Source organism: Tasmannia lanceolata, unplaced genomic scaffold (genome assembly GCF_043159265.1).
Source record: "Tasmannia lanceolata isolate RefF3 unplaced genomic scaffold, GAP_Taslan_0.1 ptg000007l, whole genome shotgun sequence".
In the NCBI taxonomy this organism is placed as follows: domain Eukaryota; kingdom Viridiplantae; phylum Streptophyta; class Magnoliopsida; order Canellales; family Winteraceae; genus Tasmannia; species Tasmannia lanceolata.
Window position 1 is genome coordinate 519,839 of NW_027518684.1, and position 61,326 is coordinate 581,164.

At 41.1% G+C, this 61,326-nt stretch overlaps 3 protein-coding genes and 1 pseudogene across 4 annotated transcripts; all 4 read right to left on the reverse strand.

Moving 5' to 3' along the window:
- Positions 1-3,949: 3,949 nt before the first annotated feature.
- LOC143881232 (glucan endo-1,3-beta-glucosidase-like) lies at positions 3,950-12,081 on the reverse strand. The gene is made up of 2 exons (XM_077384221.1): positions 12,018-12,081; positions 3,950-5,061 (listed from the first exon to the last, which is right to left on the reverse strand). Exons 1-2 carry the CDS (start codon positions 12,079-12,081, stop codon positions 3,950-3,952), a joined length of 1,176 nt encoding a protein of 391 aa, XP_077240336.1.
- A 5,596-nt stretch (positions 12,082-17,677) lies between these two features.
- LOC143881233 (glucan endo-1,3-beta-glucosidase pseudogene) lies at positions 17,678-19,138 on the reverse strand (annotated as a pseudogene). The gene is made up of 2 exons (XR_013251914.1): positions 18,844-19,138; positions 17,678-18,571 (listed from the first exon to the last, which is right to left on the reverse strand). The product of XR_013251914.1 is annotated as a glucan endo-1,3-beta-glucosidase pseudogene (transcript).
- A 16,804-nt stretch (positions 19,139-35,942) lies between these two features.
- On the reverse strand, positions 35,943-36,892 carry LOC143881234 (glucan endo-1,3-beta-glucosidase, acidic-like). Its single transcript, XM_077384223.1, has 2 exons — positions 36,778-36,892; positions 35,943-36,490 (listed from the first exon to the last, which is right to left on the reverse strand). Exons 1-2 carry the CDS (start codon positions 36,890-36,892, stop codon positions 35,943-35,945), a joined length of 663 nt encoding a protein of 220 aa, XP_077240338.1.
- Positions 36,893-37,238: 346 nt separating this feature from the next.
- Positions 37,239-38,084, reverse strand: LOC143881235 (putative glucan endo-1,3-beta-glucosidase At4g16260). Its single transcript, XM_077384224.1, has one exon. It carries the CDS (start codon positions 38,082-38,084, stop codon positions 37,239-37,241), a length of 846 nt encoding a protein of 281 aa, XP_077240339.1.
- Positions 38,085-61,326: the final 23,242 nt, after the last annotated feature.

The following is a 61,326-nucleotide window of genomic DNA, read 5'->3' on the forward strand; positions in this document are numbered from 1 at the left end:
CTAGCTGCTCTCACATGCAACACCCAGCTGCAAAATGCCTTGTGTGATGTTCCCTAACAAATCCCTCCATATATATGTATATATATGCCTGCGGTAAGCAGCATGCATAGGTAAGCTACTTTCGCAAACTCTTAAATCCCTTTTTCCTATATATATAGGGAATTGCTACGGTTCATCGTAGAAGGCATTTCGTGGAACAACTGTCGCATGAGAGTGCAGCCATATATGCTCAGATTTTGTCTTATTGACTTAACTCATCTGACTCATGCGACAGTTGTTCATGAGTCCTAGCAAATCCCATGTCTGTGTGTGTGAGAGAGAGAGAGAGAGTTACGATCAGGATGGGGATTCCATGCCATTGAGGGAGACGAACACACTCTACTAACACTCACTCAAATGCTCATAGCCCAACAGTTACACCCTCCTCTTATGGATATATAGTTGAGTAGGTGCTAGATTTTTCTACACCCTCCCCTTTTAAGTTTTCCACTAAATGTCTAACCGATCGACTCGAGGCCTCCTAACTCTAGGGACACTCACACGACAGGACACACCATATCAATACAAATCAGGACAGCCTCCTAACTCTAAAAACACCCCAAACATCTAAGACATACTCCTAACACTAGGGGAAGATCTTTTTGAAAAGGTTTTGAAGAAGTTTTGTATTTTTGGAAAAACTTTGAAAAAGTTTATTTTTAAAGGTTTGGCTGGACTTGGGATGTGGATCCCAAGCTGCATTACGTACCCTGTGGAAAGGGATCAAGCTAACGTAGTTCGGAAACAGATTTTCCTACTACTCTCCTAATGACTCAAGATTTTTGAGATTTTTGATTTTTCAGATGTTTTGATGTTTTTGGAATTTTTGACACAAGAGGACAGAATCCTATCATTATGAGGGTAGGACAGACTTCTGATATCCCGCAAAGGTTTGACAGCATCCTATGCTTTGCGCGGAAGGCTGGATGGAATCACATCTCTGCAAGGGTTGGACAACATCCTATACCTTGCAAGAAACTGGATAAAATCACATGACTTGACGAGAGGTTGGACAGAACCCTAACCTCTATGATGATAGGACAGACTCCTGATCTGAAGGACTTACTCCTATGCTAAAGGACTGACTCCTAGATTAGTGACTCTAAGAGAGATGCTAATGAGATAAGGCATGTCTCCTAAAAAAAAAGAGATAAAGAAGGGTGCTAGTGAGACTATGCAAGTCTCCTAGACACAGAGGTTGGCAATTGATGTGGAGATTGAGCCTGTGAGGCGGTTTTCTGATAGGATCAATGAAGTGAGGGAAGAACATTTTCCAATCTGGGCTGGAATTTCACTAGTAAGGAAGTTATTTGCCAATTTGAATTCCTTCAAAGGATCTGCTCCTCCAATTTCTGAAGGAATGGTTCCATTGAGTTGATTATCACTCAAATCAAGAACAGCAATGGCCTTCAATTCCCCAATGCTACTAGGAATCGCACCCACAAGAGAATTCCAAGAAATATTCAAAAACTGCAAATTGCTGAAAATCCCCATATCAGATGGAATTCCACCAGAAAATGTGTTATCAGATAAGTCCAAGACCTGAATGTTCTGGCACAATGCATTTGCCGATCCCAAAGGAGGATTTCCAGCTACATCAATTATTTCACTCCATGAAATTGAATTTCTCTGCAAACCCAGTCGAGAAAGCCACAAGGGAAGATCACCAGTCAACGAATTGCGACTTAAATCCATGGCCAATAGGCTTTTGCAACTACTCATAGACTCGGGCAAGCTCCCAGTTAACCCATTTCCAGAAAAATTCAACTTCTTTAATAACGTCAGATTCACAATCAAATCATGGATCCTGCCAGAAAATCCATTGTCCGACAGATCCAAAGTCTCTAGGCTTCCCATTTGCCCAATCCATGATGGAAATTCCCCAACTAACTGGTTTGCCCCCAAACTTAAAGACCTGCATATGGTAAGCTTCTACATTGAATCTGGAAGGCTCCCTGACAGTGAATTCTCACTGAAATCCAGTGATTTCAAAAGCAAACATCCTCCAATATTGTAATCATGAAGAATACCAAAGGGGTAACTTGGCTGAAACAACATATTAAAATTTCCTGAAAGAGCATATTCTTAACAAGACATTTGCAACTCTATACCCCCTTTTTTTTTTTTTTTAAACAGATCAAGAACAAATCAGATGCACACAAAATAATCAATCAACATTCAACAATTTCAGAGAAATCATTAGACCCAAAATTACATCATCATTTCTATCCAGCTATTAAAACCGAAGGAATAAACAAGATCAAACCTGATTGATGGGGGAATTTCAAGTTGAGCAGGTAGAATACCTTGGAGCTGATCCAATCTTCTGTTCCCTTTTGTTAAAAAGATAGTGATGGATTCCAATGTAACTGATGTTGAGCCCAAAATCTTCGCAATCCGATAACTATTCACTCTTTCTCCTTCTTTGATCTCTCTTATACTGACGGAGAACGAAATTTTTGCCGGAAATTGGTCGGACCTTCGGCAAGGTGATCGGAGAAAATGAATTCCTCGGAGATGTTGAAGATCACCGGAGCAATGGATATGGCTGGAAGTTGTGAATCCAGTGATGGTCGAGATCTTAGATTTCCCAAACTCTAATCGATTTCCTCTCCAAGATTCAGATATGATTCTTAAGAATTGCCAGAGAAAATGAAAGGTATGGTTGCTCGGTCGAGGATATAAGCACGATCGGAACTCCGGCGAGCTTGCCGGAGAAGAAGATCGGCACTCTCTCTCTTATTCTGCGCAGATCTAGGGTTTTGAAGCTAACAAAGAGAATTTAAGGTCTCGAATGAAATCAAAAGAAATAGAAAGTGCAGGCTAGAAAGATCTTGCTAGAGAGGAATAAGCCGAAGTTAGACGGAGCTCCGGCGAGCATGTCGGAGAATATGATCGATGGCAGAGAAGAAGGGGAATAGGGGTTAGGGTTCCAATATAAGCTCTGTTTCTCTCTCTATCTCTTTCCTTCCTCTGATTTTGGCGGCTGGAGTTTGAAGAAATGTCCGGACTCTATGGAGATCCACCGGATTCCGATGGGCCACAGGAGAAGATTGGTCGGGGTTTAGCAAAGAATGTAAACGGCTGATCGGAGCTTTGCCGGAGGCTAGCCGGGGGTGAAATGAAGAATGGTTGGTCGGAACTCAAGCTCACCGGAAAATGGAGATCGGAGAAGAAGAAGAAGGGAGTTAGGGTTTGAGAAGGATACCTCTCTTTCTCAGATCTGCTTTTTGACGAAAATGAAAACTTCCCTCTCCTGCAAAAATGGGTTTTTCTGATTTTTTATAGAATCAAGAAGGGAGGGATATTGGCACTACCATCTTGATGAGGGGCGCGGTTCCGCGATTTTTTTTATGAACGTGCGGTTTCGTGCGTCCCATATGGCCCAAGCTCGGCCCTGTTCAGGATAAATTCACCCCCCTTGTCTGATTACACTGCGGTCCTCTCTCGGCTCGTTCGCTAGGCAAACGCGCTCGGATTTCGACGAAATTTTGCAGGGACCTTGGTAGGATCCTACCGTAGCTTAGGGTGAAGTTTGGGACCCTAACTCATTGATTTGGTTGGGTTTTTGCTCAAACACAGGAGGTTTAAGGTACGGTCAAAATGAGGTGTCTACAGTTATCTACAATCAAAATGTAATACTTTATTTCTCTCAAGTTCCCTCTCCCATTTAGTTCGGGACTCCTACAACCTAAAAATTAGGTACATTTATTGAAGAGAAGCTCTTTTGTAAGAGTACCTCGTTGAGTTCACTTTGGAGGCCAGTTTATTAATGAAATCCACACGTAGATAGATACTTGCATAGATAGATATATACGAGAATAGGAAATGGCATCTACCACTAGTGGCAGTAGTAGTAGTGGTGGTAGTAGTAGTAAGATCTGTTTATGTTTACATTTCTGCCAAGTGTCTAAAAGTAGTAGGGCTTCCCATTTCTGTCAAAAACTCCATAGCTTTTGTCACATGCAGGCCCGCGCAGGTAGCTCTCATCATACATGGTGTAAATGTAAGTCTCAAGAGGTCCTCGCCTCTTGGGAGTTCCAAAGGGAATGCGTTCAATCAGACTGGAGATGTATTTCTTGGCATTGACTACTGATGCATCTTGTCCTCCACTGCGGGGCCATCCCGTTGCTGCCACAACAATCTTCACATCGTGCATATTCAGTGCTTCCATGGCGGAATAGAACCCATCCACAATGCAGTCGAACACATAAGTGTACTCGTATTCCTGTTCGCCATCTGTCATGAGAGGATCGTTGGTTGTGAACAAGTAATTGCGGAGCGCAGGCTCTTGAGGATTGTTAACACGCACTGTGTGAGGGAGGATGTTAACAAAGAGTTGGGTGTCATTGGAGTCGAGGATGGGTACTAGGTTTTCTGTGATTTTTTCATCGAAGGAGCAAGTGGACGGGGGACTGGTGGGGTCGTACGAATCAAGATCATTCATGCCAACGGTGGTGGAAACTTTGATCATATCCTTGTTAGTTAATACTGCTTGGATTGCGTCGTATATGTTTCTCATGGCAGGAAGCAAGTGATCTGAGTCCTTAGTGAGCAGTGCCTCATTACCAACGCAAATGTACTTGAAGTTGATACCTTTCAAATAGTCACGTATGTGTTTCTTAACCCATGAATTTGCAGTTGCAGGATTGGTGGCGAGTGATCGGAGATCCGAGTTAGGAATGCCAATGCTGACTTCGAGTTGGCTATTGTAAAGGACATCAAGAGCTCGAATGTTGGGCTTTGGAAGCCACATTTTGGAGATTTGATTATGCTTGTAGCGTTTGATGGTTTCTGTGACTGACGGTATCTTGTTTCCGTCTCTTCCATAGACGAAACCCACAAAAGAAATATTATTTTTTTTCTTTTTGATCGGCGCAAGAATAGCCATAAAATTATTATTGCCATCACCACCACGACCACCACCATGACCATGACCATCATCATTGTCATCATCGCCATCATCATCATCATCATCATCATCATCATCAACAGGATCATCGGCGTCATAGACATAATCACCTATATAATAAATGAATAGCTAGTAATGAAAATATGTGTGCGCGCGCACGCATGTGTGAATTCTCCTTTCCTCCCGCTACAAAAAATGTTCCGAGTCCTAAACAATTTTTTCTTTATCCTAACTTTTAAATGATTTACCTCATTGCCATGATTTTTTTTTCTGATTTTTGGCTGATTTACCTCTTTTTTTTCTGATTTATTTACCATGAATTTAGTTAATTAATTTACCATGAACTTTGTCAATTTTACCTGAACTTTTGTGGATTTACCCGATTTTTTCAAAGCTGATTTTCTTCAAATTTTTACTGATTTACCTTTTACTTTAACCGATTAACCTTATACTTTAGTTCATTTAATCTAAACTTAAGCCTATTTATCTTTATCTTTTGCCTATTTACAATGAGATTTTGCAGATTTTCTCAACTTCTTCCCAAGCCGATCCATCCAAACTTTTTACCCATTTATCCCGAACTTTAGGAAAGATATTCTTAACCTAAGACGATTTATCCAAAATTGTAGCCGATTTACCCTGAATTGTAGCCTATTTATGCTGAATTCACATATATCCTAGGCACTTTGTCTCCCTTTCCAATGTGGGGTCCTACAATCCACCCCCTTAGGGCCCGGCATATTCGCTGACACATAGTTCTGCGGGAGGTACGCCTCTGATACCATTCTGTCACACCCCGACCCTTTGTGTAATTAATCCGATTTTGGGACTCAACCCTCCCCGGTTTTGTTCTCCAACAGCACTAACAATGCTTGACCCACTCCACACAGGGACCCAACCTTTGGAGATGCTAAAAATGAGTCTACTTAGGGAGGGGGGTTCACCATCGCAGAAGGCATTTCACAGATGGGCTGCTGTGTGTGAGAGCAGCCACACAAGTTCACTATTCAGCAGATCTTGTCGTATTCATTTAATTCATTTGAGCTAGCTGCTCTCACATGCAACACCCAGCTGCAAAATGCCTTGTGTGATGTTCCCTAACAAATCCCTCCATATATATGTATATATATGCCTGCGGTAAGCAGCATGCATAGGTAAGCTACTTTCGCAAACTCTTAAATCCCTTTTTCCTATATATATAGGGAATTGCTACGGTTCATCGTAGAAGGCATTTCGTGGAACAACTGTCGCATGAGAGTGCAGCCATATATGCTCAGATTTTGTCTTATTGACTTAACTCATCTGACTCATGCGACAGTTGTTCATGAGTCCTAGCAAATCCCATGTCTGTGTGTGTGAGAGAGAGAGAGAGAGTTACGATCAGGATGGGGATTCCATGCCATTGAGGGAGACGAACACACTCTACTAACACTCACTCAAATGCTCATAGCCCAACAGTTACACCCTCCTCTTATGGATATATAGTTGAGTAGGTGCTAGATTTTTCTACACCCTCCCCTTTTCTTGTCATAACTCAAATTTTGTAGATAAGAGTTATCCGTTTGGTTGATAAAAGGAAGATGCGATGCCTTCCTCTTCTCCTTTTTTTTTTCATTGCTTTTCTTTTGTGCATTCGGATAGATGAGCATCTTATATTCTGTGTCCATATGTCAAGCACCGTAGTGACTTAGAATGCATCTTTCTAGTAAAGTGACGCATATACGAATTGCCTTTCTGCGAAAGTCCCTAGCAAATCCTATTAGCTGGTTAAAAAATGGATTACTCGAGATTCCCAAGATTCCCAATAAGATGAGCATCTCACATATTTTGATAAAGGAGCCAATTCACCTTATTTTACAATTTCTTATTGGCTGCTGAGTGCTTTTTGGGAGTTGTAATACTTCCATAGCTGGTTAAAAAGGTAAGTTTGCCCCCATTTCAAAACATAGTCGTGATGATATCAATAGCTTATTGAAAATGGGATTTGCTAAAGACCATACATAATGCATTTCGCGGATGGGCTGTTGCATGTGAGAACCGCCACAAAGGCTCAGATTTTGTCTTATTAATTTAATTCCCGTGATGTGTTTGTTCTCACATGCAACAGCCCATCGTGAAATGCCTTATGCAATGGTCCCCAGAAAATCCCATTGAAAATACATTTATATTGATAAGAAGATGGGCTCGAGTATTTGTCGAATCTCAAGTAACTTGTTCCAAGTGACTCAACTTGATACATAGATGCCAATCGAATAACATCAAATATTCACTCTTGGTGGGGGGAGATATCACTTGGGCCTCCAAAAAGCAAACATGCATAACTGGTTTACCATGGTGCTAGAAGTTAGTGCATTAGATGCTTGTTATAAAGAAGCAGTGCGGCTAATTAATGTTGTTAGAAATTCCAGTTTGGCCTAAGCCAATGCCACTTATATCTTTGTATAATGATAGTGAGTTTTGCACTATCATGGGCCTATAACCATATTTATAACGGTAAGTCCAAACATATAGAACTTAATTGAGCAAGGTTCTATATGGCAGCTACATATTCAAGATGGTGAAGTAACGGTTAATTTTGCTATATGAAGTCAAAATTTGGCAGATCCTTTGACGAAAGGTCTCTTAAGAGATTTAATGGTGTCTAAAACACCAGTATGAATTAGACTTTAGCCCATATCAAATAATAACCAATGTTGGAACTTCAACCCAACGCTTGAAGAGACACTAAGTCTTGAGTTCAATGAGTCCAAATACATCATATCCAGTGGTTGCAAGCACTATAATATAAAATAACTTTTCATCCCCATGGAAAATGCATGGTACTTTTAATGTGTAAAGGAGGAGGCTGAGCATACGTGCTCTTAATAGGCTTATAGCATGTTGTTAAAGCGATATAGTTAGAAGGGCACTTTTGATAAGCCTAACTATATGAGTGTGGAAGTGGTGGCACTTTCTATGCGACTTGGTTAGTCTCTAGAGCGCTCATGAAACCAAGATATAAACACAATGCCAATACATGAGTCGGTTTCTAGATTTTGCAAGAGGAGATGAAATCTTATGTGTGAAATGTGTTTGATTAACTGAATATAATAGCTAGTTCAAAGAGAGGTCTACTATGCAATTTTGGTTAACTTAGATGCATTCTCATTAAGTGAATGTTCAAATCATGAGATACCTTCATTTGCACATAATCAAATTGCCAAATCATAGGATCGTATGGTAATGGTCAATATCTGATTGGGTGCAATCTGGATCGTAATATCATGACTAGTCATGTACCAATGGTAAAGTACTGATCAGGTGTAATCAGAGTCGCAGATTGACGATCGGTCGCGATCTGACGTTCACAGGAGAGGACGGAGGTTTTACACAAAACAACAGTCACTCTAGGACCGATCTAGGCCATAGAATCATGATTTGATGCAATCTAATGGCCAGATAAGCAGCCCATTGTGGAAAAGGTGCCATAAAGGGGTGCTTTCAAAAGGAAAAATGGCCAAATATTCTATAAAAAGACCAAAAAAAATTCCATCTGAAGAGAGATACGAAAATAACAAAATGTGAATTAAATCTAAGAAATTCCAAAGCTTCCCCCTCTCTCCAAACCATCTACACCATTTATTTTTGTCGTCTTTCTAGTTACTGTTATTCTGCTAAAACAGAAACAAGTTTTCTCACTGATTTCCAAAATCCAAAGTCGTTCCGGGTTTATTTCCGCTTGTGCAAATCGTCAAGAAACATCAATAGGGTTTGCCTATTGGGCTTCATTATATCTTTAAAGAGAACTCGAGGATCCTCGTTGCACATCACTCAAGTGTTGGGGGTGAATATCATCTTAGAAAAGTGACTTTGTATTACATGCCTTTAAGCATCATTTTGTTCTACATCTCCAACAAGGTTCATCCCAAACACATTTTTCTCTAACATAATTTGTATGCATTGAACATGTGTTCAAATTACATTTTCTTTTGACTCTTCGTCATGATTCACATATGCATATTTATTAAAATTTATCTTGGCATATTAGATTTGGATCCTTTAATGCTAAATAATTCATTAATCAAGAAATGATAGAGGGAAGAACCCCAACGATCAAGAAGATCAAATCATACAAAGAAATAAAGGAAAAACCAAACAAAAAGAACAAAATGATCAAGGAGGGAGGAAGTCGAAAACATCTAACTCTACCCTCGAAACCCCCTCCCAAGCTAGCCTATTAGCATCACTATTTGTCAATCTTCTTACGTGATAAGAAACAATGGCGGATGGCGGATCCTGCCACTCGATCCGAGATCTCATCAATCCACTGTGTAAAACACCTTGGATGAGACTCGCTTCCTTTCAACCATCTTATCATGTTCAAAGAGTCACCCTCTACTGTGACCTTGTTTAGGAGCTTTTGGTCAATTAATTTAGATTTGGATCTTTGTTTATGATATGCTTAGGAAAACATTTTGGACTATTTATCACGATCATCATATGTTCTCATCAGAAATCATGTCATTCTAAGTATCCAATATCTTTGCGGCATTTGTTAGATGCCTTTAATTTTGTCAGATGAAGTCATGCAGCTGCTCGATAGGATGATTTATCGATTGACGGATCATTTAGTCGTTCGACGATTTGTTAGTACAGCTCCTACTAATTCATTTTCTTTGTACTCTTTCATGATAGCGTTTTGGTTCACATATATTCATATATCTAGAGAGAGAGAGAGAGAGAGAGAGAGAGAGAGAGAGAGAGAGAGAGAGAGAGAGAGAGTTAGTTAGTTAGTTAGTTCCATGATATGTATTTAGAATCTTTTCATGATGGTTTACTTAAATAAGTGGATTACAATTCACAGGGGTTTCCTTTGTTTATAAATGATTAGATAACACCATCTCTGACACCTTAAGCTTTTGGAGTAAGTGTTTGTTTCACATGGTATCCTCACGATAGGTCCTAGGTTCAACATCCAACAACTCCTTGATATTAAAAATTCATGTACAGGCCAAACCAAAAAAGATGGGCCTCACGTGAGGGGGAGTACTGAAGTATAAATGATTAAATAACTCTGAAACAACCAGTTACTCCAGAAGCTTAAGCAGATGGAGATGGCATTATTTAATCTTTTATACTTTTAACACCCCCCTCACATGTGGCCCTTCTGTTTTAGGGTTGGCCTACATGTGGCACATGTGGCCCCTCTTTTCGGTTTGGCCATTGCATGTGGATTTTTGTTATCAATGAGGTTTGAAATATGGCCTTTGGCTCTGATATGATGTGAAACAACTAGTTACTCCAAAGCTTAAGCTGATGGGGATGGCGTTATTTAATCTTCAGATTTTTGCTGATTAGTCCCTACATGGCAAAATAATTTTCTAATTGTCCCTAAGAGAAGCTTATTATCCAAGCAGTCCTACTTTTAGAAAATATTTCCTAAAAAGTCCCTAAAAGTAACATACGCCAATTTTCTCCGTTAAAAAAATTAAAATGGCAAATTTACCCCCAACCCTTTAATTCTTAGCGTATTTTGATTTCCCTTCCAATATTTTCGGAAACAAATTAGGAAATAAGCGAAAATAGTATCTCTTCCAATATTCTCGTCAACAAAAAAATCATTTTAGGAATTAAATAAATTTAAAATCCTTCTTAAAAAAATTAAATAGGGTCCTCAAACAAAACCATACGAAGTTCAAATTTTTCTTAGAAATTATTTTCCATCAGAAATATTTTCTTGCAATCAAACCAAGATAGGAATTACCTGGAAAAGTTTGAAAAGAAAAATATTCCTAAAATTTCTTACTTTATTTATTCATGAAGAAAAGATAACCCAAACCAACCCTATTTAATTTTTTTAAGAGCGATTTTAAATTTATTTAATTCCTAAAATGATTTTTTTGTTGAAGTATTTTTTATAAGAATATTGGAAGAAATACTATTTTCTCTTATTTCCTAATTTGTTTCTGAAAATATTGGAAGGGAAATGAAAATTCGCTTAAAAGGATTAAAAGGTTTGACGGGTAAATTTGCCATTTTAAAATTTTTTAACGGAGAAAATTGACGTAGGTGAGTTTTAGGGACCTTTTAGCAAGTAATTTTTTTATTTTGAATTAAAACTTTTCTCGGAACTCCGTGGGGATCTACGGAGTTCCGAGAAATTATTTTTTTGAAACAGAACATTTCTTTGAATTCCGTGGATTCCCACGGAGTTCCGAGAAATGTTCTGTTTTAAAAAAAAATACTATTTTTTTTTCAAATTTTGTGAACAAGTTTCTTGGTCCCCTTTTGTCAATTTTTGTTTACAATTTTCTTGGTCTCCCTTTTGTCAATTTCATTTGCAATTACTTTACAATAATAGTTTAGAAACAAAGATCAATTGTGCCTGAAATATTTATCCAGGAACCTGGACGACACCTTTAAATTCTATTAATATCAAATATTATAACAAGAAAATAGGAGTCGAGGAGGACATAGAACCTTGCCTCTAACCCACCAGCATTAAAGGAAAGACAAGAGAAAAAATAAATACAACTATGAAATTACAACAACTTCTAAATTAAAAGTCTTCATCAATCTTCTGATGATGAGCTTGAGCCTTCCAATCCTTGTATCGTAGCATCTGCATCAAGCCAGTCCTTCAAGCACACACATACCTCCATTGTTTTTTATGACATTTTGGTTCTTTTGTCTTCTAAAACCCTGTTATCTACACTAAAAGTGGACTCCGATGCTACTGTAGACACCGGGGGGGTTAGTAGATCACGTGCCATGACGGATAGCCCTGGATATATTTTCTCATTTGCTTTCCAGTATGGCAAAATTTCAAAAGTTTTCCATTCTTCGGGATTGATATAATGTCCATTTTCCAAATACAATGATAACTCATTGTAAGATACTTCACCAACACTACTAGGTTTTGCTCTTTTTAGGCTTATTAAAGTAAAAATTGGATTATTTTTAGGTCCAGAGCTCGTAGAAGAACTGGGTCTTCTTTGTCCATGTTCCACCTCATATATATGATACATAGACTTTAATAATGATTTAATTTTATTTATACTATTCCCTAAAACTTCAGGATCATTACCGAGGTTGTTATTGCACTCTTCTAATAAGACTTCTAAACCTTGTAACTTAAACCTAGGGTCCATTACTGTACTGAAGGAATATAAAAGTAGAATTTCATTAAAATATTTTTTAAAATTTAGCCTCGATGACTTCAATTATTTGTTCATGTCTTTCAGTTCTATTTTTTTAAAGTAAGCGTGATGTTATATAAGTTACTCATAATTATGTTTGAGGTTAGTTTGTAAACAGCAGAAAAAGCATTAGTTGCAATATAAAAAACTTCAAGAAAACTCATGAAACCCTCACAAGTGTTCCAATCTAGGAGACTTACAGTGTAACAGAGAGGTTGAGGTATATTTTCATTACAAAATGATTGAATTAAAGTTTTATATGGGAGGCAATGTTTGAACATTAAATAAGTTGAATTCCACCTATGTCTAACATCTAATTTGAATTTGGAAAATTCTTTTCCATAGGTGTTGCATAATTTTGCAAATTCTTGTCTTCTAGACATTGAAGAATTGATAAATGCAATATAAGTTTTAATATTTTCTATTTGTAGGTCAATAAGAGCTAAACCATCTTGCACAACCAAATTTAAAATATGGCATGCACATCTAATATGAAAAAGTTTTCCACTTAAAATGGGTTTCAATTCAGTTTTTAATAACTCTACTGCGGAAGTATTATTACTAGCATTATCTAGAGTAATAGAAATTTTTTATTTTGTAATATTATATTCACGAGCAGTATTTAAAATATGTGTTGATATAACATTTCCAGTATGTGGATAATCAATAAGACTAAAGCTAATAATTCTTTTTTCTAAAAGCCAATTAGAGTTGATATAGTGTGCGGTTACATAAATATATGAATAACCCTTTTTTGTACTCCAAATATCAGAAGTAAGTGCAATTTTTCTGTTTAATCCTTCAAAATATGAAATCAGTTGTTGTTTACGTTCAATAAAAAGTTTACAACTGTCTGATTTTAGAGTGTTTCTAGGTACCCTTTAAAAACAGGATTTAAAGCTTGTTTAGCATAATTTTCAAAACGTTTATCTTCTCCAAAAACAAATGGTTGTTCAGAGTGTACAACGTATGCAGCTAGTTCTCTTCTATTATTATCATGAGAGTAGGAAAATGTTCTTATTAAACTAGACGTGCGACTTAGTTGAGTTTGCTTAGGGTCTAACGGGCCATACTTTTTACCATAAGCGTCGGCATGCCTTTTTAAGTGGCCCGTTCCACCCGAAACATTACAACTAAGATCCCTTTTACAATGTTTACAAATTGCCCTAACTTCTACTTTCCCATCAACCCTTGATATGTACAGACTTTGGTCAAGAAGATGAGATCTCCCAAAACCATAAAGTTGGGAGTGTCTTGTAAGTATGATTGCAATTTGGGCTTTTGCAGAAGAAAAAAAAGGAATTGGAATCAACCCGATCTAAACCGTTCAATTGTTGGATCTCACCATAAATACGTTGTGTACACGCCATGAACCAGCCCACTGCACGCCATGAACCGGTCATAGAATCCAAGGAGGGCAACTAGGTAGGCACTTCGGATTGATTGCATGCGGAGCCCACCTCAACTGAATAAACAATTAATCCTATACTTTGGGTCTTGGTGGGCCCACAAAGTAGACAGTTTGGATTGATTATTTGCTGCGATCTACCTAAATTCATCAAGGAGTTTAGATTGCTTTGGTTGATGGAGTCCATGGGTGAGCCCACTAAAGCCTGGAGAGAGTGTGTGCAATGGTCGTGTGTGTGTGTGTGTGTGTGTGAGAGAGAGAGAGAGAGAGAGAGAGAGAGAGAGAGAGAGAGAGAGAGAGAGAGAGAGAGAGAGCAGGTTGAGCATACTTTTGTCATTTTAAATATCTTAATGAAAAAAGTGTAGCTACACGCATGGTTTTAAATTTCGACCGAAATCTGAAATTTCGGATTTTGGTGAGGACCGAAACGAAATGGCACCGAAACCGAAATTCTTGAAATTTACCAAATTTCGTTCGAAGTTTCAGAAATTTCAAAAAATTCATCGAAATTTATATTAAAATAATAATTTTTTATCTCGTCAAACAATTTTGAAACGAAGATCGAAATTTCGTCCCAAAAAATCCAGGATTACGTGCACAATACCAAATTTCACCAGAAATTTCGGGATTTCGGCATTTCGGATAAGTTCGAAATTTTAGCCAAAACCAAAATCTAACTTATCTACTCCGCTTAAAATACAATGGGGCCCACATTGTATCAGTGATGCAAAACATTCATTTGATGGGCCCTCACATAGATAGGGTGTGCCCAAAAAATCAGCTCCATAGGACCATCCCAACCCTACGATTTGTGGAGGCAAAAATGGACGTGTAAAAACCTTCACAAATCTGTCCATTTTTGCCTCCACAGTTGGAAGGGTTGGGATGATCCAATGGAGCTGATTTTTTGGGCACACTCTATCAATGTGAGGGCTTATCAATTGAATGGTTTGGATCACCCAAACAATGTCGGCCCACTGTATTTTAAGCCGACGGAGTAGCTAAGTTAGCTACCCGTAATTGTAGCTACACTTTTCTCTATTTTAATGGAAGAAAGTAACTGTCGTTTGTTTTTTTGGATGGTATGGCAATTATCTTCCAAAGGCAGGGACTAGTTGCCATTTATGAAAATTCTTAATGAGCAATAATTTTGCAAAGGAGGGGCTAATCTGCAAAATACCTTTTTTTTAAATAAAACTAATTTCGTAATGGAATGAGGTTTGTTGACGTGTGTGTGTGTGTGTGTGAGAGAGAGAGAGAGAGAGAGAGAGAGAGAGAGAGAGAGAGAGAGAGAGAGAGAGAGAAGAAGAAGAAGAAGAAGAAGAAGAAGAAGAAGAAGAAGAAGGGGTTTTTCTGTTGAAATTTTTTTCAGGTATTTTCTTCTTCGTCTTTATTTATTTTGATTGTTGATTTTAGGGTTGAATATGATTTGGATTTTACGTTTTCTTTTTGGATAAATCACATATCTCTATTGTAGGATTCATCTTAAATTTATTAGTTCATTTAATTACTCAGGTAAATTTGAAAGTTTTGATCCAAATTTAATTTGGCCATAAAGGATTGTAATTTTTTTTTTAAATTTTAGGGATTTTCTTTAATAACCATGATTAAGATTTATTTATAAATGTCTTAGACAATTTGATCAAGATTTGACATTAATTTGGGGATCGATTGTCCCTATTTTGATTTTTAGATTAGGATTTGAAACATCTTCTAAATTTTAGGGATTAGTATTAATAATAGTGATTAGCTAGCGTCCATTGCAGAAGGCATTTCGCGGATGTGCTGCTTTTCCGCAGATTTTGTCTTCATTCCGAGGTAGTTGCTGTCACATGCAACAGCCCATCCGCGAAATGCCTTTTGCCATGGACGCTAGCAAATCTCTTAGTAATAATAATAGTTGAAATAAAATGGGGAAGGAAATTGGGAGATGATATTTTCACTCCCCGGCAGTAAGCATGCGCCCCCTTATAAAGTGATTTGACTGCATGCCCCCTTATAAGGTGATTGACGTGAACAGTGGGCCACTTTAACTCTTTTGACATCAAGACACGTTAAAAGGGGATACCCCCTCCAAACCCCGTACCCAAATCCAAACACTACCAAAAACACAGTGGGCCCACATTGATTGGATGATCCAAAGTGTTCATTTGATGGGCCCTGACATAGATAAGGTATGCCCAAAAAATTTGCTCCATAGGATAATCCTAACCCTTCAATTTGTGGATGAACTGTCAACTGAGCGGGTCTACCTTATACAAATTGAAACCTCAGGGGGGTGTAGTTGGCGACTTTTAAAAGTCAGGGTTATAGTTGAAAATGTCAAAAACGTTGAGGGGTTGTATCTGTATTTTTCCCTTTTATTTATCATAGAATTGGAGGAGGAAGCCTGAAAATTTAGAAGCTTTTGTTTTAGGCATTTAGCTTGGGTGGATAAGGTAAGTGATCTCTCACCTTCTCTAACGTGTTTCAACACCTTAGTTAAAACAAATAATTTTAGATTAAATCATAGTTTTGATATTGAATTTATTGATAAGTTAAATTATTTTACTTTGAAGATTTTTTTGTGCAAAAAAAAAATCGTTGTTAGGCTACTAAGTCTCAATTGTTATCCAAATATTCTTGAAAGGGAACCTTGTCGTTGCATCCTATCTGATATGAAAATTTATTTTAAATAAGTCCTTCGGATCAAGTATGTAAAGAAGTGTCTTTCTTAAACCGTTCAATTTTATTTGCTTATGATACTCAAAATTGTAAACATATTTTGCAGTGTAATTAATATCCTCTGTAATTACCCTATTAAATTTTGGAAAGATTTTGTTCTGTACTTGTTTGAGACAATCGGACTGACTATGATATGATCCTGCCAATTGGAGGGGGTTAAACATTGGCACCATGATCATTTTCTCCGTTCCACATGGCATTATTTCAGACCTTGACTCAGAGATGATATGGGGTATTATCTTCGACCATGTGGCTGTAGTCGTAGGGATATGGTTTCTGAAAGTATTTAAGTTTGTGAACTGTTTTATACAAATGTGGTTTGGAAAAAACTTGAAAACATTGATTTCAAAATTCATATCATTTTCTAAAATTGTATATATCTGTGTATTTTTAAAAAAATCTCTGTATTGAAATATTTGATCTCACATATTTGATCCGGCTAGTTAAGGCAGGTGATTACTTACTGAGTTGTTTATCTCACTCTTAAATAATCACTTTTCTTATGATCAACCAAATTAGTTCATTCCGAGATTGGTGAGAATGCATGAAGGAATTCCGTAGAAGACAAAAATACTTAGGGGCCGTTTGGATACGCGGATTTTAGAATCCAGGTTTTAGTTTGAAAACATTGTAAAGCAGGGTTCATGATCAAGCTGCTGTGTGCTGTCATGACAGCGTTTCTTGAATTTTAAGTAAGAAAACTAGGTTTTAGAAATCTCTCTCGCATCCTGAGATTTCTAAAACCTGGAAACATGGGATGATCTGCTACGGTCTTGCTAACGGAAAGAAGGGCGAGAAATCAGAAAACGACGGCTGGTCTGCTTCTTCTCGTCTCTCATCTACAATTTTGAAGAAATCCTGAATTCTAAAATCCGCATACCCAAACGGCCCTTTAGTTCTTTTTCATTTTTATTTGATAGTTAGGAACTTAATTTGATGATTGTAATTCTCACATTTTGGAGGCCCGCATTTATTCTTTATTGATTAGTATTTGGAGACATATGGATTTATTGATGGCTTTGACCACTTTGTGATTAGTTATTTGATCGTCATTGATGTTATTTAGAATTTCCTATTGTGAATTTTGAGCTACAGTTAAAGACCTTGCATGCTTATGAGCCGAAGCCTTATGGGCATGCGGTGCTGCCACGTCCCTGGCGTGTGCTACCGGGTTGGGGGCGTCATAAAAACTTGTTTAGAGTATTTTTATTTTCCATGTTTTCGTGGTTGCCAAACATTCACTTGATGGAATTATATATTACTGTTTTGTGTAATATGTTAAGCGGTTATCTACAATCAAGATGTAATACTTTATTTCTCTCACGTTCCCTCTCACATTTAGTTTCGGACTCCTACAACCTAAAAATTAGGTACATTTATTGAAGAGAAGCTCTTTTGTAAGAGTACCTCTTTCAGTTCACTTTGAAGGCCAGTTTATTTATGAAATCCACACATAGATAGATAGTTTATTTGTGAAATCCACACAGAGATAGATAGATACATACATGCAGAGATAGATAGATAGGAGAATAGGAAATGGCATCTACTACTAGTGGCAGTAATAGTAGTAGTAGTAGTAGTAAGATCTGTTTATGTTTACATTTCTGCCTATTGTTTAAAGGTAGTAGGGTTTTCCATTTTTGTCAAAAACTCCATAGCTTTTGTTCCATGCATGCCCGCGCAGGTAGCTCTCGTCATACATGGCGAAAATGTAAGTCTCAAGAGGTCCTGGCCTCTTGGGAGTTCCCAAGGGAATGCGTTCAATCATATTGGAGATGTATTTCTTGGCATTGACTACTGATGCATCTCGTCCTCCACTGCGGGGCCATCCCGTTGCCGCCACAACAATCTTCACATCGTGCATATTCAGTGCTTCCATGGCGGAATAGAACCCATCCACGATGCAGTCGAACACATAAGTGTATTCGTAGTCCTGTTCGCCATCTGTCATGAGAGGATCGTTGGTTGTGAACAAGTAATGGGGGAGCGCGGGCTCTTGAGGGTTTCCAACACGCACTGAGTGAGGGAAGATGTTAACAAAGAGTGGGGTATCATTGAACTCGAGAAATTCAAGGATGGGTAAGAGGTTTCCTATGATTTTTTCATCGAAGGAGCAAGTGGAGGGAGGACTGGTGGGGTCGTACGAATCAAGATCCCTCATGCAAACGGTGGTGGAAACTTTGATCATATCCATGCCAGTTAACACTGCTTGGATTGCATCGTATATGTTTTTCATGGCCGGAAGCAAGTGATCTGAGTCCGCAGTGAGCAGTGCGTCATTTCCAACGCAAATGTATTTGAAGTCTATACCTGTTTAAGTATAAATAATTAAATAAAACAAACTGTAACAGCTTAAGCTTTTGGACTAATTGGTTGTTTCACATAGTAACAGAGCTATTGCATCACTACAGGCAGAGGTCATGGGTTCAAAACACAACAACTCCTTCATATTAACAATCCATGTGTATGACCGAGCCAAAAAAGAGGGGTCACACGTAAGGGGGAGTGTTGAAATATAAATGATCAAATAACACCAACTCTAACTGCTTAAGATTTTGGAGTAATTGTTTGTTTTACTATACCTTGCACATAGTCACGTATGTGTTTCTTAACCCATGAATTTGCAGTTGCGGGGTTGGTGGCGAGTGATCTGAGATCCGAGTTTGGAATGCCCATGCTGACTTCGAGTTGGCTATTGTAAAGGGCATTGAGAACTTCAATGTTCGGTTTTGGAAGCCACATTTTGGAGATTTCACTCTGCTTGTAGTGTTTGATGGTTTCTGTGACTGACGGTATCTTGTTTCCGTCTCTTCCATAGACGAAACCCACAAAAGAAATATTATTTTTTTTCTTTTTGATCGGCGCAAGAATAGCCATAAAATTATTATTGCCTTCACCACCACGACCACGACCACGACCACCATCATCATCGTCATCATCGCCATCATCATCATCATCATCCTCATCGTCCTCCTCCTCCTCATCATCATCATCATCAACAGGGTCATCGGCGCCATAGACATAATCACCTATATAATAAATGAATAGTTAGTCATGAAAATATGTGTGTGCGCGCATGTGTGTATTCTCCTTTCCTCCCGCTACAAAACATGTTCTGAATCCTAAACAATTTTTTCTTTACCCTAACTTTTAAATGATTTACCTCATTGCCATGATTTTTTCTGATTTTTGGCTGATTTACCTCTTTTTTCTGATTTATTTACCATGAATTTAGTTAATTAATTTTCCATGAACTTTTGTCAATTTTACCTGAACTTTTGTGGATTTACGCGATTTTTGCAAAGCTGATTTATTTCAAATTTTTACTGATTTACGTTTTACTTTAACCGATTTACCTTATACTTTAGTTCATTTAATATGAACTTAAGCCTATTTATCTTTATCTTTTGCCTATTTACAATGAGATTTTGCAGATTTTCTCAACTTCTTCCCAAGCCGATCCATCCAAACTTTTTACCCATTTATCCTGAACTTTAGGAAAGATACTCTTAACTTAAGACGATTTATCCAAAATTGTAGCCGATTTACCCTGAATTGTAGGCTATTTATGCTGAATTCACATATCTAGCCTAGGCACTTTGTCTCCCTTTCCGATGTGGGTTCCTACAATCCACCCCCTTAGGGCCCAGCATATTCGCTGGCACATCATTCTGCTGGAGGTACGACTCTGATACCATTCTGTCACACCCCAACCCTTTGTATAATTAATCCGATTTTGGGACTCAACCCTCCCTGGTTTTGTTCTCCAACAGCACTAACAATGCTTGACCCACTCCGCACAGGGACCCAACCTTTGGAGATGTTAAAAACACGTCTACATAGGGAGGGGGGTTCACCATCGTAGAAGGCATTTCGCGGATGGCCTGTTGTGTGTGAGGGCAGCCATACAGGTTCACTTTTCAACAGATCTTGTCGTATTGATTTAATTCAGTTGAGTTAGCTGCTCTCACATGCAACACCCAGCAGCAAAATGCCTTGTGTGATGTTCCCTAACAAATCGCTCCATATATATATATATATATATATATATATATATATATATATATATATATATATATATATATATATATATATACACATAGAGGAAAAGGATTGTACGCTCGACCGTACCTAAAGTTAGGTACGGTAGAGTGCCAAATCACATGGGTCCCCCATTTTTGGTGGGCATCTAAACCATTCATTTGCAAGGCCCCATCATAGATAGGGTGCATACCAAAAATCAGCACCATTGAATCATCCTAACCCCTCCAAAACTGGAGGCCAAAATGGGCAGATTTGTGGACAAACACTGTCTGTCCATTTTGGCCTCCACAAATGGATGGGTTAGGATGATCCTATGGAGCTGATTTTTGGTATGCACCATATCTATGATGGGGCCTTGCAAATGAATGGTTTAGATGCCCACCAAAAATATGGGACCCATGTGATTTGGCACTCTACCGTAACTAACTTTAGGTACGGTCGAGCGTACAATCATATACTTCATATACATATATATAGAGAGAGAACATTTCCTACACACTTGTGTAGGTAAGTTACCTACACACTACCTTAAAATACAGTGGGGGCCCACATTGTTTGGGTGATCCAAACAATTCATTTGAATGGTCCTCACATAGATAGGGTGTCCACAAAAAATCAGATCCATAGGATCATCCTAACCATTCAAACTATGGAGGCAAAAAATGGACTAATTTGTGAAGGTTTATACACGTCCATTTTACCTCCACAAATCGTAGGGTTGGGATGATCCTATGGATCTGATTTTTGTGGACATCCTATTTATGTGAGGACCATTCAAATGAATTGTTTGGATCACCCAAACAACGTGGGCCCCCACTGTATTTTAAGGTAGTGTGTAGGTAACTTACCTACACAAGTGTGTAGGAAATGTTCTCTCATATATATATATATATATATATATATATATATATATATATTAATGCGGGTGCTTAAGAGGGAAGAAGAAGAAAATGGGAGCAATGCTCAACCCAATTGATATTCCATCAATTACATAAGTTTCTTCACATCCAAAAATCCCCTCTCAAGATAGTTTCTAACTCTTTAAATAAAAGAAAACCAAAGCAAATTCGTTCAAGCTCCTCCACTAGCTAGCTTTGACTGTTTTGGGAACCCAGAGACACAGTCCACAAAAACTGCCATAACTTTCTACCCTCTTGTCCAATTTTCAAGTACAAATACTTGTTGGAAATATCTCAAAGAGACCTACAACTTTGTAGTTTACCACTTTTCATAATTCTTCCATTTAGAAGCTCAAAAATCAGGTTCAAAACGGGCCAGCAACATTAATGAGGGACTGCACCTTGGAAGTCCACCAAAACCTCCTAGGCATGACATGGCTACCATGTTGGCACTGCATCATATATATATATATATATATATATATATATATATATATATATATATATATATATATATGAGGAATAAGATTGTGCGGTCGACCGCACCTACGCTTAGGTGCGGTCGAGGGCCCAACCACATGGGTCCCACATTTTTTGTGTTGATCAAAACCGTTCATTTGCTAGGTCCCATAATATATAGGGTGTATACAAAAACTCAGGTCCATTGGATCATCCTAACCCCTCCAAAAGTGGAGGGCAAAAATGGGCAGATTTGTGGTAAGCGGTGTCTGTCCATTTTGCCCTCCACTTTTGGATGGGTTAGGATGATCATATGGAGCTGATTTTTTGTACATACCCCATCTATGTAAGGGCCTTTCAAATGAATGCTTTGAATCATCCTAACAAAGTGGGCCCACATGAGTTTGGCGCCCTCGACCGCACCTAAACTTGGTGCGGTTGACCGCACACTCCTTTTCCGGCGGTAAGGAGTGTGTGTGTGTGTGTGTGTGTGTGTGTGTGTGTGTGTGTGTGTGTGTGTGTGTGTATATATATATATGAGAAAACGGTTCCTACACATATGTGTAGATAACTTATCTACACACTAGCTTAAAATACAGTGGGGGCCACATTATTTGGGTGATCCAAACCATTCATTTTTAAGGCCCTCACATAGATAGGCTGTCCACAAAAAATCAGATCCATAGGATCATCCTAACCATTCGAACTGTGGAGGCAAAAAATGGACTAATTTGTGAAGGTTTAAAGACATCCATTTTACCTCCACAAATCGTAGGGTTGGGATGATCCTATGGATCTGATTTTTTGTAGACACCCTATCTATGTGAGGGCCTTTAAAATGGATGGCTTGGATCACCCAAACAATGTGGGCCCCCACTGTATTTGAAGCTAGTGTGTAGAGAACTCTCTACACATATGTGTAGGAACCGTTTTCTCTCTCTCTCTCTCTATATATATATATATATATATATATATGCCTGCGGTAAGTAGCATGCATAGGTAAGCTACCTTCGCAAACTCTTAAATCCCTTTTCCCTATATATAGGGATTTGCTAGGGTTCATCGTAGAAGGCATTTCGTGGAACTAACTGTCGTATGAGAGTGCAGCCATATAGGCTCACATTTTGTCTTATTGATTTAACTCATCTGACTCTCATGCGACAGCCATTCCACGAAATGCCTTGTAGGATGATCCCTAGCAAATCCGGTGTGTGAGAGAGAGAGAGAGAGAGAGAGAGTGTTACGATCACGATGGTGATTCCATGCCATTGAGGGAAACGAACACACTCTACTAACACTCACTCAAATGCTCATAGCCCAACAGTTACACCCTCCTCTTACGGATATATAGTTGAGTTGGTGCTAGATTTTTCTACACGTACCCTCCCCTTTTCTTGTCATAACTCAAATTTTGTAGATAAGAGTTATCCGTTTGGTTGATAAAAGGAAGATGCGATGCCTTTCTCTTTTCCTTTTTTTTTTTTCATTGCTTTTCTTTTGTGCATTCGGATAGATGAGCATCTTATATTCTGTGTCCATATGTCAAGCACCGTAGTGACTTAGAATGCATCTTTTTTAATGCATCTTTGTAGTAAAGTGACGAATATACGAATTGCCTTTCTGCGAAAGTCCCATGGAAAATGCTTGGTACTTTTAATGTGTAAAGGAGTCTGAGCATACGTGCTCTTAAGAGGCTTATAGTGTGTTGTTAAAGCGATATAGTTAGAAGGGCACTTTTGATAAGCCTAACTATATGAGTGTGGAAGTGGTGGCACTTTCTATGCGACTTGGTTAGTCTCTAGGGCGCTCATGAAACCAAGATATAAACACAATGCCAATACACGTGTCGGTTTCTAGATTTCGCAAGAGGAGATGAAATCTTATGTGTGAAATGTGTTTGATTAACAGAATAGAATAGCTAGTCCAAAGAGAGGTCTACTATGTAATTCTGGTTAACTTAGATGTATTCTCATTAAGTGAATGTTCAAATCATGAGATACCTTCATTTGCACATAATCAAATCGTCAGATCATAGGATAGTATGGTAACGGTCAATATCTGATTGGGTGCAATCTGGATCGTAATATCATGACTAGTTGTGTACCAATGGTAAAGTACTGATCGGGTGTAATCAGAGTCGCAGATTGACGATCGGTCGCGATCTGAAGTTCACAGGAGAGGACGAAGGTTTTACACAAAACAACAGTCACTCTAGGACCGATCTAGGCCAGAGAATCACGATTTGACGCAATCTAATGGCCAGATAAGCAGCCCATTGTGAAAAAGGTGCCATAAAGGGGTGCTTTCAAAGGAAAAATGGGCAAATATTCTATTAAAAGACCAAAAAAATTTCCTTCTGAAGAGAGATACGAAAATAACAAAATGTGAATTAAATCTAAGAAATTCCAAAGCTTCCCCTCTCTCCAAACCATCTACACCATTTATTTTTGTCGTCTTTCTAGTTACTGTTATTCTACTAAAACAGAAACAAGTTTTCTCACTGATTTCCAAAATCCAAAGTCGTTTCGGGTTTATTTCCGCTTGTGCAAAGCGTTAAGAAACATCAATAGGGTTTGCCTATTGGGCTTCAATATATCTTTAAAGAGAACTCGAGGATCCTCGTTGCACATCACTAAAGTGTTGGGGGTGAATATCATCTTAGAAAAGTGACTTTGTATAACACGCCTTTAAGCATCATTTTGTTCTACATCTCCACCAAGGTTCATCCCAAACACATTTTTCTCTAACATAATTTGTATGCGTTGAACATGTGTTCAAATTACATTTTCTTTTGACTCTTCTTAATGATTGACACATGCATATTTATTTAAATTTATCTTGGCATATTAGATTTGGATCCTTTAATGCTAAAGAATTCATTAATCAAGAAACGAAAGAGGGAAGAACCCCAACGATCAAGAACATCAAATCATACAAAGAAATAAAGCCAAAACCAAACAAAAAGAACAAAATGATCGAGGAGGGAGGAAGTCGAAAACATCCAACTCTACCCTCGAAAGCCCTCCCAAGCTAGCCTATTAGCATCACTATTTGTCAATCTTCTTACATGATAAGAAACAATGGCGGATGGCGGATCCTGCCACTCGATCCGAGATCTCATCAATCCACAGTGTAAAACACCTTGGATGAGGCTCGCTTCCTTTCAACCATCTTATCATGTTCAAAGAGTCACCCTCTACTGTGACCTTGTTTAGGAGCTTTTGGTCAATTAATTTAGATTTGGATCTTTGTTTATGATATGTTTAGGAAAACATTTTGGACTATTTATCACGATCATCATAATGTTCTCATCTGAAATCATGTCATTCTAAGTATCCAATATCTTTGCGGCATTTGTTAGATGCCTTTAATTTTGTCAGATGAAGTCATGCAGCTGCTCGATAGGATGATTTATCTAATGACGGATCATTCAGTCGTTCGACGATTCATTAGTACTGCTCCTACTAATTCATTTTCTCTTTTTTTTTCTTTGTACTCTTTCATGATAGCGTTTTGGTTCATATATATACATATATCTAGAGAGAGAGAGAGAGAGAGAGAGAGAGAGAGAGAGAGTTAGTTAGTTAGTTCCATGATATGTATTTAGAATCTTTTCATGATGGTTTACTTAAATAAGTGGATTACAATTCACAGGGGTTTCCTTTGTTTATAAATGATTAGATAACACCATCTCTAACACCTTAAGCTTTTGGAGTAAGTGTTTGTTTCACATGGTATCCTCACGATAGGTCCTAGGTTCAAAATCCAACAACTCCTTGATATTAAAAATCCATGTACACGCCAAACCAAAAAAGAGGGGCCTCACATGAGAGGGGGGGGGGGGGGGGGGGGTGGGGTGGGTATTGAAGTATAAATGATTAAATAACTCTAGAACAACCAGTTACTTCAGAAACTTAAGCTGATGGAGACGGCGTTATTTAAGTTTTTATACTTTTAACACTCCCCCTCACATGTGGCCCTTCTGTTTTAGGGTTTGCCTACATGTGGCACATGTGGCCCCTCTTTTGGGTTTGGCCATTGCATGTGGATTTTTGCTATCAAGGAGGTTTGAATATGGCCTTTGGCTCTGATATGATGTGAAACAGCCAGTTACTCCAAAGCTTAAGCTGATAAGGATGGCGTTATTTAATCTTCTGATTTTTGCTGAGTAGTCCCTACATGGCAAAATAATTGCCTAATAGTCCCTACGAGAAGCATATTATCCAATCAGTCCTACTTTTAGAAAATAGTTGCTCAAAAGTCCCTAAAAGTAACACACGCCAATTTTCTCCTTTAAAAAAATTAAAATGGCAAATTTACCCCCCAACCCCTTAATCCTTAGCATATTTTGATTTCCCTTCCAATATTTTCGGAAACATATTAGAAAATAAGCGAAAATAGTATCTCTTCCAATATTCTCGTCAACAAAAAAATCATTTTAGGAATTAAATAAATTTAAAATCCTTCTTAAAAAAAATTAAATAGGGTCCTCAAACAAAACCATACGAAGTTCAAATTTTTCTTAGAAATTAATTTCCATCAGAAATATTTTCTTGCAATCAAACCAAGATAGGAATTACCTGGAAAAGTTTGAAAAGAAAAATATTCCTAAAATTTTTTACTTTATTTATTCATGAAGAAAAGATAACTCAAACCAACCCTATTTAATTTTTTTAAGAGCGATTTTAAATTTATCTAATTCCTAAAATGATTTTTTTGTTGAAGTATTTTTTACAAGAATATTGGAAGAGATACTATTTTCTCTTATTTCCTAATTTGTTTATGAAATTATTGGAAGGGAAATCATAATACGCTTAAAAGGATTAAAGGGGTTGAGGGGTAAATTTGCCATTTAAAATTTTTTTAACAGAGAAAATTGACGTAGGTGAGTTTTAGGGACCTTTTAGCAAATATTTTCTAAAAGTAGGACTGCTTTGATAATATGCTTTTCTTAGTGACTATTAAGCAAATATTTTGCCATGTAGGGACTAATGAGCAAAAATTCCTTTAATATTTTATACTTTTAACAATAACACCATCTCTAACAGCTTAAGCTTTTTGAGTAATTGGTTGTTTCACACCCTTCTGCATTTCCCCCACCAGTCTCAGACTCAAACTTTCGTTTGTACAATATTTAAAGTTTACAACTGCACAAACCCATTAGGGAAGACAGCAACATGTGTTCCCCAATTCCACCATAATAGGCTACTAGGGAAGACTACAACATTGGGTCCCCGAGTACTCCATGGTTGCCCCAAACTCAGCATGAGTGCCTTTAACTCTTGTTACCCATCTCACAGTTCTAGTGCTTGATTCTTTATAAGAGAAATAGTTTTTTTTTTTTTTTTTTTTTTTTTTTTTATCATAGCACAAATGAACATTGGCAAAGATTCTATCCTCGGATAATTAGAACTAAAAACAACATCTAACTCTGAAGACCGAATAAAATACCTATAAGCATGAAAAGAGAGTCAACCCCCGCAAACACAACATTGGCCTGTGGTTTAGCGGCAACTGGATGACCGAAATTTTTCTACATTTTGGAAAAGAAAAATATTTCTACAATTTTTATACATGAAAAAAAAAAAAGATAACTTGAACCAAGCCTATTCAATTTTTACTTAGAGAGACCTTCAATTTAAGATAATATACATCTAAATTAAACATAATCATATCATTTCCCTCTAAATGGTGGAAAAAAAATTCCCAACAAAAATTTGTCCGTCAGAAGTGTTTTGTAAAACAATTCTTTAATTAGTAGTAATATTTATTTAAAAAGGTATAAGACACCAGGCATAACGTGCTTCCGTGGTGTTAGGCCCGAAATCGGTTAACAGATGCGGCAGTGACGCAAGAGCCGGGCTAGAAGGCCCGAGGAGCCAAAGTGAAGGAAATAGGGTCCGGATGAACTGTGCTCTGCACAGAAGCAAACGAGGTCAGAATGACCGACCTGGAGTGTACTCCGGACAGGCCCTTCGACACTCAAGTCAGTATGAGCTGGAGTGAAAAGGGAGTTTTTAGAGTGGTGGGTGAGAAGTTATTACCCTGATTTATGAGCTTTGGAAGTCCTTTTATAGAGGAAATTTGGGGTAGGTGGGGAGTTAATGCTCCAAGGCAGGTGTCGGCCAGCCATAGGTCCGAGCTCACCTACTCTGAGGTAATTACCGAACTACCCTTGCTGACGCGGGATCTGCACTGGGCCCACCTCGGGATACGTGTCGGCAGCTGATAGGCTGGTCTGCGGTGGGCCCTCCCCGAGACACGTGGCGGCAGCTGATAGGCTGGTCTGCGGTGGGCTCTCCCCGAGACACGTGTTGGAAGCCGATAGGCTGCAGCATTTTTACACCCCATCAGTTGCCCCCCCAGTTCTCCAAGTTATTATGGTGACTTGGGGAAATGTGGTAGAGTACATCTTTAATTGGTGGTGGTAGAGGGGCCTGCGAAACAGTCCGGATTTTAGAACAGTCCGGATTTTGGAGCAGTCCGGATTTTAGAACAGTCCAGATTTTGGAACAGCCCGGATTTTAGAACAATCCGGATTTTGGAGCAGTCCGGCTTTGGAGCAGTCCGGCTTTGGAACAGTCCGGCTTTTGGAACAGTCTGGATTTTAGAACAGTCCGGATTTTGGAGCAGTCCGGATTTTAGAACAGTCCGGATTTTGGAGCAGTTCGGCTTTTGGAGCAGTCCGGCTTTGGAACAGTCCGGCTTTTGGAACAGTCCGGATTTTAGAACAGTCCAGATTTTAGAACAGTCCGGATTTTGGAGCAGTCCAGATTTTAGAACAGTCCGGATTTAGAACAGTCCGGCTTGGGCCGGACTGTTTTTTGTCGTTTAGCGATCCAGTCCGGCTTGAGCCGGACTGCTTTTTGTCGTTTTGTGAAACGCGTCATATCCAGTCCGGCTTGGGCCGGACTGCTTTTTGTCATTTTGCGAAACTCGTCATATCCAGTCCGGCTTGGGCCGGACTGCTTTTTGTCGTTTAGCGATCCAGTCCGGCTTGGGCCGGACTGCTTTTTGTCGTTTTGCGAAACGCGTCATATCCAGTCCGGCTTGGGCCGGACTGCTTTTTGTCGTTTAGCGATCCAGTCTGGCTTGGGCCGGACTGCTTTTTGTCATTTTGTGAAACTCGTCATATCCAGTCCGGCTTGGGCCGGACTGCTTTTTGTCGTTTAGCGATCCAGTCCGGCCGGTTTTTGTCGTTTTGCGAAACTCGTCATACCCAGTCCGGCTTGGGCCGGACTGCTTTTTGTCGTTTTGCGAAACGCGTCATATCCAGTCCGGCTTGGGCCGGACTGATGCACGAACACTTGGCGGATGCCCTTAATTCCTTGGAGATACGAGCGTATTTGCTTGCGCCTTTGCCTCGATGCGTGTGTCCATTTATTTATTTATTATAAGACACGTGGCACCAGTAAGAGGCCCTCGAAGTGTGTGCCCTTCATTAAATGCGCACCGCCTCGGGTAAAACTTATAAAAGGAGGTTTTCACCTTCTCATTTTTTACTTTTACTTCTCCAACTCCTCCTCTTCTTTTCTCTGCCAGTTCGGCGAAGGCCAGTTCGGCTCGTGTAGTTTTGCAGCTGTGAACGGCCGCGGATCCGGAAGCTTCCAGTTCGGTACCTTTAGTAGACCGGTAATTTTCTTCAGCGCGCTTCATTCGTTTCTTTTCCTGCTTTCATGTCTAGTAGCTCTAGTTCTGAGTCCGGTTCGGGGGAGTCGTCTTCTAGTAGTTCAGGGTTTAGTGCGTCGGTTAGAACCGAGGACAGGCCTACCTGGTCACCAGCCCTGAAAATGGCAAGTCCCGATGTCAGTGTGGATGTCATATGGAGTGATGAGGAGGTGGAGGACGAAGTGATTTTGGATTTGAACGCCATTCCGCTTCGGACAGATAGTTACGTCCCACTAGAGGAGAGTGTTGGTAGTGACGTCGGCGAAGCGTCCACAACGTTAGTCCCTGGTCGGGCCGTTGAGGTTGTGGCGAGGGCCCGAATGGATGCCAATCCCAAATACAACATACAGGCTCTCAACGAGGAGAATCACCTGGATGAGTCCATGCTGGTGGTGATTAGGGATAAATACTGTATTCCATCCCGGTTTGGGCTGAGGGAGGCGACGGAGGGAGATAGGGCTTGTAACGAGAGTTCTGATGTTTGCATATATGAAGAGTCGTTCAGAGCCGGACTCAGATTTCCTATGCACCCATTCTTCGCCTCGGTGCTTCAATTTTACGGGCTGGCTCCGGCTCAAGTAGCGCCTAACTCATGGAGGCTACTGGTAGGGTTCGTATACCTCGTTCAGGGCCGGCTCCAGAGGAACTTGACATTGCCGCTGTTCCGTGTGTGTGCGCAACTGAAGAGGCACAAGGGCGGGGGTTGGATTTACATTAGCCAGTGCCCAGAGGTGAAAATGATCACTGGCATTCCCTCCTCGATACACTTGTGGAGGAACCAGTTCTTTTATGTGGAGGACAGGGAGTCCAGCGAGCCCTGGCCGGTTCCTTTGAAATGGGGCACCCCGGACACAGCTGCGATGAGTCGCAAGCTGCTTCTTGAGGGTGAAGATGCGAAGACGCTTGCTTTGCTTTGAGACTTGCTGGACCGCGAGGGGCCTACCGACTGTTCGGACTTCCAAGGGGAAGAGGTTCTCGTCGGGTTGGGCCTTAGTACGGCGACCCGGGCGCGTACGTGGCCAGTCTCGCTTAAAACTTATCTTTCCTCTTTTTCCCTGCTTCTGACTGGTTTCGTTTTTGTCTATCTTTCAGAGATGCAGCAGCAGTCTTTAGTTGATAAGATGAGGAAGGGGGCCTTTGGGATGGTCCGTCAGGGCCAAAAGAGAAAAACCGTAGAAATGGCAAGTCCGGCGCCCTCCCAGGCCACGGCACCGCCTGCAAAGGCCCCGCCTGCCAAGGCCAAGACAGTGGTCAAGTTGGTGGGCGCCCAGAGCCGTGGCCCGGAATCTTCCAAGCTGGGAGGCATATGAGTGGGAGTCCGTCCTCCCGTGGCGAGGACTGGAGACAATGTTTTCCGGCCCAACTGGGCTGTCCAGAAGAACGACACCGGTCTGGGTGAGACTCGGGTGGCTAAGGAGCTTATTAGCAAAGTCCTCCTTAGCAGTGACAAGCAACAGGTTCTCCACGAACCTCCTGCCGCGGCTGAAGAGGCCATTTTTTCGTCCACTTACCAGGTGAAGTGGCTTTTAAGTGTTTATTTATTTTTGCTCAATCCTTCACTCCTCTGTGCTTAATGCTGGTCGATCTGCTTGCAGATTTTATTGTATTTCAACGATCTCAATCAGAAGAGTCAGAAGTTCGCTGAGGCGATAACAAAATCGGAGGAGGAGAACGGCAAGTTGATCCGACAGGTGAAACAGCTCCAGGAGTCCACTGAAAAATCGGCTGAGAAAAACAAGTGGCTGCAAGAAGAAAACAAGCGGATCAAAGAAGACTTCGCCGCTCAGCTGACTGCGCAGAAGGAGGAGGCAGTGGAAGCCCTCAACGCCCAGAGGGACAAAGCCCGAGAGAGGCAAGAGGTGGCTGTTCAGAGAAAGGAGGATGAACTCATCGCCCTGTCTAGCGAGGGGTACAAAATTGGGTTATATGACTGCCTCGAACAGGTCAAGGATTCTGACCCTGGCGTTCATTTGTCAAAGATGGTTCTGCCTGATCCACCGCCAATTACTGGTGATGATCCGGCCACAGCGGACGCACCCTTGTCTCCAGGGGTAGATCCCGCGCCGGGTGGCGGTGGCGAGGCGTCTTGAGCTCTTCTCCTCCCCTTTCGGTGATTTTTGATTTCTTTTTGCCTTTGGAGGCCCGACTTTTTGTAACAGCCCGTTGAGGCGTTGTTTTTGTAATGGTTTTCTGAGGCCCTCATATATGAATAGAAAGCAAATTTTTACTGTCTACTTCTTCTCCGCTCGTCCATCTCTAGTTTATACTGCTTGTCCGTATACTGTGTGGCGATTGCTCTAGGCGGTCGTCATGGGCTTAGGTTGAGCCTAATGTGCTTGGCGAACCAAGCGTTGAGTACCCTAGTTTTAGTGAACTGGGTTTCCAAGGAGCTTCGATTTCTGCATCCGGGCTGGTTCCGGACCAGGAGTGGGCTCCCGGTCTTTTCGGAGATGAGCCGTGGCGAACCAAGCGTCGAGTACCCTAGTTTTAGTGAACTGGGTTTCCAAGGAGCTTTGGTTTCTTCGTCCGGGCTGGTTCCGGACCAGGAGTGGGCTCCCGGTCTTTTCGGAGACGAGCCGTGGCGAACCAAGCGTCGAGTACCCTAGTTTTAGTGAACTGGGTTTCCAAGGAGCTTCGGTTTCTGCATCCGGGCTGGTTCCGGACCAGGAGTGGGCTCCCGGTCTTTTCGGAGACGAGCCGTGGCGAACCAAGCGTCGAGTACCCTAGTTTTAGTGAATTGGGTTTCCAAGAAGCTTTGGTTTCTGCATCCGGGCTGGTTCCGGACCGGGAGTGGGCTCCCGGTCTTTTCGGAGACGAGTCGTGGCGAACCAAGCGTCGAGTACCCTGGTTTTAGTGAACTGGGTTTCCAAATGGACGAATACGAAGAGATTTGTAAAAGAGCTTCTTTCATTCATATTCAGTATAGATTTACAAAGTCATTTTCGCACCGGTTAGCTCGCTACTGATGGTATTTGCGAAGGTTCTTCGAGTTCCAGGCGTGGGGTAGCGGCTGTTCCTCGAGTGTTTCCAGCCTATAACTTCCCCGACGAACCACCTCCTTTACTTGGTACGGCCCTTCCCAGGTTGGAGAAAGTTTTCTGACCTTCTTGGGTTGGGAGATGGCAGCTTTCCTTAAGACCAGATCTCCAACTCGAAACTCTCTGGGGTGAAATATATTGATTTTGAATTACATGCATATTATGGGTACTATTATATTGGGTACTATTATACTTGATCATTGTTGTATCACATGTTGTACTACTATACGTGATGGCGTAGTGTATCTCAACTACTAGAGTAGAGACTCTTAGTACACATGTGGGTATTTGTGAGATGACAAGTACTGAAGTGGATCATTATAGAACACTCTTGGACCATGTACTATCGTTAGAAGAATGGTTCTTAACACAATTTACAGAATGTCCTTTTGACCTGAGGATGTTACTAAGTCTTATATGTATTTGTCTATGTAGCTGACATAATTGAAGGATATATACGGCTATGTTGGGTTGCATGGATAATGCATGAAGATTTGTAGATATCCAATAAGGGATCTATCACTGTTATTGTAAGAGAGAATATTCAAGATTGTGTCTCATATATATTGGATACTAAATCCGGCCAGTACAATTTGGAAAGATGTTTTCTAAATTGTTTTAATGTCCAATGTGAAGAGATGCACATGTGAGTTATAATATTGATAATACCCATTATAGTCCAATCATATTAACTTAGATGGAATATTAGTTGATAGAGGTACTAATATGTAAATAATTGTGTAAAGGGTACATATTGATAATTCTCTATTCTTTGGGAGAAATTGCAATTTGTTGATGGGCATGATTGTAATTGATAAGTCAACGGGCTTATCTAAAAAATAGAAAGCTTACGGGATAAAATCCTATATACCTAATAAATGGTTGTGGGGGCCGGTTCTTTCCTGCTCCTCTCTGGGATATCTGGATCACCACATCGGATGAGGGTGTTTTTTGAACGTCTGCTTTTTCCATGAACTTGGGACCGAAGTCTGAATTCCACGCAAAGGAGAGTCTCTCAGAGCCGCCGCCTAGGTTAGGGCCTAGGACCCGTGTCTGCTTTTCCGATGAATTAGGGACAAAGATCCGAATTTAATAGGAAGAGCAATAACCAATGTTGTTCTCTAGGTCAGGGCTTAGAACCCGTAATTTTACTCTGTTTTTAGGCATTGTCTTTACAGAAATCTAAGTAAGGGATATGGTTACATTCAGGGAAGGTGTTAGTCACCTGACTCACCCCTCATGCTCGGGTAAACCCGGTCTCTTGACTTGGCTTAGCAGTTTTTTAGAGAAATTTATTGAAAACCTTAAATTCTTTCATTATGATTAAGCTTACTTTCCAATCAGGTTTGTGAATGAAAGAAAAGGGGTTTATTTGAAAATTTGAAAAAAAAAAGCCTTCTTTAGCTTATCCTTCCATGAATGATAATGCATGCGATATTGAGATCACTCCGACCTCAAAGGCGTAAGCCCCTGTCAAACAAGTTAAGTGAAGCAAATGCTTCTTAGGCATAAGCTCTGTTTAAATGAGTTGAGAGAGCACCTAGAGGCGGAGGTGATATCAAGCAGACCGATTATCATAGACAAGGGTTGAGTACCAAAGAAGTTATTTGTGAGTGACAACGCCTAAATGATTGAAATGGATTTTCCTAGGATTCTGGGCATCGAGGGGAGCTGAAGCCCATTTTTCCCCGTCATCGCTTACAAATGCCGAAGGGAACGATCCATCGTTAATCAGATTGGTTTGTTGCATACAAATAACCGAATTCAAAGAAATGACCACCAAAAGGGGAAGGGTACGGGATTTATATTATAGGATTCGGGGAAAGAGGAACTCCGGACGGCCGGACCATATAACTACCCTATACCAGTTTTATAACAGAAATGCGGAAAACCAGGAAATAAATGTAATTTTTCCGATGAAGCGAGGGCGTCTTCCGAAAAGTCGGCGGCATAACGGTGCTAATCTGATGGTGGAGCTTCGAGTTCCCCGAAAAAGTTCGGCAGAACAACGGCGCTCATTAGTTCTGAGTGCAACATGTTTTTCCTGAATCCACCACCCTAAACTGCCAAGAAAGACTAAAGCATGGGATTGAGCCTCTAGCTCAATAGTAAAGGCTTTGGCCTTCCACCTTGAGGTCGGGGGTTCAATCCCACCTTACCCACAAAAAAAAGAAAAGAAAGACTACAGCATGGACTCCCCGAGTACTCCATTACTGTCCCAAACTAAGTATGGGTGCCCTGATCTTATTGCCCATCTCACAGTTTTGATGCTGGATTCTTGATAAGAGACTTTTTTTTTTATCAGCGCACATATAAACATTTGCCACAGATTCAATCTATTAATCATTAGAATTAAAAACAACATTAAACTCTGAATACTTAATGAAATAGCTATCAACAGGAAAAGAGAGCTGACCCCACAAAGACAACATTGGCTTGTGGTTTAGGGGCAACCGGAGGACCAAAATTTTTCTACATTTTGGAAAAGTTCGGAAAGGAAAACTACAGAGAGAAATATTTCTATGTTTTTCTACATTTTTTACACATGAAAAAGATAACTTCAACCAAACCTATTCAATTTTTACTTAGAGACTTTCAATTTATGATAATAACTCTGTAATTTATACATAATCATATCATTTCCCTCTAGTGAAAAATAATTCCCAAGAAAATCCCCTTCAAATTGCTTTTCTTGCGATCCAAAGATGGAATTAGTAATATTATTTGGCTACTGATATTGGCGCTCCCATGTTTTAATAATTGTACAAACTCAGCTTGTCATTTCTGTTTTAATTGGCTTATGAGAGCTTTTCGGGAACTGTAATAAGCTTTGACAGCTGTTTAAATAATTACAGATAATTAGGATTTCTGTCAATTTCACCTTCCAACTTATGTTTATTTCTTGGTATCTTTATCCCTTTTGAGTGATTTATATAAACACACTCATTAGGGTTTTGGATATTGGAATAATGTGGGCCACAAGAATTTTCTAATAAATTTATGTTATATGGTGTCCGTATGACTGTATGTAGGTACGATTTTTATTTTATTTTTAAATACAGCAGTAACACATTGTTGAAGGATCTAAACCATTCAGTTGTTAGGCCCAAACGTAAAATCCAAACTCTTCGATCTATAGAGATTTCGATATGTATAGTTTATCTATAGATTAGAGGGTTAGGATCATCCAATGAAGATGATTTTTGTGGCACATTCTAGTAACATTGGGCCCAACAACTGAATGGTTTATAATTATTGCCATTTCAAAAAAAAAACAACTGAATGGTTTAGATCTTCAAAAAAGGTGGGCTTCATTGTATTTTTCAAAATATATGCTCAATATACACTGGGGCCAATATGATATGGCGAAATCTCCAGAATTTATAAAAAGGGACAAAAAGGTTTACGTCAAGGAAACAAGGAACCATGACTACCACTAATCAAACATAAGATATATTTATTAAAGAGATGCTTTCTGTATAACAGCTTCTTTGTGGGTACTAATGAGAAGAGTTTTCTTATTACATCAATAAACACATGGATCATAGATAGTGATCTAGTAGTCTTTGTTTACTAAGGGAAGTTGTAGAAGGGTTTCCCATGTCTGTCAAATACTCCATAGCTTTTTTGCCATGCATGCCCGAGCTTGTAATTCTCGTCGTACATGCCGTGAATGTAAGTCTCAAGATGTCTAGGCCACTTGGGAGTCCCTCTCTGCACGTGTTTAACCAAATTCGAGTTGTATTTATGAGCATTCACGATCGAAGAGTCCAATCCTCCACTGCGTGACCATACAGTAGCCACCACAATAATCTTCACATCTCGGGTGTTCATCGCTTCCATGGCATAATAGAATCCATCCACAATGGTGTCAAACACAAAATTATTGTCATATTCGCCATCCGTCATGAGAGGTTCAGTGGCGGTGAACAAGTAATGGGAGATATCGGGCTGTTGGCCGTTGTTAACACGCACAGAATGAGGGAAGACATTAACGAAGAGCGGGCTTTTATTGGTGACAAGGAATTCAAGGATGGGCATTAGGTTGTCCTGGATGTCTTCATTGAAGGAGCACAAGGAGGGTGAACTGGTGGGATCGTATGCTTCGAGATCGGATATCCCTGTTGAAGTATAAATTATTAAATAACACCAACTGGCCCTGTTCGTTTGAGATTGCGTAGAAGACAAAAATACTTAGTTCTTTCTCATTTTTATTTGATAGTTAGGAACTTAATTTGATGATTGTAATTCTCACATTTTGGAGGCCCGCATTTATTCTTTATTGATTAGTATTTGGAGATTTATGGATTTATTGATGACTTTTACCACTTTGTGAAAATTTAGTTATTTGATCGTCATTGATGTTATTTAGAATTCCTATTGTGAATTTTGAGATACAGTTAAAGACCTTGCATGCTTATGGGCCTAAGCCTCATGGGCATGCTGTCGCTGCCAAGTCCCTGGTGTGTGCTACCGGGTTGGGGGCGTGACAAAAACTTGTTCACAGTATTTCTATTTTCCATGTTTTCGTGGTAGCCAAACATATATATTACTGTTTTGTGTAATATTTTAAGTGGTTATCTACAATCAAGATGTAATACTTTGTTTCTCTCAAGTTCCCTCTCCCATTTAGTTCGGGACTCCTACAACCTAAAAATTAGGTACATTTATTGAAGAGAAGCTCTTTTGTAAGAGTACCTCGTTGAGTTCACTTTGGAGGCCAGTTTATTAATGAAATCCACACGTAGATAGATACATGCATAGATAGATATATAGGAGAATAGGAAATGGCATCTACCACTAGTGGCAGTAGTAGGAGTGGTGGTAGTAGTAGTAAGATCTGTTTATGTTTACATTTCTGCCAAGTGTCTAAAAGTAGTAGGGCTTCCCATTTATGTCAAAAACTCCATAGCTTTTGTTCCATGCAGGCCCGCGCAGGTAGCTCTCATCATACATGGTGTAAATGTAAGTCTCAGGAGGTCCTCGCCTCTTGGGAGTTCCAAAGGGAATGCGTTCAATCAGACTGGAGATGTATTTCTTGGCATTGACTACTGATGCATCTTGTCCTCCACTGCGGGGCCATCCCGTTGCTGCCGCAACAATCTTCACATCGTGCATATTCAGTGCTTCCATGGCGGAATAGAACCCATCCACAATGCAGTCGAACACATAAGTGTACTCGTATTCCTGTTCGCCATCTGTCATGAGAGGATTGTTGGTTGTGAACAAGTAATTGCGGAGCACAGGCTCTTGAGGATTGTAAACACGCACTGTGTGAGGGAGGATGTTAACAAAGAGTGGGGTGTCATTGGAGTCGAGGATGGGTACTAGGTTTTCTGTGATTTTTTCATCGAAGGAGCAAGTGGGCGGGGGACTGGTGGGGTCGTACGAATCAAGATCATTCATGCCAATGGTGGTGGAAACTTTGATCATATCCTTGTTAGTTAATACTGCTTGGATTGCGTCGTATATGTTTCTCATGGCAGGAAGCAAGTGATCTGAGTCCTTAGTGAGCAGTGCCTCATTACCAATGCAAATGTACTTGAAGTTGATACCTTTCAAATAGTCACGAATGTGTTTCTTAACCCATGAATTTGCAGTTGCAGGATTGGTGGCGAGTGATCGGAGATCCGAGTTAGGAATGCCAATGCTGACTTCGAGTTGGCTATTGTAAAGGGCATCAAGAACTTGAATGTTGGGCTTTGGAAGCCACATTTTGGAGATTTGATCATGCTTGTAGTGTTTGATGGTTTATGTGACTGACGGTATCTTGTTTCCGTCTCTTCCATAGACGGAACCCACAAAAGAAATATTATTTTTTTTTCTTTTTGATCGGCGCAAGAATAGCCATAAAATTATTATTGCCATCACCACCACGACCACCATTATGACCATCACCATCATCATCGCCATCATCATCATCATCATCATCATCGTCATCATCATCATCAACAGGGTCATCGGCGCCATAGACATAATCACCTATATAATAAATGAATAGTTAGTAATGAAAATATGTGTGTGCGCGCACGCATGTGTGTATTCTCCTTTCCTCCCGCTACAAAAGATGTTCTGAGTCCTAAACAATTTTTTCTTTACCCTAACTTTCAAATGATTTACCTCATTGCCATGATTTTTTTCTGATTTTTGGCTGATTTACCGCTTTTTTCTTTGATTTATTTACCATGAATTTAGTTAATTAATTTACCATGAACTTTTGTCAATTTTACCTGAACTTTTGTAGATTTACCCAATTTTTTCAAAGCTGATTTTATTCAAATTTTTACTGATTTACCTTTTACTTTAACCAATTTACCTTATACTTTAGTTCATTTAATCTGAACTTAAGCCTATTTATCTTTATCTTTTACCTATTTACAATGAGATTTTGCAGATTCTCTCAACTTCTTCCCAAGCCGATCCATCCAAACTTTTTACCCATTTATCCCGAACTTTAGGAAAGATACTCTTAACTTAAGAAGATTTATCCAAAATTGTAGCCGATTTACCCTGAATTGTAGCCTATTTATGCTGAATTCACATATAGCCTAGGCGCTTTGTCCCTTTCCGATGTGGGGTCCTACAATCCACCCCCTTAGGGCCCGGCATATTCGCTGACACATCGTTCTGCGGGAGGTACGACTCTGATACCATTCTGTCACACCCCGACCCTTTTTGTAATTAATCTGATTTTGGGACTCAACGCTCCCCGGTTTTGTTCTCCAACAGCACTAACAATGCTTGACCCACTCCACATAGGGACCCAACCTTTGGAGATGCTAAAAATGAGTCTACTTAGGAAGGGGGGTTCACCATCGCAGAAGGCATTTCACAGATGGGCTGTTGTGTGTGAGAGCAGCCACACAAGTTCACTTTTCAGCAGATCTTGTCGTATTCATTTAATTCATTTGAGCTAGCTGCTCTCACATGCAACACCCAGCTGCAAAATGCCTTGTGTGATGTTCCCTAACAAAGACCTCCATATATATATATATATATATATATATATATATATATATATATATATATATATATATATATATATATATATATATATATATATATATGCCTGCGGTAAGCAGCATGCATAGGTAAGCTACCTTCGCAAACTATTAAATCCTTTTTTCCTATATATATATATATATATATATATATATATATATATATATATATATATATATATATATATAGGGAATTGCTAGGGTTCATCATAGAAGGCATTTCGTGGAACAACTGTCACATGAGAGTGCAGCCATATAGGCTCAGATTTTGTCTTATTGATTTAACTCATCTGACTCATGCGACAGCCATTCCACGAAATGCCTTGTAGGATGATCCCTAGCAAATCCCATGTGTGTGTTTGTGTGTGTGAGAGAGAGAGAGTTACGATCAGGATGGGGATTCCATGCCATTGAGGGAGAGGAACACACTCTACTAACACTCACTCAAATGCTCATAGCCCACCAGTTACACCCTCCTCTTATGGATATATAGTTGAGTTGGTGCTAGATTTTTCTACACCCTCCCCTTTTCTTGTCATAACTCAAATTTTGTAGATAAGAGTTATCCGTTTGGTTGATAAAAGGAAGACGCGATGGCTTTCTCTTCTCCTTTTTTTTTTCATTGCTTTTCTTTTGTGCATTCGGATAGATGAGCATCTTATATTCTGTGTCCATATGTCAAGCACCGTAGTGACTTAGAATGCATCTTTTTTAATGCATCTTTCTAGTAAAGTGACGCATATACGAATTGCCTTTCTGCGAAAGTCCCTAGCAAATCCTATTAGCTGGTTAAAAAATGGATTACTCGAGATTCCCAAGATTCCCAATAAGATGAGCATCTCACATATTTTGATAAAGGAGCCAATTCACCTTATTTTACAATTTCTTATTGGCTGCTGAGTGCTTTTTGGGAGTTGTAATACTTCCATAGCTGGTTAAAAAGGTAAGTTTGCCCCCATTTCAAAACATAGTCGTGATGATATCAATAGCTTATTGAAAATGGGATTTGCTAAAGACCATACATAATGCATTTCGCAGATGGGCTGTTGCATGTGAGAACCGCCACAAAGGCTCAGATTTTGTCTTATTAATTTAATTCCCCTGATGTGTTTGTTCTCACATGCAACAGCCCATCGTGAAATGCCTTATGCAATGGTCCCCAGAAAATCCCATTGAAAATACATTTATATTGATAAGAAGATGGGCTCGAGTATTTGTCGAATCTCAAGTAACTTGTTCCAAGTGACTCAACTTGATACATAGATGCCAATCGAATAACATCAAATATTCACTCTTGGTGGGGGGAGATATCACTTGGGCCTCCAAAAAGCAAACATGCATAACTGGTTTACCATGGTGCTAGAAGTTAGTGCATTAGATGCTTGTTATAAAGAAGCAGTGCGGCTAATTAATGTTGTTAGAAATTCCAGTTTGGCCTAAGCCAATGCCACTTATATCTTTGTATAATGATAGTGAGTTTTGCACTATCATGGGCCTATAACCATATTTATAAATCTGTCCATTTTTGCCTCCACAGTTGGAAGGGTTGGGATGATCCAATGGAGCTGATTTTTTGGGCACACTCTATCAATGTGAGGGCCTATCAATTGAATGGTTTGGACCACCCAAACAATGTCAGCCCACTGTATTTTAAGCCGACGGAGTAGCTAAGTTAGCTACCAGTAATTGTAGCTACATTTTTTCTCTATTTTAATGGAAGAAAGTAACTGTCGTTTGTTTTTTTGGATGGTATGGCAATTATCTTCCAAAGGCAGGGACTAGTTGGCATTTATGAAATTCTTAATGAGCAATAATTTTGCAAAGGAGGGGCTAATCTGCAAAATACCTTTTTTTAAATAAAACTAATTTCGTAATGGAATGAGGTTTGTTGATGTGTGTGTGTGTGTGTGTGTGTGTGTGAGAGAGAGAGAGAGAGAGAGAGAGAGAGAGGAAAAAGAAGAAAAAGGGGTTTTCTGTTGAAATTTTTTTCAGGTATTTTCTTCTTCGTCTTTATTTATTTTGATTGTTGATTTTAGGGTTGAATATGATTTGGATTTTACGTTTTCTTTTTGGATAAATCACATATCTCTATTGTAGGATTCATCTTAGATTTATTAGTTCATTTAATTACTCAGGTAAATTTGAAAGTTTTGATCCAAATTTGATTTGGCCATAAAGGATTGTAATTTTTTTTAAATTTTAGGCATTTTCTTTAATAACCATGATTAAGATTTATTTATAAATGTCTTAGACAATTTGATCAAGATTTGACATTAATTTGGGGATCGATTGTCCCTATTTTGATTTTTAGATTAGGATTTGAAACATCTTCTAAATTTTAGGGATTAGTATTAATAATAGTGATTAGCTAGTGTCCATTGCAGAAGGCATTTCGCGGATGTGCTGCTTTTCCGCAGATTTTGTCTTCATTCACGAGGTAGTTGCTGTCACATGCAACAGCCCATCAGCGAAATGCCTTTTGCCATGGACGCTAGCAAATCTCTTAGTAATAATAATAGTTGAAATAAAAAGGGGAAGGAAATTGGGAGATGATATTTTCACTCCCCGGCAGTAAGCATGCGCCCCCTTATAAAGTGATTTGATTGCATGCCCCCTTATAAGGTGATTTGACGTGAACAGTGGGCCACTTTAACTCTTTTTGACGTCCAAACACATTAAAAGGGGATACCCCCTCCAAACCCCGTACCCAAATCCAAACACTACCAAAAACACAGTGGGCCCACATTGGTTGGATGATCCAAAGTGTTCATTTGATGGGCCCTGACATAGATAAGGTATGCCCAAAAAAATTTGCTCCATAAGATAATCCTAACCCTTCAATTTGTGGACGAACCGTCAACTGAGCGGGTCTACCTTATACAAATTGAAACCTCAGGAGGTGTCGTTGGCGACTTTTAAAAGTCAGGGTTATAGTTGAAAATGTCAAAACGTTGAGGGGTTGTATCTGTATTTTTCCCTTTTATTTATCATAGAATTGGAGGAGGAAGCCTGAAAATTTAGAAGCTTTTGTTTTAGGCATTTAGCTTGGGTGAATAAGGTAAGTGATCTCTCACCTTCTCTAACGTGTTTCAACACCTTAGTTAAAACAAATAATTTTAGATTAAATCATAGTTTTGATATTGAATTTATTGATAAGTTAAATTATTTTACTTTGAAGATTTTTTTGTGCAAAAAAAAATCGTTGTTAGGCTACTAAGTCTCAATTGTTATCCAAATATTCTTGAAAGGGAACCTTGTCGTTGCATCCTATCTGATATGAAAATTTATTTTAAATAAGTCGTTCGGATCAAGTATGTAAAGAAGTGTCTTACTTAAACCGTTCAATTTTCTTTGCTTATGATACTCAAAATTGTAAACATATTTTGCATTGTAATTAATATCCTCTGTAATTACCCTATTAAATTTTGGAAAGATTTTGTTCTGTACTTGTTTGAGACAATCGGACTGACTATGATATGATCCTGCCAATTGGAGGGGGGTTAAACATTGGTACCATGATCATTTTCTCCGTTCTACATGGCATTATTTCAGACCTTGACTTAGAGATGATATGGGGTATTATCTTCGACCATGTGACTGTAGTCGTAGGGATATGGTTTCTGAAAGTATTTAAGTTTGTGAACTGTTTTATACAAATGTGGTTTGGAAAAAACTTGAAAACATTGATTTCAAAATTCATATCATTTTCTAAAATTGTATATATCTGTGTATTTTTTTTAAAATCTCTGTATTGAAATATTTGATCTCACATATTTGATCCGGCTAGTTAAGGCAGGTGATTACTTACTAAGTTGTTTATCTCACTCTTAAATAATCACTTTTCTTATGATCAACCAAATTAGTTCATTCCGAGATTGGTGAGAATGCATGAAGGAATTCCGTAGAAGACAAAAATACTTAGGGGCCGTTTGGATACGCGGATTTTAGAATCCAAGTTTTAGTTTGAAAACATTGTAAAGCAGGGTTCATGATCAAGCTGCTGTGTGTTGTCATGACAGCATTTCTTGAATTTTAAGTAAGAAAACTAGGTTTTAGAAATCTCTCTCGCATCCTGAGATTTCTAAAACCTGGAAACATGGGATGATCTGCTACGGTCGTGCTGACGGAAAGAAGGGCGAGAAATCAGAAAACGACGGCTGGTCCGCTTCTTCGTCTCTCATCTACAATTTTGAAGAAATCCTGAATTCTAAAATCCGCATACCCAAACGGCCCCTTAGTTCTTTCTCATTTTTATTTGATAGTTAGGAACTTAATTTGATGATTGTAATTCTCACATTTTAGAGGCCCGCATTTATTCTTTATTGATTAGTATTTGGAGACTTATGGATTTATTGATGGCTTTGACCACTTTGTGATTAGCTATTTGATCGTCATTGATGTTATTTAGAATTTCCTATTGTGAATTTTGAGATACAGTTAAAGACCTTGCATGCTTATGAGCCGAAGCCTTATGGGCATGCGGTCGCTGCCACATCCCTGGCGTGTGCTACCGGGTTGCGGCCGTCATAAAAACTTGTTTAGAGTATTTTTATTTTCCATGTTTTCGTGGTTGCCAAACATTCACTTGATGGAATTATATATTACTGTTTTGTGTAATATGTTAAGCGGTTATCTACAATCAAGATGTAATACTTTATTTCTCTCACGTTCCCTCTCACATTTAGTTTCGGACTCCTACAACCTAAAAATTAGGTACATTTATTGAAGAGAAGCTCTTTTGTAAGAGTACCTCTTTCAGTTCACTTTGAAGGCCAGTTTATTTATGAAATCCACACATAGATAGATACATACATACATGCATAGATAGATAGATAGGAGAATAGGAAATGGCATCTACTACTAGTGGCAGTAATAGTAGTAGTAGTAGTAGTATTAGTAGTAGTAGTAGTAGTAAGATCTGTTTATGTTTACATTTCTGTCTATTGTCTAAAAGTAGTAGGGTTTTCCATTTTTGTCAAAAACTCCATACCTTTTTCCATGCATACCCGCGCAGGTAGCTCTCGTCATACATGGCGAAAATGTAAGTCTCAAGAGGTCCTGGCCTCTTGGGAGTTCCCAAGGGAATTCGTTCAATCATATTGGAGATGTATTTCTTGGCATTGACTATTGATGCATCTCGTCCTCCACTGCGGGGCCATCCCATTGCCGCCACAACAATCTTCACATAGTGTTAGACCGAAAATCGGTAACAGGTATGGCAGTGACGTAAGGGCTGAGCTGGGTGACCAGAGGAACCGAAGTGAAGGAGTTGAGTTGGACGGGATTGAAATGAAGTTGCTGTGTTCTGCACAGAAGCAAACGAGGTCAGAAGACCGACCCGGGTGCTACTCCGGACAGGCCCTTCGACACTCAAGTCAGTATATGAGCAGGAGTGCAGAGTTAGTTTAAGAGTTTTGGAGAGGTTGTGCATTACCCATTGGTTTGAGCTTTGAACCTCCTTTTATAGAGGGAAACTCGATGACGTGAGATGACCTATGCCAGGACAGGTGCAGACCTGTGATAGGTTTGAGTTCACCTACTCCAGGACAGGTGTCAGCCAGTGATAGGCTTGAGTTCACCTACTCCAGGACAGGTGTCGGCCAGTGATAGGCTTGAGTTTTTACACCCCATCAGTTGCCCCCCAGTTCTCCAAGTCATTATAGCGACTTGGGGAAGTGTGGTGAGTTGTATTACTGGATGGGCGGCATCTGTCCGAAAATTTGCTGGAAATGAGTCTGGAAATTTGGCAGTCCGGCCTGGAAATGAGTCCGGAAATTTGGCAGTTCGGCCTGGAAATGAGTCCGGAAATTTGACAGTCCGGCCTGGAAATGAGTCCGGAAATTTGGCAGTCCGGCCTGGAGATGAGTCCAGAATTTTGGCAGTCCAGCTTGGAAATGAGTCTGAAAATTTGGCACTCCGAAAATTTGGCACTCCGGCCTGGAAATGAGTCCGGAAATTTGGTAGTCCGGAAATTTGGCCACCAGTCCGGCTTGGGCCGGACTGATTTTTGTCGTTTTGTGGCACGCGTCATATTCAGTCCGGCTTGGGCCGGACTGATTTTTGTCGTTTTGTGGAACGCGTTATATCCAGTCTGGCTTGGGCCGGACTGATTTTTGTCGTTTTGTGGAACGCGTCATATCCAGTCCGGCTTAGGCCGGACTGATTTTTTTCGTTTTGTGGAACGCGTCATATCCAGTCCGACTGATTTTTGTCGTTTTGTGGAACGCGTTATATCCAGTCCGGCTTGGGCCGGACTGATTTTTGTCATTTTGTGGAACGCGTCATATCCAGTGCAGCTTGGGCCGGACTGATTTTTGTCATTTTGTGGAACGCGTCATATCCAGTCCGGCAATTTTTGACGTTTTGTGGAACGCGTCATATCCAGTCCGGCTTGGGCCGAACTGATGCACGAGCACGTAACGGATGCCCTTAGCTTCATGGAGATACGCGCGTATTCGCTTATGCCTTCACCTCGAAGTGCGTGCTCATCATTAATGAAAAAGAACACGCGGCCTTTATGCAGGGCACTTCGAAGTGCGAGTCTTGCATTAAATGCGAACCGCCTTAGCAAAGCTTTATAAACGGAGGTTTTTTACCTTTCATTTTTTCACTTCTTACTTTCTTCTCGCCTCGCTTCTCTTCTCCTTTCTGCCAGTTCGGCTGGTTGTGAACGGCTGCGTATTCGAGAGCTACCAGTTCGGAACCCGGGGATTTCAGTTCTGTCCGGTAATCTTCTTGAGCGAGCCTTTCATTCGTTTCTTTTCCTGCTTTTATGTCTAGTAGCTCTAGCTCTAGTTCTGAGTTCGGTTCAGGGGGGTCGTCTTCTAGTAGCTCAGGGTCTAGGTCGTCGATTAGGACCCAGGATAGGCCGGTCTGGACACCAACCCCTCATATGGGAAGTCCCGATGTGAGTGTTGATATCGTAGATAGCGATGACGAGGTGGTTGGGGATGAAGTGATTTTGGATCTTAACACCACTCCGCTCCCCACGGATAGCTATCTCAGAGCAGAGGGGAGTGTTGGTAGTGACGCCGCTGAGGCGTCCACAACGTTTATCCCTGGCCGGGCCGTTGAGGTCATAGCAAGGGCCCGGATGGACGCCAATCCCAAATATAACGTGCAGGCTCTTCAGGAGGAGAACTACCTTGATGCGTTCATGATGGTGGACATTAGGGATAGGTACTGTGTCCCTTCCAGGTTCGGGCTGAGGGAGGCAACGGAGGGAGATAGAGCCTGTAACAAAAGTTCTGATGTTTATATGTACGATGAGTCGTTAAGGGCCGGACTCAGGTTCCCTCTGCACCCATTTTTCGCTGCGGTGCTTCGACACTACGGGCTGGCCCCAGCTCAGGTTGCGCCAAACTCATGGAGGCTGCTGACGAGGTTCATATACCTCGTCCAGGGTCGGCTTCAGAGGGACTTGTATGTGCCGTTGTTCCGCGCATGTGCGCAATTGAAGAGGCACAAGGGCGGGGTTGGATTTACATTAGCCAGCGCCCGGAGGTGAAAATGATTACTGGTATTCCTTCTTCAATACATTTATGGAGGAACAGGTTCTTTTATGTGGAGGACAAGGGGTCCAATGAGCCCTGGCCGGTTCCTCTGAAATGGGGCACTCCGGATACAGTCGCAATGAGTCGCAAGCTGTTTCTTGAGGGCGAGGACGTGAGGACGTTTGCCCTAATCCGAGAGGAGCTGGACCGTGAGGGACCCATTCATTGTTCGGATTTCCAGGGGGAAGAGATTCTGGTTGGGCTTGGGCTTAGTAGTGCGACCCCAGCACCTAGGTGGCTTGTAACGCCCCGGATTTTTTTTTTAGAAACACCAACTCGGTGCGTAGAAGAATATTACATCATCTTTCTCAAAAACTTTCATTATTCCCAAGATCTCAAATACAACAACTACGTTTAGAGGGTTTACAGAAATTAGGTCTAACTTATTACATCTTAATTCAAGACATAGTTGATACATATTTAAAACATATTTGTCCTTTAGAACAGTTCTGGATTCAACTCTAGCATTCCTCATCTTTCATCTATACTTCACCTGGGGGTTGGAACAATAAAACAAGGAAAAAGGGGTGAGCTCAAATAGCCCAGTAGGGTATAAACAACAAGTGATGTAGAATTGTCAAGCTCATAAGAATATGATATTTTGCAGATAGGACATCTCACATTATAAACATGGAAAGAAAGAATAAGCACAACATACTTTCCAAACGTATAGAGAAAACTTACAGAACTTGATATCAAGAATTTTATATATATATAATTATATATATAGAGTTCATTAAGCATAGATGCTTTCTTTCATAGCCATATCTCGGCCCATTCATAGCCATACCTCGGCTCATAATCCTCTAGATTTACACTCTCTAGAGTCGTCTTTACCCACGTGCACATGGAGGACTATAACGCGTCCACCCGTCATCATATCATAACTCAGTCCATATTCAGAATTAGGGTATCACAAGATAAACTCTAAACATAAACATATCTCACGGAAATAAGTTTCGAGGATACAAAATAGAATTATAGCTTTATCAGTAAAATCATTTATCTGAAAGGAATGGGGTCTGAAAGAAAGGATCCCCCTTGGATTCTCATCAGTTGTGGATCTTAGAAGGATAGAAACTCTTATAGCAATTGCATATAAAGAAAATCAAAGAATATGAAATATTCACATCCAGTATATCAAAAGAGAATCAATGGAAGAAAACCCTTACATATAGCAAAAGAGAATCAATGGAAGAAAACCCTTACATATAGCAAAAGAGAATCAATGGAAGAAAATCCTTACATATAGCAAAAGAGAATCAATGGAAGAAAACCCTTACATATAGCTTTCTGATCACAGGTTTGTTTGAGCTTACACCTTGGAGTGGATAACCTGTAAATATATTCTAATTTTATCAAATTCATGTTTTAAGGCAGTGTCCTTTCTGTCCAGGTAATGTCCATTTATGTCCAAAATAATGTTCCCTGTATTCAGTGTTCTTTCTATTAAATTTTTAAAATCATGGGGCCCAGCATGCACTATTCATATGGAACCCACATGTTACTATTCATGTGGACCCCACATGTTACTATGCTCAGCAGTTCACCATTCTTTGATTTAGTTTATTTCTTGGCTACTATGCTTAGCAATTCGCCTTTCTTTGATTAAAGTTTACTTTACGATTACTATGCTAGCATTTCACCGTTCAAATAAGATGGGCTACTATGCTCAGCAGTTCGCCTTTCTTTGATTAAAGTTTACTTTACAGTTACTATGCTAGCATTTCACCGTTCAAATAAGATGATAAAACTTGCATAATCTATAGCGAGTTATCACCTCTTATGCATGCTTTATCCTAATATTTACATAGGTGGTAGAACCAACCATATTACCCATAGTAAATACTTTAACTATCTATATGAAAGACTTACCTTGGTAGTGATGAAGTGGATTTCCTTTTCCTTCTCCTCTCTCTCTTTTTCCCTCTCTCTCTTACTCTTTCTTCTCTGAATTTTTTTTTTTAGCTCTACTAGGGTTTGTCGAAATAACAAAATTGGAGCCTCTATTTATAGATACTACATTCTTAAATTCACAACTACTCTCTTAAATGCTTCTCTTAAATGATTTTACAAAAATATAGGAATAGTAAAGGTATAAATAAATGAATAGTAAAGGCTGCTTGAATAGTAACAGGATGATTAATATTATTTAATTATTATTTCCGTTGGTGAAGCGCAACTACTCATTAATGATAGTGGTTGTGGAGTGACCCGCTTAACCAATGAGTTAATGAAAGTGGTTGCGGTGTGTCCTTCTGGTAGTGGTTCCCACTAGTGCTGGGTCCCGCTGACGTTGGGTCCCGCTATTTGTGGGTCCTGCTTGTTGTGGGTCCCACTGGTGGTAGGACCCGCTTGTGTATAGTACTCGGTGGGTCCTACTGTGAATAGTAATTTTGAATAGTTTATCTCAATAGTGAACTTGCATAGTATTTCTGCATAGTAATCTTACATAGTATTTCTGCATAGTAATCTTGCATAGTTACTATTGTGAATAGAAATTATGAATAGTGACTATTAGTAATTTTTAATATGTGTAAGTATCTACTCATTTTTAGTTGACATCTGGGACGGTGGTTTAGTGGTAGGAAGCCGTTCAATATTGGGTTCGAATCGCGTACGCCCCATTATGCCAGATGTCCTCATGCCCGATTAACTCGGGGAAAAATGAGTAATGGCCGATGATTACCCACCTATGAGGCCATTTTTATTTATTTGTATATATATATATATATATATATTTTACCGGTTATTACATGGCTAGTCTTGTAAAATACTCTCTCTCTTTTTTTTCTTTTTTTTTCTTTTTTTGACTGAATGGTTTTGTTCGCCTATGTTGACTTCCAGAGATGCAGCAGCAGTCCCTGGTAGACAGAATGAGAAAGGGGGCATTCGGGAAGGCCCAGCAGGGCCAAAAAAGAAAGGCCGTAGAGATGGCGAGCCCGGCGCCATCCCAGGCCACGCCACCGCCTCCCAAAGCCAAGACTACAGTGAGGTTGGTGGGCACCCATGGCCGGGGCGTGGAATCTTCCAAGTCGGGAGGGACATCAGCTGCAGCCCGTCCTCCCCCGGCGAGGACCGAAGACAATGTTTTTCGGCCCAACTGGGCCGTTCAGAAAAATGACACCGCCCTGGATGAGACCCGGGTGGCTAAGGAGCTCCTTAGTAAAGTCCTCCTCAATAATGACAAGCTCCAGGTTCTCAACGAACCTCTAGCTGCAGCTGAAGAGGCCATATTCTCGTCAGCTTACCAGGTGAGATGGCCCTCGAGTGTTTGTTTATTTTTGCTTTAGTCCTCGCTTTCCTGTGTTAACACTGGCTGGTCTGTAGATTTTGTTGTATTATAATGACCTCCGCGAGAAGAGCCAGAAGTTTTCGGAGGCGATAACAAAGTTCGAGGAGGAGAACGGGAAGTTGATCCAGGAGGCAAAGGAACTGCAGAGAACCATCGAAAAATCGGCCGAGGAAAACAAGCGGCTCAAAGAAGATTTTGCCGCTCAGCTGACCGCGCAGAAGGAGAAGGCGGTGGAAGCCCTCAACGTCCAGAGGGAGAGAGCCCGAGAGAGGCAAGTAGCGGCCGTTCAGAAGAAGGAGGACAAACTTGTTACCCTGTCTAGTGAGGCGTACAAGATTGGGTTCTTTGACTGCCTTGAGCAGGTTAAGGAATACAATCCGGGCATGGTTTTGAAGGGAATGGTTCTCCCTGACCCACCGACGATTGGCGGTGACGAGCCGGCCACTGCTGTTGCACCGGAGGCCCCGGAGACAAATCTAGTACCGGATAGTAGCCAGGGGGTGCCTTGAGCTCCTCTTCTTCCATCTCTTTCGACTATCTCTTTTGTAATGGTCCCTTAGAGGCCCAACTTTTGTAACAGCCTTTTGAGGCATTATTTTTTGTAATGGTCCTTCGAGGCCCTACTTCTTGAATGGAAAGTAATTTTTATTGTCCGCCCCCTTTACACTTGTCTGTTTCTGGTTAATACTATTTGGTTTTATGCGGTGTTAATAACACTCCAAACAGGCATTTTGAACTCAGGTTGGAACTGGTCCTGGTGGGGGCAAACCGTGGTGTTCTAACCGTCGAGTGCCCTCGCCTTAGTGGAGAATGTCCAAGCTTTAATGGACTGGGTTTCCAAGATAACAAGTATCCGAGTTTTAGCGAACTGGGTTTTCAGATAATAAGTACCCGAGTTTTAGCGAACTGGGTTTCCTGGCGGTTGTGGTTGTTGCATCCGGACTGGTCCCGGACCAGGAGTGAGCTCTCGGTCTTTGCGGAGGCGAGCCGTGGCGAACCAAGCAGCGGGTACTCTAGTTTTAATGAACTGGGTTTCCAAATAATAAGTACCCGAGTTTTAGTGAACCGGGTTTCCAAATAATAAGTACCCGAGTTTTAGTGAACCGGGTTTCCAGATATACTGCTGTCCAGGCTGGTTCCGGACCAGGAGTGAGCACCCGGTCTTTGCGGAGGCGAGCCGTGGCGAACCAAGCAGCGAGTACCCTAGTTTTAATGAACTGGGTTTCCAGATGTAAGTACCCAAGTTTTAGCGAACTGGGTTTCCAGAAGGCGCGGAGATCTGCAAAAGAGTTTCCATATCATTCATATTTAACATGTATTAATATTTACAACGTCACCTTTCACGCCCGATATTTGGCTACTGATAGTATTTCCTGAGATTCTTGGAGTTCCAAGCGTGGAGTAATAAGTGCTCCTCTAGTGTTTCCAGTTTATAACTTCCCGGGCGTATCACCTCTTTTACTCGATAAGCCCTTCCCAGGTCAGGGAGTGTTTTCCGACCTTCTTTGGTTGGGAGATAGCTGCTTTTCTGAGGACTAGGTCTCCCACTCGGAATTCTCAGGGACGTATCTTCGAATTATGGTAGTTGGACACTTTCTTCTTGTAGGCGGCGACCCTGATTTGAGACTCTTCTCGGGCTTCCTCCAGCAAGTCGAGGTTCACATGGAGCCCGTCATTATTGAGTTGCTCACTGAAATTGGTCACTCTGGGAGATGGGGCGCCCACATCGACGGGTATTACCGCCTCCATCCTGAAGGACAAGTTGAATGGTGACTCTCCCGTTGATGTGCGCGGGGTGGTTCGATACGCCCATAGGACATGATAAAGCTCATCTGCCCATCGGCCAGCCTTATCATCCAACCTCTTTTTAATCCCCTGAAGGAGGATTCTATTTGTCACCTCTGTCTGTCCATTTGTCTGTGGGTGTGCTACTGAAGTGAACCTCTGCTCAATCCTCAAGTCAGAGCAGAATTTTCGGAAGTTCTTGCAGTCGAACTGTCTTCCGTTGTCTGTTATCAAAATGCGGGGAATCCTGAATCTGCAAACTACTGATTTCCAGAAGAAGTTCTGCACATTTTGCTCTGTGATCTGGGCTAGAGGTTCAGCCTCCACCCACTTGGTAAAATAGTCAATAGCAACTACTACAAACGTGCGCTTCCCGGAGGCCGGTGGAAAGGGGCCTAGGATGTCCATCCCCCATCACTGCGAAGGGGAGTGGGCTGATGATCGGGGCCATCGACACAGCAGGCTGGTGGATAGTGGGAGAGAATTTCTGGCATCTCTCGCATCTTTTAACCAGGCTCAGTGCGTCTTGCCTTAAGGTAGGCCAGTACAGGCCTCTGAGCAACACTTTGATCGCCAAGGCCTTGCCCCCTAGATGTTCTCCGCAGATCCCTTCGTGCGTCTCTTGCAGGGCGTAAGCGGCGTCACCGGGCCGGAGGCACTTTAGGTACGGGAGGGTGTACGATCTTTTGTACAGACTCTCACCACTGAGGAAAAATCGGGAGGCTCTCTCTATCACTTTGCGGGCTTCTTTCTTGGCTTCAGGAAGTTTACCACTGCGTAGGTATTCAATGATTTCGTCCATCTAGCACGACTCATTCTCCACCTGCATTACTTCACCGGCCTCACTTTCGATACTGGATTTCTGTAAGAACTCCATGCATATACTCCCAAGAGTAGTGTATCCGGAGGCGGCCAGCTTGGACAGCACATCTGCTTTTGCATTCTCTGTTCTGGGGATTCTGATGACCTCAAGACTTTTGAACTTGCTGGCTAGCTGGCGGACCTTGGTGAGGTATTTGATCATACGCTCGTCGCGGGCCTCATAAACTCCTTGAATCTGGTTTGCAACCAGCTGGGAGTCGCAGTATGCTTTAAGCCTCTGGGCTCTGGTCTGGACTGCGAGATTCATTCCGGCGAGGAGGGCTTCATACTCTGCCTCATTGTTGGATGTGCGGAATTCGAACCTCAAGGCATAATCCGCAGTGAAGTTATCAGGTCCGGAGAGAATGAGACCGGCTCCACAGCCACCCTTGTTCGAAGACCCGTCTACGTACACTTCCCAGAGTGGTTCGGCGGTTGATAGACCTTGCTCTGCTGGGGAGGGGATGCTTTCTGCTCCAGTCCCCCCTGCTGTGCATTCCTCAGTCGTGATTGACTCTTCCACAACTGGGTTTGAACAACTTCAGATTCGGTGATCTGCTGGGGGATGGTGCACTCGGACACGAAGTCTGCCAGTATTTGAGCCTTGATCGCTGGTCTTGGTATGTACTGGATATCAAACTCGCTCAGCTCTACAGCCCATTTTACGAGCCGTCCCGAGATGTCTGGTTTGTGGAGAACTTGCATGAGCGGCTGATCAGTCAGGACTTTTATAGTGTGGGCTTGAAAATACGGCCTCAACTTCCTTGCTGCCATTACCAGCGTGTAAGCCAATTTCTCGACCCGTTGGTACTTGACTTCGGCGTCGTGGAGAACTTTGCTGACATAATAGACATGCTTTTGCTGGCGGTGCTCTTCACGGACTAGGACAGCTGCTAGGGCCGTGGGGCTGACAGACAGATATAAGAGTAACCCCTCACCTGGCTCTGGCTTTGTCAAGAGTGGTGGGGAGGACAAATACTGCTTTAATTCCTCGAATGCGGTTTGGCACTCCGCTGTCCAGGGCGCAGTCTTGAGTCCTTTGACTGCGTTGAAGAAGGGTAGGCACCTCTATGCAGATTTCGAGATGAAGCGCCCCAGTGTGGCCACCATTCCTGTGAGCCGCTGCACTTCTCTGATAGTTCTCGGTGGAGTAAGTTTCATCACGGCTTTGATCTTCTCTGGATTGGCCTCTATCCCTCGTTGGCTTACCATAAACCCCAAGAACTTTCCTGAGCTAACGCCGAAGGTGCATTTGGTGGGGTTGAGCTTCATGCTGTACTTTTTCAGGACCTGGAATGTCTCTCTCAGATCAGACACATGATCCTGTGCGCTTCGGCTTTTGACCAGCATATCGTCGACATAGACTTCCATGTTACGGCCTATCTGGTTCTGGAAGAGTCTGTTTACGAGCCTCTAATATGTGGCCCCGGCATTTTTGAGACCGAAGGGCATGACACTGTAACAGTAGGTCTCTTGATCTGTCACGAATGAGGTCTTTGGTATATCTGATTCATACATCCTGATCTGGTTGTATCCGGAGAAAGCGTCCATGAAGCTTAGTAATTCGTGACCTGCGGTGGCGTCAATGAGCTGATCAATTTTCGGGAGCGGATAGCTGTCCTTGGGATAGGCCTTATTCAGATCAGTGAAATCAACGCAGGTCCTCCATTTTCCATTTGTCTTCTTGACCACGACTACGTTTGCCAACCAGTCTGGGTATTGGATCTCCCGAATGAAGTCAGCCTTTAGGAGCCTCTCTACTTCCTCTTTTATCGCCTGCCGTCTTTCGAAAGTGAAATGCCTTATTTTCTGTTTCACCAGCTTGCAAGTTGAGTCAACACCGAGTCTGTGCGTGCTGATCTCTGGGTCAATGCCAGGCATGTCAGCGGGAGCCCACGCAAAGACATCCGCATTGTCTTGAAGAAACTCGGTGAGGTGGTGCTGGATGCTACTGCTTAGAGAGGATCCGATCTGGACGACTTTCTCATTATCGTCCTTGCTCAGAGGGATGGAGATGAGGTCTTCGGCGGGTTGAGTCCCCCGGAATTCGTCCCTCAGATCGAGTAGCTCGATCGGCAGTGATTCCACCGTATTTTTGCCTTTTGAGTGCCATTGCATAGCACTCCCTGGACTGGGGTTGGTCTCCCCGAACTTCACCCACACCGTTTGGCGTCATGAATTTCATCTTCTGGTGATACGCAGAAGACACCGCACGAATCAGGTTCTGGCCAGGTCGTCCTAAGATAGCGTTATAGACCGAAGTGGCCCTCACTACCAGAAAATTGACCATGGTGAACGCTTGGCAGGGCTGTTCTCCAACGAGGACTGGAAGTTCAATCTGCCCCTCCACCTTCACAACCTCTCCTGAGAAACCGAACAAATCTGAGTTCGCCGGCTTCAAACGGTCGTCGCCTATCATCATTTTCTGGAAAACGTGATAGTACAAAATGTCTGTCGAACTCCCGTTGTCCACAAGGATTTTCTTTACTTCCCAGTTTGCGACGAGCATGGTTACGACCAGTGCGTCGTCGTGTGGCAGTATCAGGTTGTCGAGATCGGCATCTGAAAAGAAGATCTCATTCTCCGTCCCCATCTTCTTGCTGCATGTGTGCACGGTGTTGACTCGGCGTGCATATGCTTTTCGAGCAGTAGACGATGTGCCCCCAGCGGCTGGTCCGCCCATAATTGTGCCAATGACTCCCCTTGGCTGGGATCGCGGTGCCTCTGGTTGTGAACTGGATGGAGGGGATTGGTTCTTCGCAGGGGGAGGCTGCGACAGTCGAGGGCTGCGGCCCTGAGGACTCTTCTCTCTGGTCTGCGGCCGTCACTTCAGACATATTTTTTCAAGTAGCCTCGGCCTATCAGCTGCTCAATTTCTTCCTTGAGCTGCCAGCATTCGTCCGTGTCGTGGCCGTAGTCCCTGTGGAACCGACAGTATTTTGATTGGTCTCTCTTATTTCCCTTGGAGATCATTCTAGCTGGCCACCTCATGAATTCTTCATCGCTGATCGCAGCCAGTATTTGCCTCCGGGAGGTATTGAGGGACGTGAAGTTCTCTTCTCTCCTCTGGGGGGACTTCTCTCTTCTGGCGGCTCTATCCTCCCTACGCTGCTTGGTAGGGTTCTTGTCCTCAGAGGTTCTCCTCTGAGTCAAGTCTAGGGCTGCCAGCGTTTCTTCCACCGCTATGTACTCCTCAGCTCCGGCCATTAGATCCGCCAGTGAGTGTGGATTTTGGCGAGCCACTGAGCGGCAGAAGTCATTGGATCTGGCGCCCACGAGGAGCGCGCTCATTGCCGCTGAGGGGTCCAAATTCGGTACTTGGAGTGCCTCCCTGTTGAAGCTGCGGACGAACACCTTGAGAGGTTCATTATCTTCCTGCCGCAAGGCCATCAGGAATGCTGTCGTTTTCCTTGGCCTCCGGCTGCTCATAAAGTGACGGACCAAGTCGTCGCCGAAGTCTTCGAAGTTACTAACGGAGTTTGGTTTGATTCTGGAGTACCAGTCCCGGGCCGCACCGGTCAGTGTGATCGGAAACGCCTTCCAGAGGAAGCCATCGGATGCGCCGTGGAGGAGCATCATCGCTCTGAACATCTCTAAGTGGTCCACTGGGTCAGTTGTTCCGTCATATTGCGGGACGATTGGCATTTTAAACCCTCTGGGTGCTGGGGCACCCATAACATCGTCGGTGAACGGCATTCTGCTTGAGAACGCTCGAGGGGCAGGCCGGCTATGATCTTTTGCTAGCTCTTTTATGCGGTGGTCCATTTCCTCCATCCTTTGAAGCATTGGATCAACTCCGCGGTCCAGCTGGCCCGGTGATCTTTTTCTTTCTACTGACGGGCTCGCCGCAGAGCTGGACTGACTTTTCGGACTCTTTTGACGAGGCCGGGACTTCTCTTGTTGTGCGTGGTTTTCACGAGCTCGGGGCCTTCGCGGGGAGCGAGACCGCGACCTTCGGCTGTGGTGAGGCTCCGTATGCTCATGCCTGGCCCCGGAGTGACGGACTTGCCTTGAGTGGGGAGTCCGATCTTCATTGTGGTGTGCTGCCTCTCTGTGAATATTCGACCTCTCCTGTACAGGTCGTGAAGCTTCTGGAGGAGGTTGGGGAGGCGCTTGGAGTAGCTGCTGATATTGACCGACCAGAGCCGTCATCTGCTGGAAAAGAGCTTGAACTTGATCCGGAGTGGGCATAGGGTTGAGGTGTTCCGAACAAGCCGGGCTCTGTTCAGCTGTAGCAGAGGCTGCCACCACCAGTGAGGCGATTCGTTCACTCCGGGTCCTGCGAGGTAGCACGGTTTGGGTAGTCCGTGCAGTTGGTATCCGCGCGCTCTTGCGCCTGCCATTTTTGTAAGAGACTTGAATAGCTTTTAGTTCTGGGGTCCCACGGATGGCGCCAATCTGTTAGACCGAAAATTGGTAACAGGTACGGCAGTGACGTAAGGGCTTAGCTGGGTGACCAGAGGAACCGAAGTGAAGGAGTCGAGTTCAACGGGATTGAAATGAAGTTGCTGTGTTCTGCACAGAAGCAAACGAGGTCAGAAGACCGACCCGGGTGCTACTCCGGACAGGCCCTTCGACACTCAAGCCAGTATATGAGCAGGAGTGCAGAGCTAGTTTAAGAGTTTTGGAGAGGTTGTGCATTACCCATTGGTTTGAGCTTTGAACCCCCTGAGCATCAAATTTGGCCTTTAAATCAAAATTTTGAAGGACAGGGGGATCATTGTACCTACCGGTGAGGATGCCCCTAGTGCCGACGTCGGCCCAGAGTTTCTTGGCCTTATCCCCAGTGAAATAGGAGTTGGACACAACCTCGGCTGCCACAGCCTTGGCCTTCACCTTCTTTCGTGAAAGCCTTTCTTCCTCGGGAACTTCTTCAGGAACGTATTCGGGGTCTTCAACTTGGGAGGAGCCTCCAATGTTGAGATTTTTGGTTTTATGAGGCATGGTAAGAGGAAATGTGGGTGGAGAGAAAAGTAATATGGAAAAAAAAAAGAGAAATAGCCCTAAAATGGAGGAAAAAAGGAGAAATAGAGAAGGGAAGAAAGAAAAAACAAAAAATGGGTGAAATGCTAGGGTTTTAGGAAGAAGAGAGGGATTTGGAAGGGAGAAGAGGGTTTTGAAGGAAGATTGATGAACACATTTATGTGTGAATAGTAGTGATAGGAAACATGCATATTTTATCATTTAAAGCGGTACTACTAAGGTATTTTCTGTGTTTTTGGTGTTTCATGGATATTCTCGAATTTTACGGAATATGGAGCTAAGAAGATGAGAGCACAACACATTTATCACAATGCCAATATTGGGGCCACAACTAATTTGCCCACAAGACGAATGGTTCGGATCATCCATTTGATGGCTCACCAAACGGACCGTTTAGATCATCTCATGCCCCCCTATGGACATAATTTAATGGGCGCAACCCGTCTACGCCGCGGCCCCAGTGAATGAAGGGCTGAGATTAGCTTATGGAAATTATTTAGATGGAGCGGTCACTTGATATTGTGTCCCAACACATAAGCGGTTTAGATCAATCAGTGGATGGTTAGGAATCAGCCCATGTAAATGATTTGAGGGCCGTTATTAATTTACATTGCGACCACCAAATTGACGATTGGATTATCCAATCAATACCAATTTGGGGACTTTTATATGAACGGTTTGGATGATCCCATAGGGAATTATTGGGGGTGCAATCACTGTATATGATATATGATCGGTTGGATCATCACAGAAAGTATACGAATTGAATTTTTCTAGTCATGGCTATTTATGGGACCCACCTTGATATATACAACTGCATGCATGCAAGTTGTTTTGGACGTTTTCAGCCTTGGTTTCCATCTCTATTCACAGCAGCCCTCAACTTTGGCAATTGCCATATGGTGTTATAATAATAGTGGGACCCACATGGAAGTGGACAAGCAAGCAAGTTTTATTTGGTGGGACCTACAATCGAAGAGAAGAAAAGAAGAAAGAATTGCCACAGACAAGAGTTGCCAAAAATTTTACGCACTTGGGGGTTTTGGTTTTATTCAATACAAGGGCTGATTATGGAAACTTGGGGTAAAAGGAAAGCACCAACCATTGATTTTTGCAATTGTCAATTTACACACAAGCAGCCCATGTTTCTGTTTTTATTGGATTAGAAAATGGTATTTTCTAATACTATATTCCAAACACAGACAGCAAATGTGGGGCCCACTTTAGGTGAACAAGTTTCATCTCTTAGATAAAAGATCAATGGTTAAGTAAAAGGTTTGCTTTTGGATCAATTTCTTTTAGGAAATCTGTGTTGGAGTTGGACACATAAAAGCAATTAATATAAAGAAGGAAATTCTCAACGAGATATTTTTTTGATAGTTCCCTACCGAATGACCGTTCATTGTCTCTCAGTGTTTGGGCAATTTTGTGTTGCACCCAATTTGGAATGTCTCTAACTATTTTTAGCATTTAAAAAAGAAGAAAGAAAGAAAGGACACTAGCCAACGAAAAGGGATATGTGGCTGCATAAGAAAGGGATCTTAGGACGAGATATTTTTGGTATATTGATATCTCTTGAATTGGAATTTCGGCAACTTTTTCTTTGTGCTTATGAAATGGGAAGTTTCTCTCATCTATTCCTGACTTTTAGAAAGCAACTTTCGTGGGTTATTTTGTGGAAGGTGGGTGACATAATACATAGTCTCTTGCCCTTTCTTCTTCCTGGCTCTCTCCATATCTCGTTTTCTTTTCCTTTTTTTTTTATTCTCTCTTTGTCTCTAGCTCTCTCTCCCATACTCTTGCTTTCTCTCTCTATGCTTTTGCTTTTCTTTCTTTCTTACTCCTCTCTCTCTCCATTCTACTCATTCTCTCTACCACTCTCAAGCTCTCTCTCTTAGGGTTCTTGTTCTCTTTTTCTTTTTCAAGTTTTTATCTCTTCAACCAAGGATCAACCATCCAAGGCTCCACTCCAAGGTGACATCAAGAGACGGAGAAGGACAAGTTGGCCGTTGCTCGAAGGAGAAAAAGACTAAGTGTTCTTTAATTTCTGTTATTTCTTTCAATCCTAGTTAACTCTATTTTTGTTTAATTTTAATTAAAAGAGAAAATACTTTGTGTTTGATTTTTCTTTTCAAGTTCTTAATGGCAATTCTCTTCTCTATTCTCTCTATTTTCTTTGTTTCTTTCCCCTTCTCCATGAATAACTAAATCCATCTACTTGGGGTTTAGATGAAGCCATGGGGAAGGAGAAAGATGATTAATTAAAACCAGTGGCCTATATAACAACTTATGTAAGGATTTGTATTTGTTGGATCCCAATCACGTATGCCACTGGCTTTCCCCAGTCGTATAAGTGATTGCCGATAAATAAATATAATTTCTTATATAATATCTTTAAATTGAGTAGTATATTTGATAAAACACTCATGGGCAATGACATCAATAGATCTTATTCCCCATAGACTAAATTTATCAAATACACTATCCAATACAGAAATTGGTTTGATTAATAATATAATTCCAAACCCGTGGTGGATTCCAGACCCTAAGTACGTTTTTAATCTATCTTTTATCTCTTAAACAAATCTTAGTTTTAGTGGTTTCTTTTAATTCTAGGTTTCAAGTTTGATTTCAAGTCCCACTATTTTCGTTTTAGTGCTGTTAGTTAATTTTCGAAGCCAATTTTGGACAGATAAACGACCGAATCCGTAAAAATCATAAACATAAAAGTTGTAGATCTTTCAAAATCCTTCGAAATGAGTACTCTTGGGTTAAAATCCGAATTGTGATGAGTAAGATACGACTGTTTTACTAAACGTTATTTTTAATTCCAGATTCTGAAATTCAAGTTTTAGTTTTTTTTATTTTCTAATTAGAATAGTTTTAATGTGTTTGTTAATTAGAACTGATTTCTCTCATTAATTAGAAATGATTATTCTTATTTCATAGATACTTAATAGAATCATTAAATCTTTCGTACACTTTGCCTAAATTAGGATTTTAAATCACAAAGATCTTAGTTGAATTTGATTCTTAGATTGAATAGAATATACGCTTATATATAGTGTTGGCTCCGAGGTCTAAGTCCACGGAAATCCTGAGTCCATTCCAGGCAACATTATATCATAGCTAGTATTCTAATCGGTAAAAGAATAGGATTGACAACTAGATTTCTCTTCCTTGAGTTCGACCCGTATTTACACGATCCGTGCACTTGCGGTTATTTAATTTTTCAAACAAAGATGTAGGGAGAAAATGACGGAAAAATGAAAAATGGAGTTAGGTTTTGAAGAGAAGTGGAAGGAAGAGGGAAAGAAGAGAAGAAAAGTAAAAAAAACGAACCGGGTCCAAGGTTATAACGCTCCTGGGCCGATTCTCGGAGTTCCGAGAACAGATGGATTTTTTTTCCAACTGGCCCGAATCTCGGAGCTCCGAGGTTCACCTGGACGAAATCTCAGAATTCCGAGAAATTGTCTCGG

Coding starts and splice junctions, on each gene's coding strand:
- LOC143881232 (XM_077384221.1), bottom strand. CDS start 12,081: ATGGACCCTAGGTTTAAGTTACAAGGTTTAGAAGTCTTATTAGAAGAG. Junction 5,062..12,017: donor AGAGTGCAATAACAACCTCG/GTAATGATCCTG, acceptor TTTATTATATAG/GTGATTATGTCTATGACGCC.
- LOC143881235 (XM_077384224.1), bottom strand. CDS start 38,084: ATGTGGCTTCCAAAGCCCAACATTCAAGTTCTTGATGCCCTTTACAAT.
- LOC143881234 (XM_077384223.1), bottom strand. CDS start 36,892: ATGGAAAATAGAAATACTGTGAACAAGTTTTTGTCACGCCCCCAACCC. Junction 36,491..36,777: donor TAGGCCCATAAGCATGCAAG/GTCTTTAACTGT, acceptor ATACTTCAACAG/GGATATCCGATCTCGAAGCA.